The 72089-nt window shown below is 42.8% G+C and overlaps 1 protein-coding gene across 1 annotated transcript; it reads right to left on the bottom strand.

The window, feature by feature from the left end:
• Positions 1-22868: 22868 nt before the first annotated feature.
• On the bottom strand, positions 22869-53493 carry LOC123156333 (BEACH domain-containing protein B-like). Its single transcript, XM_044574467.1, has 40 exons — positions 53098-53493; positions 52108-52171; positions 50800-51004; positions 47271-47444; positions 46727-47047; positions 45898-46117; positions 45063-45116; positions 44312-44716; positions 43530-43848; positions 42957-43418; positions 42710-42868; positions 42444-42593; positions 42213-42368; positions 42060-42101; positions 41617-41961; positions 40980-41153; positions 39743-39903; positions 39004-39292; positions 38242-38659; positions 37817-38150; positions 37498-37686; positions 35854-36097; positions 35542-35745; positions 35252-35473; positions 34984-35160; positions 34788-34900; positions 30359-30802; positions 30078-30288; positions 29570-29791; positions 28483-28938; positions 28119-28409; positions 27589-28041; positions 27459-27505; positions 27263-27356; positions 26849-27055; positions 26227-26352; positions 25773-26144; positions 25453-25684; positions 23819-24583; positions 22869-23278 (listed from the first exon to the last, which is right to left on the bottom strand). The coding sequence occupies exons 1-39, from the start codon at positions 53241-53243 to the stop codon at positions 23886-23888; spliced, it is 9600 nt and encodes a 3199-aa protein (XP_044430402.1). The 5' UTR covers positions 53244-53493; the 3' UTR covers positions 22869-23278; positions 23819-23885.
• Between the last annotated feature and the right edge of the window lie 18596 nt (positions 53494-72089).

The raw sequence follows: 72089 nt of genomic DNA, 5'->3' as shown, positions 1-72089 counted from the left end.
TCCATGTCCTTCTTGGACATCATCATGTGCTCTTTCTCTTCCACCATGAGTTCTTTCCATACCTTTGCCTCTTTGAGCTTGATCATCCTCTCCTCCAACTCGGCCTTGCACTTTGCTTCTTCACGTTTTGCTTCAACTTGTGCAAGCTTGACCTCTTTCTTCTTCTCGGTGATAAGAAGCTTCATCTCCAATGTCTTCGTTGTCAATTCCTCTCTTGCCTTCATCATGTGGTCCATCTTCTCCCTTAGGCTTGACGCCTCTTCTTCCATCTTCACCCTTAGCTTGCCCTTCTTGTTTCCCTCGGGCTTGCCCAAGTTCCTCTCCTCCTCATCTTCACTATCGTCCATCCTTAGCATTGCCGACTTCTTGGGTGCGGTCTCTTGATCCCTCAACTTCCACTTGTCAAAGGTTTGAAGAATTGACCAAACATGCTTAAATGGGAATGGCTTGCCCTTAGAAGCGGCCATCTCCTTGTACCTCAAGCCGGCAATTGTCTCCTATCAACCACACATAAATCACATAAGAACCCACCAATAGCATAGTGCACACACATAATCAAAATAGTGAAGAAATATGTACTCACATAGTCACTCTCCACGGTTTCACTAGGTGGTGCATCCCTCACTTGGTCCATGGCCGCACTCCAACGAGAACAAGCGGGCTTGATCCACTCCCACCGGCCTTGAAGCGACCGGAAAGAGCGATGGATGAACCCACTATTCTTCGGCTTGATCCTACAATAGACGTCCTCGATTCTTTGCCAATACAGTTTACCGGTTTGATCGGTGCCGGTGGTTGCATCCATTCCCACAACTTCCCAAGCACGAACCAAGAGGACATCTTCCGCCTCGGTGTGGGCGAGAAGCGGTGGTGAATGCCTCCACCCCTATCTCGGCCACCTCCTCCTCGTTATCCCCTTCATCCTCCTCATCTTCCTCCTTTTCCTCCAAGTTGTCACCAACCCTAAAGGGGTCTAGAGGCGGAGCTCCGAGGTCCACCTCCGCGTTTTGGAGGAGGTCCATGAATGAGGATGGGGTTGCCATTTCCTCGAACACCTCGTGCGCGGCGGGAGGAGGTTCGACGACGATGGCGGGCGGGCTTCTTCCGCGGCTTCTTCACGGTCGGGGACGAGCCGGCGACCTTGGAGGAAGCCCCACAAGGCCCACGGCCGGCCGCCTTCGGCTGGCTCTTCTTGGGGGCGGGCGCGGGGGCGGGGGCGGGGGCGGGGGACGGGGGGCGGGCGGGAGCCGGGAAGGCGGGACGAGACGCTGCGAGGCCCGCCGCCGCTTGGCCCCGACGTGGGTCGCCTCCACCACGTCGGCCACGGTCGGGTGGGCGGGGGCGGGGGCCGGGGCCGGGGCGGGCGAGGCGGCCGGGGTGGGCGTGGCGGCCGTTGCGGGGGCGGGGGCCAGGGCGGCGAGGCGGCCGGGGCTTGGCGGCGGCGGAGGGGCCCTCCATGGCCGGCGCGGCTGGAGGCGGCGGGAGAAGGAGGCCGGGAGGAGGAGCAGTTGGCTCCCGCGCGAGCGAGGAGCGAGCGAGCGAGCAAGTGCGGGTTGGGAGGCGATTTTCCTCTCAACCCTATTTCTATGGATTGTAAACTGGTTTGAGGGTTGGACCTCTAAATTTTTTTACGGGTTTGAGGGTTTAGAGGTTCTAGTCTACGGTGTTTTTTTCGCGAAAACTGTAAAAAAGCAGTTATTTTTAGGGGTTTGAGGGTTTGAGGGCTCTACTAGTAATGCTCTAACGAAGAAGCCGTCGACCCGTAGACCTGCAAAATATTGTAGGTTTTCAGTTTCAGTTGTATCTGTCAGGAGAGAATTCCGTAGGTGGTGTATCTGTCAGGAGAGTTTAGTGCAGTCTGATGCAAACCAGAATTAGCTAGACTAGCAGTTGCAAAGATGAATGAAACATCGGAGTTGCATATGAAAGCAATCCTAACCAGTTTGCATCATAATTGCCGAGTAACCCGCTTGCTGCTGCACTGAACTGTTTGCTTCCAGGCAATTTGCTTCTGAGCAAGGAAGGAAGCGGCCATGTTGCTGACATGAGTTGTAATGTAGGACATCCATTCTTAGATTTGACTATGTTGTGATGTAGTACATCATTGTATTTGTAAGGTAAAGCATTCATATCCATCCAACTTCTTTTATTTGTTTTAATTAAAAAAACATTCACCCTGCAGTGTACCTTGGCAAGTCCTCTTCACCACAAAGGATGATGTCTGGTGGCTTGCGTATATCCAAATCACTTGCTTATGTCGCTTTTGTAAGTCTAATCTCACGCCTCTGTCTTCCTAATGGTGGAGTGTTGTGTCCCTTTTAATAAAAGCTCTGAAAACCATGATATTCTTCAGGTGGTTAATATTTGATGTTGTCATGGAGTACACATTTTCGATAAACATGGTGCTAATTTTCAGAGATATTGATTCAGTTCATGGCCATCAAATTTGATATCCAGTTATTTACTTTTCTTTCCAAATGATGTAAACCTGAAATAAAACTAGAATGATGTAGACCATAAATAATGGGAAATGTTAACGCCCACACGTGTGGGCGTTAACCATCTCGACCACACGCAACGATCACCGTTGGGTACTTTGTGCACGAATCTTGGCACAATCTGGTCGTTTTTCTGCGCCACGTAGGACGAGGCGCGTGTGCGGTGTGCGAGACAGGTCGCCCGCACGTTGGTTGCCCTCCCGTGGTCAGCGGTTGCCACTCGGGGGCGTGCGGTGGAACTGCTATGCGCCCGCACGCCACGTGCCGACCGCGGTTGACGTCAAACACATCGCGCACCTCCCCCCCCCTCTCCCTCACGGTTCCATTTATTCGCCGCCGCAGTTACTGGCACAACCCACTTCGCATTTCAAACCATTGGAGGAGAAGACGAGGGGAGAAGGCGACGGCGGAGGCGGAAGAATCGACGGTGTTCACGGCCGTCGGTGGTGCTCACCGAAACGGAGCGGCTTCGCCGGAGCGCCTGCGGATTGAAGGTAATGCTCACTCCAACTCTCACAATCCCTTCCTGCATTTTCCCCCTTCCCTCCCTGTTCGATTCCTCACTCAAGATTCGTAGAGATTCAGGCGATTTGGCGATGCGTCGGTGTTCCCGCCAGGGGCGGAGTCCTGTGCTAGCCGTTTTCGGTGGCACTGGGTAGTTTCGTCGCCGCCGCCGCGGCGGCCTCGTCGGTGTGGTTATGCCTGTCTAGAGGCACGCACTAGTTGTGCCTTGGGATTGGGCAGGTGTCTCCCGGTTTGTTAGTTGCGCATTGGTTCGAATTGGTGTTTGCAATCAGTTCGGGGGAGAACTTTGAGGTTGAATTTGAAGTCACTGTAGTTGCCATTGAACCCTAGATCTAGTTAGTTGTTTTTGAAACTGCAGTATGAGGCAAACGTGGTAGTTTGATTAACTATCATGACTGTATGGCAACTAACTTCCTGAATGAATGTGATAGTTGCCACAAACGTGCTTTCCCATGCGGCAACTAACTTACTGAAATGACTGTGATAGTTGCCACAAACAAGCTTTCCCATGCAGCAACTAATTTATTGATTGACTGTGATAGTTGCCACACACACGCTTTTCCATGTGGCAACTAATTTGCTGAATTACTGTGATATCAGCCACAAACATGCTGTTTCATTGCGGCAACTAATTTTCTTGAATGATTTGTGATAGTTGCCACACTGTATGAATGGTAAAGTGTAGTAAATCGGTAGTCAATGCAGTTTCTGCAACCAACTGCACTGGATGGCAACTAATGTGCACATCAACTGTGCCTGTTGCCACATGGATAGTATATTCTTGTGGCAAATAGAATGTGAACACACTGTGTCTATTGCCATACTGTAGACAGGACAATGTGGCAAACTGCATAACATGGCAACCAATTTTGCATATCAATTATATCAGATGCCATACATATGCTTTCCATGTGGCAATTTTTTGTCTGACCACATCATGTCTGTTGCCATGTTATAGTCAGTACAATGTGGCAAATTCATTGTACTGCAGACGCAATTTTTGTGTTTTTGCCACAATGACTTATGATATCTGGACATACTGTGGCAGTTTTCAGGTTCTTGATTAGATGTTTTTCATCACTTTGCATTTTAACATGGCAATTTCAACCTAGCACATTTTTGCCGCTGAACACATGGCATTTCATTGGTGTGTTTTAGGACAGGGTGTGAGCTGCCACATCTTAGTTTTTGTGATGTGGAGGATTTTGTGACTTTCTATCGTACTATCTTGGGCTAACATGGCAACTTCAACATTTTGTTTTCAAGTGCATTTATGATCTGTACACTTTTTTAAAATGCAACTAATGTGCTTACTTGCCACATTTATGTTTTCAACATTCACAGGAGGGGTGCGTGTGTGTTCATGTTATATTTTGCATTCACTAGTTTACATTTTTTTATTAGGTGGCAACTGATTACCTCTTGCATTTTCATTTCCACCGTGACAATTTGGTCTGTTCCTATCTCAGCAGAATGGCTCGTGGTGATCATCAAAATGATGATGATGATTTCATGGATCCACCACAACATAATCGGGCAACTAGACAGAGAAAAGAGGGTGATGAGGTAACTGTCCACACAACCCCCCCCCCCTCCTGCTTATGTTACTGGTTGCCACCTCGAGCTTTGCAGTCGTCTGTCATGAACTAAAATTTCATGACAGTGCAAAACATGGCAACAACCGATCCCTTTTTGTCTGTTTTTTGCAGAAGAAGAAACGTATTTGCAACAGAGCCTCCCAAGAACGACTGACTACGTTGACTGACAGATTTACCGACGATCAGAAGGGAGCTGCTGCTGAGATGGGTATGCAGGCTCTGATGAATGTCCGGTGCACGAATCTTATCAACCTTGTATGCGACTGGCTTGGTGAGATTTACGACCCCGCCTCCAGGGAATTTGTGATTCCGGGACGTGGAAGACTACCGTTGAACGAGGAATCCGTGTTCTGCACTTTGGGTGTGCCTCGTGGACAGATGAAAGTCCCGTACGAGGTCAATAACGATATCGAGGAAGCGATGTTCCCCCGTTTGTTTCCTGGGTTGGAATCCATGTCGAACACGTCTGTACTGGCAGATTCGCTGCAGTCAATGACGACCCACGGAGATGTTTTTAAGATGAAGCTACTCATGTATCTCATCTCGGCTGTTTTCACGCCGACCACTTCTCTTCGTCCAAGCAACAAATGCTTCCCCATCCTGGTGACTGGTCCATCCTTACTACTTTATTTTCCTTCAATCTTTTTTGATCCGATGTCATGTGTAAAGCTAGTCACTGCCAGTGCTTTTTGATGTTTTTTTTTCATTCGATTTCTGATGAGGCAACTCGTTGTCCTGAAAATCTTGTGCGGTGCAGGCAAAACTGAAAGATGTGAAGAACATGAATTGGTGTAAGTTCATAGCCGACTTCCTGCATGATGCATTCTCAAGCAAGATGTACCAAAAGGGTTGTCGACTGCATTTAATGGTATTTTTTTTACCAGTCTTATATGTGAACACTCTTTTTTAACACCCTTTCATTCATGCATGGCAACCTGATCATAACAAGATGGCAACTGCCATAATGACAATATGGCAACTAGCATAATGACAATATGGCAACTGCCATCATATTATGATGGGAACTGCCATCATGACAATATGGCAACTGCCATCATGACAATATGGCAACTTCCATTACACTATGATGGCAATTAGCACATACAGATGGCAACTTCTTCTTTTTCTATTTTTCATGCACTTCAACTTGATTATCATGGGAACATAGATTATCCTGTTTTTTTCTGAAAAGTACCATGATGGCAACTGATATTTCTTTCTTTTTAAAATTGTTGTACATCAGCTCATGTACGTCGACTGTCTTGATCTGTCCACCGTGAATTTCACTAGGACAGGAGGCCCGCCGCCTACGCACAAGTTTGCTGTTTCTGCGTGGACTATCAACGCTGTCAAGGTTGTGCTTGCCGCAGACAGGGTAACTGATACCAAATATGGAAAATTGCAGGTTAGTTCTGGTTTCTTTCTCCACACGACATGCTTACAAATTTGACATGAGGCAACCGTCTGTGGTTCATAAGAGATGACTACCTTTGTTATCCATGGTTGTCTGCGTATTGTATCCATGTCTCACTCCACATGGCAACTCTTTCATTTGTGCTGAAACTTACATTCTCTCTCTTACATCCTAGCTATTTTTTTTGTTTTTTCCAGCTGATGGCCAAGCATGCTATAGACTACAGTGTGTTTGGGGGGCCTCAAAACTTTGGAAAGTGGATGGACGTGCACTCAGCTCCGTCTTGCCCTACTGAGGTAATCAAAAGATCTACATCTATTTGTTGCCTTAGATTATTTTTGATGTCGCGCAAGTGACTCTATTATGGGGTGGTTATTTCTCCTTCTTTGTTTCGTGCACAGGCGAGGGCACCTATTGAGCATCTAATTGGGCAGTTTGCATCCGGAATGACCGGCTTGCTCAGGAAGTTGGTTGAGGGGTGGACGTCTCTTAGTGGCTCTGACAGTGATGCGGTTGCGAGGCAGTTCACTTCGTTTATCCTAGAACGGACACATCGGCCAACTGGTTGCCGTGGCCGGTATGACTACAACAGTTCCCAAGAGCTTGGTGACACACAAGATGAACTAGATGGAAACGCTGGTCTCAGCATGGATGACGACGATGACATGGAGAACGCGGAAGAGGACACCGATGATGAGGAACATGCTGAAGTTCGTGCAGGTGCTAACAAGGGGAAGGATGCACCATATGTCCGCCCACCGGAGAAAGTCAAAGAACATACAGCTGCGAGAGGCGAGGGGGTGTTGCCATCAAAGAGGGGAAGGGATCCAGAGGATGTTGGGCAGGGTTCTCCTGGCAAGAGGTCTAGGACTGATCCCGTAGCTGCCAGGAGGAGGTTCGACTTTAAATTTAGTTTTTTGCTTTGTCTATATTTTTTGGAACAGAATGATCCCTTTTGGCAATTGATTTTACTAAGCGCGGCAACGAGTTTGCTGTCTGATAATTGCCACCCTTTTTTCCTCCATATTACATGTGCAGTGAGCCGACAGCTGGTGGACGAGCAGTTAGGAAGAAACAAGCACCAACGCCAACCCGTGCTTCTGCTCGGTTGAACAAAGGTGCCCCCATTGCTGGTGACATCCCTTCCACTAGGTCTTCTCCTCGTACGACGACGTCCAACACCGGGGATCCTGTCGTGTTGCCAGACCTGAGAAAGCCAGTCAAGAAGTAGGTTTTCCACACGCTTTCATTGACATAGTGTTATATTTTTTGATTTTTCAATGCATCTGTTTAGCTTGTCACATGGGCTTCTGTCATCATCCCCATATGGCAACTGCTGTTTTTTCAAAATGATTTTCCTTCCCTTTTATGAGTGCATGGCAACTCCTACCTGTTTTTACATGGCAACTGCATCTAGGCCAAATGGCAACTCTTACTATACCCTACATGGCAACTGCTATCTTTTTCCATTGGCTTGCGTGCTCATCCCATACCTAGTTTTGAAATTGCATTACTAGCAGATCAGACATTTTTAGCATTCTTCAAGTTGGCCAACATGGCAACTATTGATGGATTTGCATGGAAACCGCTAACTATGCCACATGGCAACTCATATTCCCCTCACGTGGCAACTACAAGCTTTTCCACTCATTTTTCATATTTTTTTTAGATTTGAAACATGGCAAATATTCTTTGTTCATTTTTAATACCTTTTTTCATGTGCTTTTATTTTTGCAGGGTGAAGAAGACTTCTACACGCGGGGCCAAGCATATCAGTAGGGACCCACTCGAACGCCTTCATTCAAAGTTGTCAACAGGGGGCAACTCAGATGTTCATGAGGCACCAGGCGACAAAACTGTTGCTGCACCGTCAACTGTTCCAACTAACACTGACGCAAGTGGCCGACCATCTCCGCCTGCTGCAGATGTGCAGGCTAGAACAACGGGCATCTGTACATCGGGGAGTGATGAGTCGGTATCTGCCAGGACCGCTGAAATATTGCCCACTCTGCTGGCAATGAAGGATGTTGCTGTGAGCCACGCCACCCCATCAGGAAGTGTTGAAGTGGATGCCCCCGAGACCAACCTAAGCAAGGAAGATTCCCGCTCATCTAACACTGATTCCAAGCGCGTGCATGGTGGCACTCCTGTGCCCACGATAGAAGTTGCTGAGGCGGCAGTTCATAATGATATGCCATCTGTAGGTGAGAGTCTTGGCACAACAGCTCCAGCCCCTGGCGGTGCAGATATTGCTCAGGCCACTGTTCCGCATGCTAGTCTTCCACCTAGGCGTTGTAGCCCCCGCAAGCAATCAACAGTCGTATCCAACGCACCAGCTGCAACTAGGAGCAGCAGAGATGAGCCTGGTTATGTCCCTGTGTCCACACTGTTCCCGCCAACTGCCAAAAGCAATGTTATGGAGAAACCAGAAGACCAGAGTACAACTGATGCAGGTGCCAAGCCGGGCACGAGTGATGAAGGTGAACGTCCGGAGCAGACTACGCCTTTACCCGCAGTGGAAATCCCCAGCTTAAATCTGCGCACTTCCAAACTCCTAATCAACATCGATGTCCCCTACAGCCCCAACAAGAGGATTGTCAACAAATCTACGCCCGTCACCACTGACAGCACGCCCCGCCCTATTGGCAAGCCTGATGATTCTGCAGTGGCTGATCCAGAAGATATGTTTGTTGATCTTTCACCGTTGGATTCTGCCCTGCAAGTTGTTCGTGGTCCGGCCAGTAGGCATGAGAGGCACCCAATGGCCTTCATCCCACCGAGCTTCAGCCTTGGCGTCAGTCAAGATCAACCAATGGCTCAAGATCATATGCCAGTTGCCTTTGCTTCTCCTGGAGGCATGCCCGCAATGATGGCGCAGCCAATGGTTGAGGGCAGGAAGGCTGTCAAGTTCGTAGAGCCGATCGTCCAAGGTACATTTATCATGTGCTTGTCATTTTCTTGTATACATCTTTGTAGTTTGACTTTTGTCCCAATCATATTTTTTGGGGGTTCTCACTTGTGATGGCAACTGATATGTGATGACATGGCAACTGGATTTGATGCACCGTGTCACCTACATTTTTTTGCTGCCATGCTACATTTTTACATTGGGCAACCACATGGCAACTGTAGTTGTTGTCACATGGCAAATACAGTGCAATACACGTGGCTACTGGATTTGCTGCACCATGTCACCTGCATTTTTTGTTTCCATGTTGCATTTTTCCATACGGCAAGCACACGCAAGTGGAGTTGACACAACATGGCAACTGTATTTGCTGTGACATGGCAACTACAGTGCAACTACATGGCAACTATAGTTGCTGTGACATGGCAACTATAGTCGCACCACACATGGCAACTCCCCCACTTTTTGTACCTACATTTCACATCATGCACCCTATCTTCTCACAATCCATCTATTTTTGATTTCTAGGTATCCTAATCCACTTTTTTGATCCTTGCAGGCACCCCTGAGGAGATTTCACCGTCACTTGATGAAGCTTACCGCAGGATCGACGAGGCAGCATTGCAGAGGAGGTCCTCACGAGGGCAGGGGCAATCAAGTTCCAACATGCCTGCAAATACGGTATCTGAGGATACCATTAGAAGTGCCTCCCCTGGTTCTGTGAGGCAGCAGAGGGTAGTTCACCCACCTCCCGCGGAAGACTACGAGCCCGAATTCAGGGCCACAAAGGAATAGACCCAGTTGTACGATATTGTCAAGCGGTTTAGAAATGCAAGGGCCATCGGCAAGCACATGAAGGAGCTGAAAGCGTAAATGACCACACCACATAATCTCTCGTTTTGCTTTGCTCTCTTTTTACCATTCATCTTCTTCGTAATTTCTATACATGATCCACTTACGTTTTAGTTCTTTTATTTTTTTTACTTAGTAAGCATGATTCTTTCATGTTATATCATTTTCATACAGCTCATGTTTGGACAGAACCAAGGTCATTCAATGCGAAGCGACGTACGTCGACTTGGGTGATCTTGCCGAGGCCGTGAGGCCAAACGGTAAAATGTCGAAGAATGTAGTTGCATGCGGGATTGACTATATCAACAATCATATGGATGTGTGTGCCGACAAAACAATCATGCATTACAGTGTGACCTGCAAAATATGGGATGGTGACTTCCACCACAAAATCCTAAGGAAGAATTTTGCTCAACACGGTGAATTCAAGCTCACACTGAAGAAATATGTGAGTACTCCTTCCCTGTTTGCACTTTTTTTCCACATGGTATGGTTTTTTGCCATCATCTGCAATCTGTTTATGTGGCAGATGTTTCATGTGGCATCAACTGTCGTGCAAACTGACTTTTTGATTTCTTGCATCCCGTGCAAACTGTGTGGCAACTTCAAAGTAAAATACACGGCAAATTTTGTTCATACATGGACGGTAACTTTCTTTCAACTACCCCAACATAACTAAAACATTCTACATGATTCTACATTTTTTGTCCCTCTGATGTTCTCCATGTGAACTCTGCTTCTCATTTCCTTCACTTTTACATGCAGGTCATGTTCCCCATATTCCAGGAGCTTGCACCACACGACTTACACGACAAGTGTGTTCACCACTATGCGATCTGTCTTGACCTGAAGAACCAACGCTTTGAGGTGCTTGATTCAATGCGTTCGACAGCTGATGCAGACCTTACTTCGCATGATGAATTCTTCATCAACAACGTCAAAGAGACATGGAACCGTCACTACGAAAACTCAAAGGTCCAGATCAGACATTTCCCGATTGAATACGTGGCGACCATGAATCAAGGGAACATGTAATTTCCTACCCCCCCTCCTTCATGTGCCATTTACATCAATCCCACCCCTCTTTTGTTTGTTACATATGAATTGAAGTTTATCACTGCTATGTCTGTCCTTTTTTGCGAGTTCACCTGACTCTTTTTCTTGTACAGGACAAACTATGGCTTTCACACGTTGGAATACTTTGCAAAGTGGGAAGGTAGACTTGTCCCCGCTGTCACAGCTGCAACGGTCGTTGAGCTCCGGAAAATCTACACATGGAACTGGTTGACGAATGAAGATTTCAACAAGCGGTCCGGAGCACGCGAGTTCGTGGAGGAAGCTGTCAAGAAAGTCATTAAGAAGTACAAGCGATCACGTGGAGTTACACACCGGACACATACCTTACATTCTGTTGCCGGGGAATGTAAGGTACTATCTCTTTGTTCTTGTCAAAAACTATGTTTGTGTGCTATGTTATGACTGCAACCCCACATAGCCTACTATGTAGTGGTGGTGTGTGAGCGACATTTGAATAGGTTCTGTAATATATGTGTGGATGTGAACCTATTTAGGCGTGACAGCAGATATGTTTTATGTTTATCATTATTACTATGGTTTCATCGTTTGTAGCACAAGTTTGCTGTTTTGAATGCGTCTACGATGTTTTAAAACATCGCAAATGTAGTTCATCAGACATAGTTAGTGAAATTCATCGTCGTTTTTCATTTGGCTATTTTGCTTCTTCTTTTTCATCGCTAACTGCACCGGCTAGCATGGTAGGTTGATCATGTAGCCACAACCTTTCCTTCGGTTGATGCACGTTACACTTTTTTCAACTTGTTTCCCATACATTGCACACAACACACTATGTGTCACTAAACCGCGTCGAATTATCATGGAAATATATGCGATGCAGAGTCATTACAAATACCATGGCATATTTCAGTACAGCTAACATGGCAGATTCAGTACAAACAACACGGCAGATCCAGCATAATTAACATGGCAGATCCAGTACAATTAACATGGCAGATCCAGTACAACTAACATGGCAGATCCAGTACAACTAACATGGCATATTTAGTATAAAATAGCATGGCATATTTAGTATAAAATAGCATGGCAGATTAACTACACATAACATGGCAGATTAAGTACCCATAACATGGCAACTACATTTATCCATTCAATGTATTTTCCTTCAACTTCTGATGCCCCTCAAGAGTCATTCTCCAAATTTAAAAAAAATTCACAACATCTAGGGGTACAAAACAAAATGTCCACAAGGACCATGTCACAGTGCCCCAATTTTTGCTTATGGATTGCCCGTCCCTTTCTTCGTTTTCTTGTGTTTTGCTTGAATCTCCAATCCCGATTTGTACATTATCTCTCTTGGACGACCCTTTGTGATGGAATGGGGTGGGTTCCTGACCTGGGTTTGTGTGCTTGTTGTTCCAGATCCTATCTCTGAGTTTTCAGATGATGGCCCCGTGGACGAAGGCACACTTGATGTGCGGGGGAACCTGTGTAAGGCTTCCTCGGCTTTCCTCTTCTTGATCTCATCAAGCTCTCTTTTCAGGGCCTTCCTGTGTTTTTCTGCGACTCTCACTGTCTCATCACTCTTGCACGCTTCATCAACTAGCTCAGCACAATTCTTTGTCAACACAACGTGCCTCACGGCTTCCATGGTTAACTCCGTTCTTTCGTCATGCACAGCCAGAACTGCGTTTGTTGTCTGCGGCGCCAACGCATCGTCAGCGTCCCAAGTCCATCACCGCCTTATGAAATGGCGGGGCATCCGTGTCACAGCGTTCATGTCCATTACTTTTAGTATGTGACAGCACTGGCATGCCGTCCCGTTCAAACTTGTAGCATTGGTAGTAGTATTCGCCTTGGCCTATCGAGGCTTTCACGAAGTAGTTCCTTCCTTTGTCCAGGTCTTCAGGTTCTGAATCTGACATGCCCAAAATAGAGCACACCTTGAACGTATGTTCGTCCACCTGGAAAGCCGTGAACATGCTGGCACGCTTTATTTCTTCCTGGAATCTGCAAGTTTTGTGTGTTTTCTGTTAAACTATCGTGCGCTCTTTTTTGTAGCACCTTATGTTGTCATGGAAATAGAAATACATTTTGTTTGAACATGGCAAACATAGTACATTGAACATGACAAATATAGCACCTTGAACGTGGCAACTGCAGTACACCAGACATGGCAACTGCAGTTCACTAGACATGGCAACTGCAGTAAACTAGACAAGGCAACTATAGTACATTTTCAACTGGTCATCGTCATTTCCACACCAACATTCCCTAATGGAGGCACATTGCATAAGACATGGCAACTGCATTTTTATTAAACATGGCATCTACAGTTGAGTAAACATGGCAATTGCATTTTCAACAAACATGGCAGTTGCATTTTAGTAAACATGGCAATTGCATTTCAGCATATGTGTCGACAATATAACATTTATTAGTTGACGTTGGCATTTGCATACCAACATGCCCCAATGGATGTACAGTGCATTAAACATGGCAACTGCACTTCATTGAACATGGAAAATGCATCCGAGCAAGCATGGCAAACAGAATTTTCATTAAACATGGCAACTGCAGCTGAGTAAGCATGGCAAATAGTATTTCAATTAACATGGCAACTGCATATCATGGCAACTGCGTTGCACTACATATGGCACCTACTACCTTAGTGCTTTTGCGCAAATAAGACTGTAACGCAACTGACTTACTTGTTAAAGATCTTGTTGGTGTATATCTTGCTCATTTGCCTCTCCATCGGTAAATACGTTAGCAATTTTGGCTGCTTTAGCGCGGTGGTCGCTTCTTGCTGTAGCTCAGATCCCAGAATTTTTTGTTGCAAAGTTGTGTATTGTTTGGCAAACTGTAGCAATGAGTTGCCAGGGCTCACGTACCGCTTCAAAACAGCATTGAACCCCTCGCTGCGCTGCGTAGTCTGTAGAAAGGGGAGGAAGCACTGCATGAAGTAGGCCGGCACCCAGTACATTTGCTTCTCCCACAGGCTAGCAAGCGTCTCATTGTCTTGGACTTGATATGTTTCAATCATGGCCATCCAGCTCCTTTCAAACTCCTCCACCGTCAAGATGCGGTCCACGCACAGCTCGAATGCCTTGTGGAGCTCTGGACGGTCAGCAAAGAACGGTCCTAGCGTCTCCTCAGCCTTCTTTATAATGTGCCACCTGCAGTGCTTGTGCACTGCCAACGGAAAGACCTCCTCTATGCCTGCACGCACGCTGAAATCCTGGTTTGTTATTATGTTCATCGGAGCAAGTCCATCCATGCACTCCAAGAAGGTCTTGAACAGCCAAACGTACCCATCCGTGTCTTCGTTCCGAACGAGCCCGCAACCGAACTGCAATGACTGATTGTGGTTATTTATTCCTATGAACGGAGCGCATGGCATCTTGTACATATTAGTGAGATACGTCGCGTCGAATGAAATGCAATCTTGGAAATGTTTGTAGGCTCTCCTTGCAGCACCATCCACCCAATACATGTTCCTGACACGGTCCTCATCGTCCAACCTTATCCTGTAGAAAAAATCTGGATCTTCCTTCGCTTTCTCATCGAAGTAGGCCATTGTGGCCTCTATGTCAGTCAACTTGCTCTCTCTACGGTACTTTTCCTGTAGGTTTATGACATCAGATGGTATGTAGGGCATGCTACTCAGAGTCCCCTTTTTGCTGTGGATGAGTGATAGTATCTGGACCATTCTTGATGGACCGACGTTACAATCATGTAGCAGCTTTATGAATTGCCTTTCGACGGGGGTGAATCCTCTGTGGGCTGTCAGAAATTTTACCAGATCGAACTTCTTTATGAGTTTGTGGTTGTGCTCGTCGAAATATTCAGTGACCACATACTGTGTTCCATCTACGTTTAGCTTACACCGGACAGGGCATCCCATCTTGAGAATGATCCCTCTCTTTCGTTCCGGAACGACAGGCGCAACACCTTTCCCCTTCTTGTTCCTTCGTGCCTTGTGGCACCTCATCTCACCTCTGCTGTACTCGTTTGTTTTCTTAATCTTCCTATGGTATTCGGTGTTGACTGCAAACCCATGGAACTTTGCATATGTCTGGTAGAATTCCTTTGCTTCTTCGAACGATTCAAATCTCTGCCCAACGTACGGTGGCTGAGGTACCATGATCTCTGGTTGCCCATCATCTTCATCCCCTTGTGCCTCGTCGTCAGTTTCATCATTCACTTCAGTATCAGCGGCAGTTTGATCTACTTGAGTGTTGCCAGTGCTTGTGTTCAAAGGGGTGCTTGTCGGCATTGCAGGAATGATTGCCATTTCTGACTCTGACTCGGTATTGTCTGCGGCATGACTTGTGGCTGGCTGGAGGACCGCGTCTTCCGTGCGCTAAGAGCTTCCCGCAGTAGATGCCCCTGCGCCGCTATTCACTATAGTTGTAGGCCCTATAATAGAAAAAACAGGGACAAGCGTAAGATCTTTTGCTTGAATGACATGTTTATCGTAACGGAGTACATTTTCAAGTGATTTGGCATGACATCATTCAAACAAGCAAGATGTTAGTCTGCATGTCGACATGCATGGCAACTGTAGTTGTCTAGTCATGGCAGCTATTGTCCAACAAACATGGCAACTACTGGTTTTTCAGTAGTTGCAGCAGTCATGCATGGCAACCAACTCATTTTTTCAGTATGAAAACTTGGATTTTATATGCATGGCAGCTGTAGTCCTGCATACATGGAAAATACTGCTGCCAACACATGGCAAACTAGTGTGTTCTGGCATCAATTTTTTTATATTCTAGTCTCGAGCTCACTATGCAAATTTTTCATTTTACCTTGATGTGCTGTATGTGCCCATCTTGTGTGGTCTGTAACACCAAATTGATGTGCTCTATCTGCATTGTGTGAAGCTTGCCATGAGACGTTTGTCGGGGTAGAAGCATCATAATAACCTGTAAGCATGGTATTAGATGGGTAATGCATGACAACTGCAAGTTGTCCATGGATGGCAAATGCAAGTTGTCCAGGATGGCAAATGCAGTTGTCCAGGGTGGCAACTGCAAGTTGTCCATGGATGGCAACTGCATTTGTCCATGGATGGCAACTACAGTTGTTATGAGATGGCAACTGCAGTTGTTATGGGATGGCAACTGCAGTTGTCAACTATGCTCCTTCTGCTAATTCATCATCCGCAACTTCACTTTTTATGGACTAACCTGTGTACGACGTCGATGGCAGGTACATGGGTGCCGACTGCTGCCACGTGCTGCACGAAGGCTCTGCATTTTTTCCCGACATAACTCATGAGTCTTTTGCCATCCTTTGCAAGTTTATTTTTCATGTTCAGACCAGTATGTTTCATTTTCGTATGCATTACCTTGACTTGCCACATTATCTACTTGAAGTTGGCTGCCCGCACATTTGTCAGTGTTAGCGCCTTGTGACTGAACTTGCCATGGTGCCCCCCTGAGTGTGTTTTGGTCATAAGAACCTGCAAAAAATGACAATGTAGGACATAAGTAGAATGTCATCTTCATCGTCGCGAACATGGCAAATGTTCTTTTTCTTTTGTTTTCATGCATCATACCAATGCCTGCGTATTGTTCTAGTAGTGGCAGCAACGGCCCTGCAGAAATGAGTTGACTGTATTCTGATGCATCCCAAGGGGGTGTTTCTGGCCTTTGAGAACCGAAAAGATCGGTGCCATCTCCGTGACTCATTCTTTCCCGCGTCTCGTTTCTGCCACCGTGCTATCAATCACTGCATGAACAAGAACGCATCAACAATCCACAAAAAATGTATCCTTGTGCTGCTTGCATGTAGAAGTTAACACGTCAGTGTTATCACATTTCCATGCGTAGGTAACCAGCATATCATGGCTAGTAGGACATGTACATCCACTATCTTTTTCTAAAATATGGGTGCTAGCTAACCGTTCGATTCGATGGCATCAACCACTTCAATAGGATGGCAAGCTATAAGTTGACATGGTGGCAGTTGACGACAATGATAGGTGGCAACTGACGTTAGACACCAGTGGCAATTAATTTTGACACCCTCCATTATTCCAAATTTCTCAATTTTCTCTACCTTTTTATGGATTCCTACACATCCATTCATTTACCAACTACGTGCATCAATCTACAGAGAACTTACGGTTATCTCTAACACAGTACATGGCAGATCTAGTGTACTCTGCTTGGCAACTGCGAAGACACATACCCACGTAGGATGGATCTAGTTGCCAACCTCGTCGGTAATTTTGCAATTTTCTGCGCCACGTAGAAGGATGAGAAGCAGTAGTGAGATCGGGAGATTACCTGCTTTTAGCTGGTCTTCTTTGGAGGGCGTTATTGGATTGGGGGTGGGGGGGAGGGGGTGGGGGTGGGGGTTGGTGGGGAGGGTGGGGGTGTGGTTTCAGGTGGGAATGCCCTACGGATCTGCTCTGGTTGCCATGGCAACCAGAGAAGGCCAGCGATGGAGGTAGGGGTTCGGGAGGTGGGAGAATATGGGTGGCAGTCGGGATTCGGGAGGTGGGAGAAGAGGCCGGGACGGCTGGATCGTGCGGGCTGCTGGGTCCTCTGGCCCGCACGTCCGGGCGGGGTTGCCACACACCGGACGTGCGGGTCGTGCCGTTGTGCGCGTGAATGTGGTCGTGCGGGCTGGTTGCTGTCCATGCCACACGAGGCGTGCGGCACAACCCCCCACACACCGGACGTGTGGCAGTTATCCGGACCCATAATCGGAAATGTGTAGATGGGTATTTTCTGTCATCTAAGATGCACCACACATTGTGACAACAAATGTGTCCTTTTCAGTTTGCTTCTATGCATTACTTTCCTTTTATGTGAATACAACCTTATCCATATAGTTCTTTTAATTTAGTTTGAAATTCACCGCGTACAAGTATGATGTTTTTACCCCTAAAAAAGCAGTATGATGTTTTTCCTTTTGTTTGTTCGGCAACATGAATAGATAATACACATAAGCACCACGTCTTTAGCGGGGCCTCTCTCTCAGGCTTACATAGATTTTCACTTCTAGCTGCTCATCCAAATATACTTATGTTGTTCTATTGATTTGGTTTTGTGTTCTGCAGTGCGCAAGTACAAATATCTAGAGTTACTATGCCATGATATTACACTGACTTGTGTAATTTCACATGTAGTTCCCCATTGATGATGATTAACTTCATAATTTTGGACTACGAACTCGATTTAGCTATAACACAAAGAGGAAATTTCTTGAGGAATAGAAAATCCTCAACACATATGGTGTTTGTTAAAGAAATGGGTATAGAATGTAGTTTTTTAACACGGATTTTTTTTCCAAATCTGGATCTGATCTCTAATTTGGTGTAAACAAGATCTTTTGACTAAGTATTAAATTATCATAAAATAAGATTGTATTACTTGGTTACAACCGATTATTCCTTACGTTCACATAGGCCATCAAAAAAGAGGAAGGTGGACATGAGAAAAATCAATCCATCCATCGTTCGACACGCAAGCAATCTTTGGCAAACACATATGCAAACCAATTTTCTAAAGCAAAGAAGACAACGGGTGAAGCACATGACAACTTCTCTGATGTGATACTACTCTGCATTTACCCTTAGCTAGGGGCGATTCCATGTGTAACCTGTGGGGTCAGCTGACCCCAACCCCACAGGGTTTTTGATTGCAAGCTTAATTCTACTCATATTTGTGCAGAAAATTTGAAGATTTTAGGGAGATTAGTACATTTGAACCCATAATTTTTTGGTGCTGGCACCACCGCTTCTTAGCGCCCACATAGTAAAGATCATATCATCACCAAGCCACCTGTGTGCTGGAGGCAAAAAAACACAAAACCTCTTTATCACTTTATCGTGGGCATTAATCCGCAAGAGGCTACACCAGGATGATCTACTCTAGCAATAATTATCAATGTTTCTTTCGTCTTACTACATTAGAGTCGTGCCACGTTCGACAAGAATAGATGATCCCTATCGGCGATGTATGAACATGTGTTTTCCTCTTTAGCAACATCCAATATGCATTATGCCGATAAATTTGCTTTTTTCTTAATTATTTTCTTACTTATTTTTCTACGTTCACAATTTTACATACAATGATTTGCTATCTTAAATTGGTAATTTTAATTTAAATAGTAAACACAATCCTTATGAACACACCGTATCAATGGGCGCGGCGTGACGCCGCGCGGGCTATGCTAGTAGAGCACTATCATCTATATGCACTCCTCTGTCTATATGTGAGAAGTGAGGAGAATATCAATAATACACGTGCGGAGAAAAATATAGAACCAGCTCCTACAGGGCAGGTGTTTTTCAATGAAGGGTGCTTTTATTAACTTCAAATGTAGCATCAAGCAGATATAAAACATGAAGAGCAACATCCGTCCTCTGCATAACTAAGATGCAAACCGACAACAGCAATAGAGCCATATAAGACCGACACTATGCCTACGTCAAAGGAAATGATGGAGCGATCCGGAGATTATGCTTTCACCCTGTTGGGTAAAAACTTGCCTGGTCACCCGCTCCACCCACATACACATCACCTTAAATAGAGGTTGGTACTCCGTTTAATGTAGCGTAGACCAAGTAGCCAAAGCCCACAATAAGGCATATGCTCCCAGCCTCATTAGCGTTTTGAACCTATTTCGCAATACTGACAGTGACCAAAAATTGGCAACACTTGTGGGCAGATACAAAATGAATGCTATTTGGATGATTGACCACATAGAATGTGCAAACTTGCATTGGAAGAAGAGGTGTTTGATTGCCTCGTCATGAGTATGAAAACTATATTTCTTGCTTCCTTGCCAATTGCGACGGGCGAGATTGTCTTTGGTTAGCACAACTCCCCTTCGAAGATACCACATGAAGATTTTTAACTTTCAGTGGAACCTTTGACCACCAATTTTTTCTTGTTATTGTCCACTGACACCTCTAAATGCGTGAGCACACGGTACATAGAGTCGACTGTGAAGGACCCAAATATAGCGAGGTTCAGCGAAACACATCCCATTCTTGTGTCAGGTTTATCGATTCCAAACGGGATAATAGATTTTGCCATGATATAAGACGAGGGCCAATCAAATCCCACTTGAAAGAAATGTCCGGTGGAATGAATTGAGCACCTATGCAAGAGTATTGTTCTTATCACGACCAATGCGGTACATAGTTGGATATTGTTCAGGGGTTGGCATTGCCTAACCAGTTGTCTTCCATAAATGAATCTCCGACTCATCCTTTATCGTGAAGGATCCAAAACGAAAAAGATGTTTCTTCGCCGCCATTAGACCAGCTCAAAAAGTGCGAGTCACCAGGTTTCCAATAGGCCTGGGACACCGCTTTTTTGGCCTAGATACTTATTGCGCAGCATGGTTTCCCAAACGTTGTCCTTAGTAAGTAGTTTGAACAACCATTTACTAAGTGAGGCATCATTCTTGACCTGGACGTCATGAATGTCAAGTCTATCTTGGTCTTTAGGCTTATAAATCACACTCTATTTGTCCAACCCATACTTTTTCTTTTTGTTGTCTCCTTGCTAAAAGAATCTGGATTTGAAATAATCTAGCCTTTGCAAGACCCTTTTGGAGTTGAAAAAAAGAAAGCATATAGAGAACCATATTTGTGAGTATAGAGTTAATCAAGACAAGTCGTCCTCCTATAGAGAGCAACTTGCTTTTCCAACTGCTCAACTATTACTCTAAGCACTCTAGGAGAAATCCCCATCTTGAAGGCGTCGTCACGGCTCTCATTGCCCTCGTGTTGCTCTAGAAGAAATCCTGATCCTCGGATCGGCAGTGGCGGCGCTCCGGTGCCGTGACCTTCCTAAAGGTGCTTCCTTGGAGCTCACGGTTCGTCGTATGCGGCTATGCCTTTTTAGAACATAGGAGCTTGATCTTTAAGCACTAAGAGAAGAAAACCTCAGCTAATTAGCAACCTCATTCCCTTTTTGATAGTATATAGTACCCGAGATCGGTCAGATAGTTCGAAACCTTGTGCTCATAGACAACAATAGCAACGCCATCGGCAAGTTTGGTAGCATGTGAAGCATCCGAAGCAACATTCATATTTGAAAGATAGCGCCACCAATATGTTTAGAGTGCATATACATAATTTTGAATGGAGGCCCTAAAATGCATGTAATGACAAATTCTTACATACACGCAAGTTTATGGAATTAAACTACTTAACTCAAACTAAGAACCCAAGGTGGTGTTAACAGAGCAATAGCAAATATGTTTAGTTTTTTTTTTCACCCTTATTCATGATAAGAAGGAAAGATACTTCCCTACTATCATTGAAGCAAAATATAAAGTGGAGATGTCGAGAAACGTCCGATGTACTTGGAAATATAAAATAAAATCAACTGCTATTAGCGGACGTGCTCAAGTTTATGTGTTGATTTACATTAGTATAGGTCGATGAAGCAGAAGGAAACTTGTTTGAATAATTTGTTGCCAAATGATTCTGTTTTAGAGACAGATATCAAGAAGAAGAGAAAAGACAATTGCAAGCTGTAATACCTAACTTTTTTTATGTCATCATCATTTGTACTTGTATACACGCTGGTTGTATTTTTCCAATTAGAGGAACCTAGGCAGCGTAGGCCCAAATAAATTCGTTTTCTTAGCATCGGCCCAAATAAATACATAAAAACCACCTCGGGGGCTTGTCAAAAGGTTTGAATAATACTGTGGCTGGGCCTATAGGGCCTATTTCGCGGCAGATCAGCCCGAGGAGCATATAGGGACTAGCTCAGTTTACGGAGCAGCGGCCCTTAGCGAATGGATCGTGACGAGGTGAAAACGTCCCACCGAGCGATCTGTCCGTTAATATGCTTGATCATATGGCTGACGGTGGTAAAACACTGTGGTGGTTCGTAGGTAGTTCCGTTTTACTGTTTTGTAATTTGAGAGAACAAAAAAAAACCTGGATTCCTAAATCTTAGTCAACTACTCCCTCCGTTCCTAAATATAAGTCTTTGTAGAGATTTTACTATGAACCACATACGGATGTATATATAGATACATTTTAAATGTAGATTCATTCATTTCGCTCCGTATGTAGTCCACCTAGTGGAATCCCTAAAAGACTTATATTTAGGAATGGAGTCTCAGTCGATGCTTTATTCATGAGATCTTATGCGGAGATCCGTGCAAAAAATTCTTTTGAACTTTTTCTTTCTTCTTTTTTATATGTAGCCACACCCAAGAAAAAACCCTAAACCTAGCCTTGACAACATGTTAGAGAAATGAAAACTTGTATTCGCATGAGGCTATAGTTAGTACTTTTTTTTGAACGGTATAGGTTAGTACATGACTACATGTACAAGTACATGCACGTTACAATATGTAGATAACACCTATGGGGATATTGCACAACTAATATATTAATCACTGACAATAATGTTTTTATAGTATTATAGTTTACACACAATTTTCTTACACATCCACATGGAAAACAACTCAAAAGGGAAACTCTTCCAAAAGTGTTACACCATCGTAGTAGTACCTACTGTCCATACATGTAGTACACATTAGTGTAGAAATAGAATACACATTTGTATAAAAACAAAATACACAGCAGTCCAAAATTTGCAGTACATACATTAGCGCAAAATGCAGTAGAAGAAGAATGTGGCTGAGACGAATACAATTGGGGCCAGGTTTTGAAGATCTCATAAGGAGTAATGCAGTAGTGAGAAAGGATTCCAATCTAGACACTTGTTTTTTTAATATTTTTGATTTTGAGGAATCTAATTTTTTTTTCTGTGGAATCTATCTAGACACTGTTCAATAGCATCTTTCAAGTTTCAGTATCGATTTTTTAAAAGGCTGACATCAATAATACGTATGTTCTACTCCCTCCGTTCCTAAATATTTGTCTTTTTTAGAGATTTCAAATGGACTACCACACACGGATGTATATAGACATATTTTAGAGTGTAGATTCACTCATTTTGCTCAGTGTGTAGTCACTTATTGAAATCTCTAGAAAGACAAATATTTAGAAACGGAGGGAGTAGAAGTTTCAAGAACCATGATAACTGCTGGTCTTAGATGATTTGTACACTTTCCAGATTGCTAGGAACGTAGAATACCCTCTCTACCACGGTGAGGAGTTTGGTGATTACAGAGCACTGACGTCTAATACATACAGGCAAATCATGCTGGGGCTAGGCTAACCCTGGTACCACCCCTCCACTACACAACAACAGGAGTGGCAGTGTGCCGTACCGCTGTGAGACGGATGTCAATTGCTATTGTCTACCCTGAAAATCAATTTGTTACTCCGCTAGTCGGTGTTCCTCATGCATGTTAGTTTTCACTACTGTCAGCTTGGTTGCTCATGGATCGTCGTCAGCACAGCATCTTGAGAATCCTTGTCCTCTGAATCTCGCTCCTACATTAACCATGAGCGTGAGAACCGGTGTATTTTTCTGCTAATAACCTGCAGAGAGTACAAACAGAATTCAGCAGTCAATACTTTCATGACGAATTCTGCGCGTAGTTGAGCTAAAGCTAACATTTCCAAATCTCAACTTCTGAACTTGGCAGTTCAAATAGCAGTCAGAAGTACTGAACTACTGAAAATTGACAGAAACACTTAGAACTAAACCTGAGATTAACGCAATCTAACAGTCATGGCTGGAGATAATGAGACATTATTCCTAGCTGCGGTACACTTTTCGTATGCATTATACTCCCTCCGTTCCAAAATAGATGACTCAACTTTATACTAACTTTATAGTACAAAGTTGAGTCATCTATTCTGGAACGGAGGGAGTAACTTATAAGCAGTACTAAGCGGGGTAACTCAAGGTTCAGTTCGTTTTGCTAGTTTAAGGAAAATAGAAGTACTAAAATACAAAGAGATGGTGTAAAATACACATCACACTTAAAATCATGAGAAAAATAAAGACAAAAATGATAAAGGGCAATTAAATGAGACAAGCGTGAGAAAAGACTAATCAATTCAAACTTGGTGTACCTTGTGCTTCAAACTTCCGAGCAAGGGTTCTTGTGAGTGGATTTCTCTCGCTACAAGTTACCACAACTCAACCAGCTCCCGAAGGCTTTACACTTGTTTGTGGCACGTTCCCTCGTCGAACTAGAGGAGTTTCTACTGAAAATACAAGCAAGCTACCGTCCTTGGTTCCTGCTATGAAGCACTCCTCAGGGGTCATAGCTAGAGAAGTAATTGCCTTCCCAGCTCCAGTATACTTCCAAACAATATCAAGAGAATGCATAGAACGCAGAACTATTTGCCCTTGCTCACCAGCGCAAGCCATGAACTCTCCACAACAACTAAGTTCCATGCAATTGAGACGTCCAATGGATGTCGCCGAAGCAATATGTTTTCCATTGATAGAATGCATGTGCAAGGATAGGTCAAATTCAGAATACAGTACCACCCTTCCATGCCGTGTTGCCACCAACTTTGATAAACCAAGGCCAGAAGGATGCCGGATGGATCTGACATATCTCCCTTCACGCAGTGTATGGAAAATACAAGTTCCATCTTTCGATCCACTGACAACAATGTCCAGTTCTGTGCTAACAAATAAACATGTTATGATGTCATCATGACCGCACAAGATATGAACAGGCCTTTCCATTATAATGTGATCATTTTCTGAAATTTCAAAATTTGCAGTCCTCATTTTTTTCTCACTTGGTCTGCCTCGAAACGCATGCCAGATCATAACAGTTGTGTCATAACTTCCAGTCGCAACCACATTTCCATCGGATGAAACTGCATCACAAAAGTTTCTAACAATGAAAAGGGGAAACAAGAACAATGACAACTAGGACGAGATATTTCATAAGAAGCAATATGGAACAATAGGAACCATTTGCATTTTAAAAATCCAGTCAACGTACAAAAGACAGAAAGCAAACAATCGAATGGTCACACAAGGACCCAGAAAATGTCTAATAAAATGAGATAACCAGATCATTAATTTAAAATTTGCTGCTCTGTTTTACTATCCAAATTACCATGCATGAAACAAGGATATGAAGTGGTCAACAGACTTTATTCCTCACCACAAACTACTTCACATCCATTGTGGAAATGCAATCGAGAGATATGGAGAACATGGCTTATTTCGAGGGGCTCAGGAGCAAGATTTATTAGCACACGAGGCATATTTTTTAGGATTGCAAGTTCTTGCATGCAGAGCCTCCAGACCTGCAGCGGTTGCAGTAGGGTTCTGGTCTTCTTTCTTACTCCTTGGTTGTAATAACATCTTATATTATGGAACGGAGGGAGTAACTTTTAGGGTTCTTCTTTGGCTGTTTACTATAGTTATTTTGGTTCTTTCTGGTTTTGCCGGTTAACCCTTGTAACCTTTTGCGACATGTTTGTGTTCTTCTAATATAAAACGGCTCACGTTTGGGTGTGCATGAGAACATGATTGCAAATTCTGTTACAATTCCAGCTAGGGAACTACAGAAGTAGGCTAGTGCCCTGGGGGTAAGGAAGTCGAGTTGTTTAACCTCCACACTCCTAGGACCGGCTTGGGTACCCATATCTTGGTCAAAGCGAGAGCTATGGACTCCAAAATAATCTGGAAACTTGAAAATAAAATGGATAACATAAACCTGCTAAAATGTCTCTACCTGCAACACAGCCAACAACATCCTTATGCTGCCTGATGCTCTGCACAATTCTTCCATCACTGAGAGAAATTATCTGAAAACTATTTTCCCAATTTCCACATAGAATCAAATACTTCTCGCTGTTAATTTGCATAGTTGCTAAGAACTGTCTTCCAAATTTGACGTTCTCAGCCAGGAAAGTGCCAATTTTACGAGGGGAGATAACATCTGAACCAACCCCAAAGAAATTTTCCTACAAAAATAAATAAATGTTACCAACAAAAGTATACTCTAACATGTCAATATTTATATCATTTTATGGTGCTGTAGTCAGGAAAAACCTGTGGTCCAGAAAAGGTGAAATTTCCACCTAACTGCGTCCGTGTTGTCAACCACAGCTTCACTGATAATATGAGCCCCTCATTCATCAGTATAATTGTGTTATCCAACAAGCCAATAAATAGTACAGCAGACATGTGGCTGATTGTGCTAGAAACACTTGAGGTTAATGTTATTGACTGTGGTGCAAAATACAGTGGATGGGCAATTGGGACAGGAGGCCCTCTTCTTGGATGTTTCACACGAAAAATCTGGATAGGTGTCTGTCCAAAATTCGCAATCTGATCCTCAATAGCGTATTTCTGTAACATGTCATCCATGTTTTCCAGATCAACTGCGCCTTCATATGTCACATAGTAAAATATGTTTGCTGCCTATAAAAGGTAAAATATATAGATCAAATAATATTCCATTGCTAGAGTTTCAAAGACGATGGGAAAAATAACCTAATTGCACCTCAACGGCAGGCTGTCCCCGCTGCTTGTACCCAAATATGAGATCAATCCAGTGATGGAGATTAGAGCTCACATATTCACTTTCAAGTGCTTCTCTGTTGATGTGAATGAATTCTTCTGGAGAACCCTAAATGTTTGTATGAAGTAAATTATATCAGGAAAAGTACCAAATTACTAAAATAGGATGTGGTTGAACACCGAAGAAATTGAAGATGCGCGTGCAAACCAGTAGACTCTCACTTATAACAAGCATGCTAAATAGAGAACTACATGAACATCAGAACATGAACTGACATAATTATTCAACAAATTGCTCTTTGCAATATTACAAGTTTATGGAGTTGATCTTGTTAGTAGTGATGGTCAAATCAAAAAGATATTTTCCAGGGAAAACTAGTCTAGCAGCTTCCACATAAGAAAATCCATCTTTTATTTAGAAAGCTAGCTCAACTCTCAAATCTCATAACTGAGATGGTACTGTACACAGCATGTGAAGATTACAAAAGACCAAACTAATTGTCATTAGAATAAAAATAAAGCTATCCTAGTGGACAAGTAATTCATCCTCAAGACCACAAATATGAAAATCATATAGTTAACTGACAAAAAGAAGTATCCATTACCTTCGCCCATGGAGGGAGAGCAACATCACCTAAAGGTTCACCATCCTGCTTAATACCAAGATGATATGAATTTGAATTTTGAAGAAACTCTGGCATATAGAAGAATTCAGGAATAAGCTCTTTGACATCACTTGAATTTGACAAGCTGTTTCTGTAAGCGCTGTCAATGCTCTGGAAAAGACGGTCTGCATGGTCAAACTTACCACCCTGTACAAGGAAGTGTCAGACAGGCACAAATGCTGAACAATTATCACATATTAAAGCTACTGCTTTATGAATTATGGTGAAGATGTGGCATGACAAGTACTGTATTAAGTAGCAACAGAAGATGAATGACATTGTGATAAGAGAACACAATGCTCAGTTTTGAAAAATATACGGTGAAAAATATTCTATGACAAGCACATTAACAACCTGAAGGCTACGATGCAGGGTTGTAAAAGGTTCGAGCCTGAGAAGGTAATGAAGAACGATTCCCATGCTAGAGTAGTGAGATCCATAATAAAAACTGCAGCAAAAAGATTCACGGTTCTTAGTACAATTGATGCGAACTCAAACAACAACAAAAGGGAAACCAAAGAAACTGTTTTTTTAAGAGTCAAGATCTAACCTCGGTATATCAGGATCACAGAAATTAAGATATCTATCTTCAAAATCCTGACAATAGCACATTGTTTATGAGGTTCTCATAAGGGATGCTAACCTAGTACATGAAAATAAGTACTCAACAGTTACCAGACCTTAAATCGTTTCTCGTCCAAAGCACCAACCGGCTTTGAGAGATCCCTAAAAGTAGATGACTTGTTGAAATCTAGATTTTCTGAGGCATAATCAGCCAGAACCCATGGAAATATAGGGTACTGAGTTAAATCATTGTAAGATCGTCCAGCAAGGGTATTAAGAATCATTAGATACTCAAAATTACTGATTTCCCTCCTTTTCCATCTTTCCTTGGCATTCTCAGCTATTTCAAGTGCAACTCGCCTGTCAACAAATGAAATGACACTATTTTTGTCTTTAATACTTCCTTTAGGAAACAAGGCGTCATTCCTGAGGGAAACTAAGAGAGACCCGGCCCTTTTAACATCCTTTTGGGAGGAGAAGTTTAAAAATATAGGTGCATTTGAATCATCAAAGAATATCTCTAGTGCAGTATACTGTAGTAGGTAGCGTATCCAGTGAACTCCTTTTATCTGAAACAAACACGGAAGAAAGAAGCTGAAAAGAGTGAGCAAGAAAAATAGAGTGACAGAGAGAGGGGTGGACATACCTTGGCTATATTCCACCTCCTGTGATGTTTGATTTTATTAGATTGGTTTTGCATCAAGCCGCCATTGATTCTAATCAAACTGTCTCGGCAACCATAAAGTCTCTCCGCACCGCCCAGCTCGTTCTTCCTATCAGAATCTTTCTTATCTTTGAATTTGCTGAAAACAGATGATCCTCCAGTCCCTTCAACCAAAAAATCAAAAGAAAAATGTAGAACAGTTCGTGTGATATTTAACTGCCCTGCCAGTTTTCTCTTTGGGGTTACAAGAACACAATGAACTGAACATAGCACCTGGAAAATAGAAAGCAAACAGCAATCAACATCTGTCTGGTACCTTCAGGTAAATTTATGCTATTTTTTTTACCTTGGTATAATCACTATCTCCATTAGTAGATGATGTGTCTTTCTTATTCTGAACAGTAGTGCGATGATCTGAGGAATCTGCAGCATTATTCTGGTTTTGGTTCTCTGAAGGACTGTGGGAAGATTCACTTGTACCATTAGTGTCCTCAAATAGTCCATAACCACTATCATCTGTGATTCCTCGTACACCTTTCAGAAGGAATCGCTTCATTTTCTCAGGAACTTTGGTGCTAAAAGAAGGTTGGTCAAAAAATGGCTCTGTAATTTCATTCTTAGAGGATGAAGGTTGGCAAAGACGTTCATCAAACATGTAATTCCGCTTGAGCTTGAACCTCCGCCGCCATTTATCTTCTGTTTTGTCAAGTTTCCAGTGAGTCAGAGCATCATTCGGAAAAGGGTTTGCAGACCATGGTCCCCTCTCATCAATCAGAGCACGAAAAATATGTATCCACTTATCCTGATGCAAGAGGCAAATAATTACTATATGACTATATGTCCTCCAGAACACAAAAATAATTACTACTCCTCCAGTCCCAAAATAAGTGTCGCTGACTTGTACTAAGTTAGCGACACTTATTTTGGGACCGAGGGAGTATATGACTATATGTCCTCCAAATAATTACATATTACCATAATTACTATATGACTATTTCTGAAGTATATATGAATTGCCCAACCTTCTCCATCAGGTCGTACTTTTAGTTCTACTGGTTGGTGCATGGAACTTAAGATGGTATCAAAGTCAAGAGGCCTTGGGTTCAAGTCTCGGCTTCACAATTTAAACAAAAAATTGCTTGCCCTCTTTCTGTTCACGTTTAGACCTGATTGAGCCATACGTGAGAGAGAGTTTGGATTGACCAACCTTCTCTATCAGTTTGGATTTTTTTTTTTGAAACATATCAGTTTGGACAGTTGGCTCTACTGGTTTGTGCATGAAACTTAATAACTACTCCCTCCGCTCGGAAATAAGTGACGTGGTGTTTTAGTTCAAATTTGAACTAAAACCACGTCACTTATTTCCGAACAGAGGTAGTATATGTCTTCCAAAACTCAAAAAGACATTGGAAATTTGGCAGTATTTCACTTACTGCAACAATTTGCTGATCCTCATCAAAAGCAAGTTGAAAAGCTGCTTTTCTACTGTCATCTGAGGAAAGTGCAGAAGTGATGGAGAGATGTATCTGATCATCAACTATCTGCACTAGTTGTGTCTCTTTAGTAAAACGCTCATTAAGTTTAGAGTTTAGTTTTTGTAGATTCCTTAAGCGATCAGCCTGAACAGCATGCATATGCTTAACCTCATAAGCAGCCTGAAAAAAAAATGACTTTGTCACCACTTAGAAACAAATATGTGTTCTAACATCGTTCGTACATAAAAAAAAAGAATAAACATATAAAGAACGGTTCATCCCCTTCCCGACCCACCACACTAACAAAATGAAAAGGAAAAGACAAACAGCCATACAGCACGCAGTCAACACCATTAGTTGAAGTTGTGCCGCTTGAAACATGTCCTACTCAATGAACTGCTACAAGTTTCTAAGACAGCAACAAAAGGTTCTGAACAAATATAAACATAAGGACCAATGAACAAACCGTGGCAAGAACACGATCCTTCTGTATAAAACTAAGAATGAACCCAGCCTCTTTATTGCTGTTGACTTCCATAGAATCATCTCTGCCCAAGATATTAGTAACAAGCATGGCCTTGCCATATATGATAGTTTCGAGAATCAAGTGTGATAAAACATGGAAGCGTGCACCATCATCAAGTTGCCCATACTGAGATCGCACAACGAGTAAAGACCTGTAACAAGAAAGGAGTTAGAAGAATATCTTACACGAGCTTATAATAAAGCTCGATGTTTTCAGCATACCATATTAGAAAATGCAGCTTGTTTTTGCTTTGCTCATCATCTGCAACGAGCAAGGGAAGCAATGACATGAACTGCAGAACACACTTGGATGCATTTTCCAATCCAGCTTTGCAGAGGTACAGAATAACAAGGTGAAAGAAAATTCTCGGGAATATCTCTCCCTTCAATATCGTTGCTCTGTCAGCAAATATATTCATTTTTGCAATACCACTGGATACAACAACAGCCGCCATTTCTGCGCCAGGGACATTCAGAGACTCAACCAATCCACGTGCCCTTTGCCCCAGGGACGGGGCTCCAACATTTTGGGGACTCTTTGGGATCAATTTGCTTGGTCCTTTCCCGTTCAAATTACATATAATACTCCATACCTTGTCAAAGAAGCTCCACCAATCATCACTTACTTCATCCCCAACAGCAAATTGGCACGAGCTCCAAGGAAAACTGATAATTGATATCTTCATTAGAATATCGATGTGCAGCTACTCAAGTTTAGAAATTTAAGAAATCCGAAACAAATCAAAATCTATGAAAAGGCATTGTTAGCTTGGGAATAATAGCAGTTTAACATATCAGCTTCAGGTTGTGTATAACTCGAATATAAATATTAAATTGTTTAACTACCAGTCTGAGCTCATTGATGTAAATGCATCTTTATTTGTCCTGTGCGCTATCCCGGTGCATCAGCTGCTCGCGTTCGCGCCCCACAGGAAGACTATCAAGCAGCTCGAGAAGATTCAGCGCGGATTCCTCTGGGCTGGGCGCGCCTCTGCCAACGGATGGCACTGCCACGTGAACTGGAACCGCGTCTGCCGCCCCATCGAGCTTGGGGGTCTAGGCGTGCGCGACCACGAACAAGCCGGCCTCGCTTTGCGGCTGCGTTGGTTGTGGTTTTCCAGAACGGATCCCGAGCGAGCATGGCAAGGGCACGACCTCCAGTTCTCATCCATGGAGCGTGCGCTGTTCTGGTCATCCACGTCCATGGTCATCAGGAATGGACTGACCGCCCTACTCTGGGAGATCAGTGGATCAACGGCCAGTCCGTTCGCGAACTCCTGCCCAACCTCTACGACTGCATCCCCAAGCGACGGCGCACGGCGAGAACCGTGGCGGACGGGCTGAATGGTAACTCTTGAGCACGCAACATTCACGGCAACCTAGGCCTGCACGAGATTGGTCAGTACCTGCAGCTATGGCAGGTCATGCAGCACACAGTGCTCTCCGCCGCCCCGGACCAGCTGATCTGGAAATGAGCAGCGAGCGGCACCTACTCCGCTGGACCGGTGCTGGACCGCCGAGAGGCTGGCTCGACATGGCCTGCAACATCACCCCCGCTGTCTCCTATGCGATCAAGAGCCGGAAACGCTCCGGCACTTGCTGCTGGAATGCCCCTTCGCTCGCCAGGCATGGCATGAGGTCCTGGCCTGGCTGCACATTCCAGCCCCGATCCCCAATCGCGAGCCCTCGCTCATGGACTGGTGGACGCATGCCAGGGAGAACACGCCGCCGAGCCTTCACAAAGCCCTGAAATCTGTTGCGCTGCTCGTGCCTTGGATGGTTTGGAAACACAGGAACAGCTGCATCTTCGACAACGCGACACCATCCATGAACACGCTACACGATAGGATCAAGGACGAGGCCTGCTCTTGGGCGGCTGCTGGGGCACCTGGCCTCCGGCTTGTACTGCCCCAAACCTGGGACAAACACTAATCACGCTATAACCTGCACGTCCTCGGACGCTTGTAACTGAACTTCTCGCTTTTCAATGCAAAGAAACGCAAAGCTTTTGCGTTTTCTCGAAAAAATGCATCTTTATTTTTCCTTTGAGATAACACCAAAGCTTGGCCTCTCGATGCATAGATAGAAAAAAACAGTGGGTGCTGTTTTTGATGATCTTGATGATCTGACAAGCCTAAGACCAGGAAACCCTAGACACACCCAAAAGAATAGATGCTGTTCGCAAGCAGCATAAGCTGTCGCCTCTGATTTGTCGTGTCCAAACAAGCTGATGAAAGAAGGGGAGCCTTGGCACAGCGGTAAAGCTGTTGCCTTGTGCGGGTTCGAGTCCTGGAAACAGCCTCTTGCAGAAATGTAGGGAAAGGCTGCGTACTATAGACCCAAAGTGGTCGGACCCTTCCCTGGACCCTGCGCAAGCGGGAGCTACTTGCACCGGGCTGCCCTTTAGACAAGCTGATGAAACCTAGATGCTTGCTGTTGAAGAGGCACTCGTTACAGGATAAGATAATATCTTACAAGGTCACCAAAGAAAACATTGATATAAAAGGTAATCCAGTGTTAATTCTGAAGGTGGGAGGAAACCCTAACATGACACAGAAAGCCCTGTGTATTGATCCTGAAACAATGCCATGGTGATCTTGATGATCCGACTGCCTGACATAAGATGCATGGCTTGCTTAGGTCAGGCAATGGTACCTCAGCAAATGGGTTTGATGCTCGGTCCTTTGCTCCCTCGCCTTTGCTGCCTTAGCACCTATCTCAGCACCTGGGTTCGATCACCTAGTGTATGCCACCAGAGTGACGGCCATTCTTGTGATCGCTCTTCGGTGTGCCTTGCTTTACCGCAAGTAGTGTGGAGGCCTGGTCAGCTAATGGCCATGGTCTGAGTTTTTCCCCCTCCCCTCCCCTCCCGCAACGCGCCGGGGGGGAAATCCTAGCCGCCGCTCCCCTCCAACCCCTCTTCCCTCCCCTCCTCCCCGCCGCAGCGGCGAGCTCTGTCGGGCAAAGCATCTTCTCGTGGTGCACCGGTGCGGGAAGCATCTTCGAGTGGTGGCGCTGGGCGGCCGCGAGGCACAGCGGCGCGGCGGCGGGCTCGCGGGACGGCGGGGTGGCTGGCTGTTGGCGGCGCGCCGCGGGTGTCTGGGGCGCTCCCTTCTCGGGAGGTGGCGCGCGGACGGCCTCCTGCTGGATCCGGCCGGATCTGGCAGTGGGGGTCGGCCGGCGGCGCTGGGCTCCGGCGCTTGGAGCTCGCAGGACGAGCGGGCAGGGCTGCGGTCTGGCGTGGCCGTTGCGCCGGCCGGGGGCGACGGCGTGGGGAGGCCCGGCACATGGTGGCGGCCTCCCGATGTCATGGTGGCTTCCCGGTGGCTCGGCGGATCTACCCGCGGCGACGGCCGACTTCTCCGGCGTCGGCTCGTCTGCAATCGGTCCATTTAGGCCTTCTCCCCATCTCCTCGGCGTCGGGGCGCTTCTTCCATCGAAGGGCTGGCCCTCTCCCAGCTGCGGTCCGGGCGTCTCGCCCCCGATGGAGCAGGACCGAGCTCGTCTCGCGCGGTGCAACAAGACCGAGCTCGTCTCGCGCGGTGCAACAGGACCGAGCTCGTCTCGCGCACGGTGCAACAGGACTGACCTCGTCCCCCTCTCGGTGCTGCAGGACCGAGCTCGTCTCGCGCTCGGGGTTGCAGGACGGGTCGATGGATGCCTGTGTTGGCCGGCCTATCGGGTCTCGTCGCTGGGGGTCGCCCAGGGGTGCGAAAGGTGGGACCTTTCCGCCCGTCTCTCTAGTTGGGGTAGCGGCGGGTCTCGGGTGAGGTGGTGTCAAGGTCTTGGATGCCGAGGCGGCGGCCCTGGAGGCGGTAGCGCTGTGCTCTGGGCAGAGACCGTGGCTTTGGTGCTGCCTGGTGGCCATGGCCGTGTGGGCGGCGTGGTAGCCGAAGTGTGGTGTTCGGTGGCGGTGAGTGTTGGCCGGGGTGAAAACCTGTTCTGTCTTCGGACGGACCGGCGGCCGCGAAGCTCGTTCCCTTCTTGAAGGCGTCGTCGCGGCTCTCACGGCCCGTCGTGCAGCTCCGGGGGAAACTCTGATCCTTAGATCGGGCGGTGGCGGCGTTCCGGTGTCGTATCCTTCCTGAAGGTGCCGCCTTGGAGTTCACGGTTCGTCGTATGCGGCTTCATCTCTTCGTGGTAGTAGTGCTACGGGTGGTGTTGCTGCGCTCAGCGCCTTTGTTTCTTGCCTTGGGTGTGTGTGTGGTGGTGGCGTGCGTTTGTACCAGGTAATGTTGATCTTTGCTTTATATATAAAGCGGGGCGGAAGCCTTTTTCGGTGTGGAGGCCTGAAGCAGTGCCAGCCACAACAGGGGACGGCTGAGGCATCTGTGCAAGGAGTGGATGCACTGGGAAAGGAGTGGAGATACGTCGCCTAGGGCGGGGACGGTAGAAACACAGCGGGGCTGGCAACCAGTGGTCAAATGGTGGTAACCCCTGACCATAACCCGGGCTCCTGGCACGATACTGCAATATGCACCTCTGAATGAAAAGGGGTAAAATGGCCATGTAAAGCAAATGCATGTACAACAGTACAAGGAGTGAGAATGCAGGTATAAGCAGTACTCCACATCGAGCTACAGAAGACTCGCATACTTACCAATAGTAACTAAGCATTTTATGCAGGAAAACATAGGGAAAGAACTAGTACCTTCTACACTGGCCATTGGTCTCAGCATCTAAAATTTCATTTACGGTAAGCTTAATGTCTTCTTTCCATTTGTCATCGGATGAAGATTCGTCTGTAGTGCTAGGAGATAGAAACTGTAAATGAAAAAGAACAGTATTGAAATGTGTGTATAGAATAAATTATTTTCTGTTTCATAAAAGTATGCTTCAAAGTTTACCAAGAGCTTAATTCCTATTTGATTGACAAGCAACTCCTGGATAAGCTTCAAAAGATGTAAGACATTATCACAGCCAGGCTGTGAAAGGAAAATATTTTCTTCCGAAGATGTCTGAAGCAGGCTCCCAACAATATCATCGAGTATGTCCCGCAGCAAATAAGAACTTGATAGTTGTCCCTGCAGATTCATTAATCCCAGTAATGTCATCAGAATCGAACAGAAGATATATGGTACCAAGCTGTTCATATAAAAGGAGATAACACCAAACCTGGTCAAATTTCAGAAGTAAAAAATGAGCTGTATCTTCAAGTTGGTGCCAGCCACCTTTTACAGAGCTCAGGTAGTATGAAAGGACCAACGAGTACAACTTCCTCACAAGAATTAGTTCATTGATCTCCACATTGTCCAGCTCAGCTTTAGGAGCTGGTTTGTACTCCTTAATTACATCAAGATTTGTCGATGTCTCAAGCCAAGAGTTCCAACCATGCTCCTGATAAAATCATCCCAGGATTAACACGTAGTGAGTAATTTATATAGAGCTAAGAAAATAATCAGTACCATTAATGCCTCGATATTCGTAGGGTTTGAACAGAGTAAACCAAGAAGCTTAGTTAAGATTCTCGTGCGAGCTGAAGAATCTTGACAAGACTGCATATATTTGAAGATGCAAACCAAAATCCGAGGAAGGAAAAAGTGATCCAAGCTTGAAGCGTTGGAATTTGTATCTTTTGATGGATCAGACTGAGAGTGTTCTTGTAGGACCTATACAGGGAAAACAGCAGACCACATTTGTAGTTTCAGTTAATTACTAAAAGTTATGGTAAAATAATAAAATGAAACAGTAACATCACACAAAATTGTCATTATGACCTGTTTTGGACTGGTTCTACCCATAAGAACATCGAAAAAAGTTGCACTTGAATTATCTGAGGGTGGAAATCTCAAGAGCCGTTCAGATATTACATGGAAAAACAATTGAGGTGCTGATGTCATTTCTTTTCTAGATTTTCCTGTGGGTAAGGTAAATAATATTGCTCCTTTCTTCTCTGATGGAATCCCGACCAAAAGCTTTCCAAGGAGCTGAAGCCCCAACAATCTGATTGGCTCAGATTCCCTGAAAAATGAACCAAATGAGATATACCAAAAGAAACATACTACCTACGTTAAACAAGTATGACATACCTAGATATTATGGGTTCTCACAATCATGTTTTTTGTAGTAACATACAAAATCCAGTGATGCAATGCACAGAAGATGGAAGGTAAACAGATTACCGCAGAAACAAAAAGGTTCTTGCAAACAAAACTCTAATTTTCAGCCCAGAACTTTGACAGAAGTCCAATTAACAACAACGAACTACGGAAGCATCTATATTACGACCATGAACTATGAAAACAGTTTACTTTACCCTCTCAACCTAATTTGGAGTGGTTTAAATCTGATGTGGACCCAGTAGACAAGTCTATGCCGGTCCAATAAGAGATTGACATCCTCTTTGCCTCTCTCTTTCTTCTTCCCCAAAATGAATCAGTCTATATGTAGGGAACATCACACCCTGTTCCATTTAATGAGTTCTGTCACTGAACCTTGGACTCCCTATTAAGAATTTTTAAGAATGACAAAGAGCTCAAGGGAGAAAAATTGTTCACATAGATGCCACATCATTCAAAACACACGTGTGGCACAAATCTCAACCAAAACCACCTGCCAGACCAAGCGAGAGGTAAATTGAACTGTTCTCCTAGTTCAGGGTTGTAACTAAACAATTTCCTAGTTCAGGATTCAAAGTCAGTCTTTTCTAGAGTTCGCAGTTGAAGACTACAAGTCTACAACATGGAGATGGATGTCTATGTTACAAAAACTTGTACATGGAAAATGTGGGTGTCGCTGAATATATTACACATCAGTGAACTGAAATTGTGGTAAAGCGAACTCCCTTTTTTTCTGCCCAAATGGACAGACATTTCTGAAACATGAGTCATTCAATACTGCAGGAAGCAGGTCAAAATACAGTAGTGACAGCACTCATGCAGAGCATCGACAACAAAGAATTCAGGGGCATCAGTGACAGTCATGACACCCCGTGTTCAGCTAGGCCCTTCTATATAATTCAAGATGCTGAGATAGGCAGAAAATGAGCTCTAGACCTTATAATGGTGCATGAATGTTACACGACCACTATCCTCACCATTCAATCTGCTCCAATATTCATGTGATCCATTTCGTTGTTCATTTTTCGTAATTTGCAAAATTCCTTGAGGGAAATCATCACAACCAAATAACTGAGTCAAAGAAAATCACAATCTCTGGAATTTTCTGTGTTGTTTTGCGGTTTATCAAGCATCCAATTACTTTACACAAGCAAGCAACTAAATTTTTAACCATTGTGAAGTACCATCGGGTCTGATTTGCGTGATAAGCAATATCTCGATTTATATGTTGTGTATTTGTTAGCACAAACTAATGTACATTAAAAAATTAGCTCTGGATAGTGGTCAATGAAAATATATTACCTCTTATGAAGATTTAAGAAAATGCAACAGCCACCGAGGACATTTACGTGTTCCAAGAAAGATGACAAAAGTGAGTCATGTGAAAGAGCGCGAAGGATCATGTTAAGTATGTCCTCGATGCATGCTATGTCTTGGCTCCTCTCAACAAATGATATAAGAGCACCTATATCAGCTGGAGAAATTTTGAGCCTGTGAAATAAGTACAACTATAAGATATCTACATAAGAAATCAAAGGAAAGGGGGGGGGGGGGGGGGGGGTAGAGAGGAGAAAACATCTAAACATCTTCAAATGATTCTTTTAAAGTTAGACGTACTTACTTTATGCTCATTTCTGCTAAACTCAGAAGCAGAAGCCGAAGCTTACGGATTTCTTCTATCTTAGGCCTCTCTCCAATAACTTGTTTAGTAATTGGATGCAGCAGCTTTGAACCAATAACACACTTAGAATCTACCTTTTCCCAATAATATTGGCGCACAATGTCAATAATCCTAGGAAGTCCACATAGTAGTGGTAAAAATCTTCCATCCGTTTCAAAATATTGTATCAGTAACATATAAAGATCTCTCTGCACTTCATAGTTTGAATATACCCATATTTCTGGATTCAAATAAACTCGTGAAATAGCATCTTTCAGAAGAACTTTAGACATACCTGAATATGCAGAAAAAATATTAACAATGTGTAGCTTCGTCAGACACACAGGAAAAATATTAACAAAAAGAGAAGAAGAGAGAGAGAGTACCGCAGTTCCTTAACACATCGAACATATACTTCACTGCAGGAAGTGTTTTCATATTTAACAGCTGAGGTGGAGCAGCTTGAAGCAAGAAACCCAGAATGGATAACCCAGAAAGAAGATACATCTGTTGCTGATTCGATACATTTCCATCCAGAACAGACGCGACAAGCTCAATAACCTCAGCTGCCAATGTATCATTGATGACAGATGTATAACAATATTGCCCACCATTAGTTACAGCGTCACAAAATTGAGTGAAGAGAGGAAAAAATACAGAGACTCCTCCAACACAATAAATAATATCCTGTGGCAAGCGTCGTGAACATAACTTTGTCCCGCCGATGATTGTTGCTTCAACTGTGCTTTTGTCAGCACTATCAAGTGTGGATGACACACTGAACAAAGTCTTGCTGTCACTAGCCTGAGAATATGTGGGAAAGAAAAATATTCTGTTAGTCAGTCTGAATTCTTTGTAACTCCAAAGAGCCCAAAATCTGCTCAAGGTTGCCCAACATGGAGCGATTTGGACACATATAGCAAATTACATGTTTTTTTTTCCGAAACTACAGTTTGTGCAGAGTTTGCTATGTTTGATTCCCTTAAGTTTATAGCTTCATGCGGTCCAAACTTTCTGAAACTTTTGCTGGGCCAATCCCATTTCCAGTTACACTATCTACTACACACATGGGCAAACACTACCTGGACTGGAGTGTTACACTTGATGAAATAAGGACAACGTCATGCTTATCAGAAAGAGATTGGAACCTGTGCATTAAGACCAAAAATAATCTTTGATGAGATGCCGTCTCGTGCATCCAAAATTCCCCTGTACAATGAATCGTCGCCATGGAAGGAGTACATATAACTTGGTCCCAGATTATATATGCCTTTTATTTGCTCTGAGGAGAGAGCATCAGAAAACACATAAACTGGGCCCATTTGACCAGTAAAGGCGAAAGTCCTTTCAAAACCAATAGAATTTGGTTCATCGCCAAGAGGTACCAATTCTGTACCGATGGTGCAGCGGGTCATTACCTCGTTGACTTTTGCATACCTGAAAATAGCAACAATAACTTCTGATTTTACAAGCTTAAAATCAGGGGAAACAAAACTAACAGTATCTCTTTTTTCCAGAAAATAATAATATCATGGCAACATGGCATTGTCTAAACTAGGAAGATATCCAGATAAATTCACTCTTGCAAAGTCTTGGGAGTTCCCTATGTTACATGGGTGCTTTGAGCCAGACTACACTATGGATCTACAAATTAGAACTATACATGAGTGAATACTTTAACATATGAAAGTACATGTTGAGAACCCCAACCTATCTTTCATCAATTTAACAAGATGAATAAATAATTACTTGTAAACAATATTATGTAAGAAGTTTTAATTGGAAAATATGATTAGAATACATTAATGTAGCCACATATTAGGCCCCAATGCAAAATAGATGATGACAACATCATTGTAAATTACGGATGAAGAATGATTTGCTCACCTACACTTCTCACATGATACTAGCTCCCCATCAACATAGCATCTCAGCTGGCTTCCTCCGGAAAAAGCCCTTCCTATTGTATGAGTAACAGAAAGGAACTTCCACTCCTTTGGTGGGAGCTTGAGTTGTAACAAAACACACTGATGTTTTTTATTGATAGACTGCCAAAGCAGGGAAGAACCAGACTTTAGCATAGGATACAAAAATACATGGCCTACAAACCAAACATACGGCTACCATGGTGGAAGCAAACATGAAGACCGTCATCATCTGAAATGCCTGTGGCCCAAGATTTAGACCAAAACTAGATGTTGTTTTTTCATGGTTAAAGGCAATGTGATCTATTATTACCACATGGGCTGGCATGCCATGAGTAACATAAATAAAAAGTTCTTCCTCTGCCAGACTGCCACCCACGTTGAGCATGGGTACATGACAGTAACCCGTCAATATATCAAATTCTCACTGCCTTATTCTACACTAGTGGGGAGGGATAAGAGTTAGAGGGGAAGGGAGTGTCCACAATGGCAAAACTGCTCTGGAGCCAATGCTACAGGAATAATTTATTTTGTGTTTTTAGTTTAGGGGGATGGCATATCTGGTTTTCTAGTTTGGAGAGGTCTGGAAATCTATGCAGGTTTAGAGTAAATATGACCAATTCCTTTGTAAACTCAATGGTATTTTGCATCCACACATTGTAGAATGTAGCTAAAGAATTTTTTTGGATGCAACAGATCTACCTCTATAAATAACTAGTCACAACTCATAAACATCGTATGGAGTTATAAGCAAGAGAGAATCAGTGTAATCACATCAAAATTGCTCAATTTAGCCAACATTAGCAACGCATATTTAAAATTATGGCATAGAGGAACTGGGGTTTTCTCTGAACTTTTATGAAATTAGTAAATATGTTCAGTGAAGTTGTTGTTTTTCGAGAAAACGCAAAAGACTTTTTCGTTTCATTGCATTGAAATTATCGTGTCAATTTCTATGAATCCCCATTGAGGCTGTTATTGTGTCAGTTTCCACGTATTTGTGTTAAAATCAGATAGACTTATCAAGTGTTGTAGTCAAAATGGTGATTTTTGATTATTTGATAGGGCAAAGAAAGATATGGTTCTATCTATATGCTAGCTAGCTAACAGAAGCCATTAATCTGATGAACTGTTTCACAACAATAACTGCAATTCAAGTAGCTGATTTGACTAAAAATGAGGTAGAAAAACACCATTACCTCATATACTAGAGCACTTTTGCTAAGCATGGCTGAGCACCCCCTTCCATCTTCTGTGGAAAAGGAGAAAAGGCCCATCATACCATTTTCTGGGAAGTTTTCTACCCTCAACCAGCAAGAAAAAGATAGTCCTCTATTATAAGGCCATTGAAATGGAGATTTTATTTCTATACCCTATCAAAAAAAAGGAAGATGTCAGACCATCGCCACATTATGTATTGTATGCGTGTAGTATCTGTGACATATAAAATGTTCAAAAGACACATGAAACTGAAATAGATAAATTGATGTTAGTGGCAGAACATCATCGTCAAATGTTATATGTGCAACCATAATTAACTCCACACAAGGTAACATATGTCTAGAAACATACAGCAGAAGACATGTACAAGTACTAAAATGGCAGAATTTCATCCCCAAAAGGCTAGGAGATCATTAGGAACACTCACACAACTTGCTACCGTGGTTGCATAGCCACACCTTGGTGGGGTCAAACTCCCCACAAACCCATTTTCAGTGCAAAAAAAAAACTAATTTTCACCCAGGAAACACTGAGTTTAAAACTTCGCAGCCTGTCACTATTAACACGGATAACAAAACAAACAAATTATAAGTGATAAAATATGACAGAACGCACAGAATCATGGCCACTGAACTCAAAAAAGGCTTCTGGGCCCTTTTCTTTGAGCATGTGGCTGAGACTTCTCAAAAGCAAAGAAGTGTGCTTCTGCTTGGCACTAATCTTCTCACTGCGTAAGAGGGCAAAGATTTTCCGAATATCTTTCCCGCATATGCTGTGTGCGCCAATTATCTGAATCAACTCTGCAATTACGTTAACTGTATCATCCTCCTCTTCTATTGAAAACCAATCAAGAAGAACACTAAGCAACCCTGCTCTGAAACTATAAGTTCTATTTGTAATGGATTGCTTCAGCAACTGCTGCAGTACAACAAGCCCATAATGCTGAAGTGATGTGCTGCTCTGCCAATCAGAAATTGCTGATGTTACAAAAAATGTAAACCATAAATTAAATTTTATCAAAGGATGGTAATCACATCTCTGTGTGCGAGAGAACAGACCTTCTGTAAAATGTTCAAAAGTAATACAACAACGTCTTCGTTCTGAGAAATAAATTAAGAAAACATTTATGAGAATGATACAAGAATGAAGCACAATAATTAACTGCGCCCAGCAATGATAACATCATGTTAAATTGGTTCAAAGATACTAGCCTTTATTGTTGTTTTCTCATTTATCTCAAATTTCCCATCAACTAGCATATTAAGCAATGCATCCAAGAGCCTCTCACTTGGCAACCATTTGTAATAATCCAATAGCAAGCTCTGTAATGTTTGATAACCCACACCAACTAGCACTCTGAAAGCGGCCTGACAAGACAAACCAAGACTAATTAGCACAACAGACAAAAAAAAGCTTAAAACAACATACAACGATATGATTACCTTTGAAGCATTATTTCCTTCAAGCAGTAAGGTTAACGTCTCAAGGACATTAAGTACCAAGCGCTCACCAATTGCCTCATTGAATGTTCCGTTTAACAAAGAGATAATATGCAGAAAGCACCCTTCGTTGCGAAATAGATTTTGATAGTACTAGGCAAAAATGGAGTATAAAAGTGTATTTGTCAACATATTATGTCACTTATAGTAGAAAACAAACACTACTGCTATTTCAATTGCTATATGCCAAGAAAAATACGAGAACCTACCACGCGGTCCATCATAATGATCTCTCTCATGCTGACCAGTAGATCAATTAACAATTCTGAATTGACCTTTTCATTTTCATTTGCTTGTGTGAAGTTCTCTAAATATTTGGAGCATAGATGCAACTTTGCAGCATGATCTTGTGCTGAGGATGGAGGCAACTGATTACAATAAATTATAAGAATAATTTAGCTCCAAAAGTTATAACAATATTAACAGAGGGAAATTTGAGATAAAACACAGTTTTACCCTAAATAAGGCAAGAACTTGCTCCAGTACTTGTTTCCGTAGGCTCTCTTCTTCAAATAAGTTGAATAAACACTCAATACATTCAGCATTGTGCAAAACTAGAATTCTTCCATCGCTAGATATAGTTACATAATCCTTAAGGAGGTTTACACCTAATTTTAGGCATGTAAGAGTGTGATCAGTTCTGTCCTCAGATGAAGTCATCTCAATATTTTTTGTCTGAGAACCATCTCTATCGATGGTAATTTCAGGACGAGGCAAATTCCTGGAGTTTCGTAGTCCCTGTGCTTGAAGGCATGTGACCTTAAGGACTCTAGTGATTGCATCCAAGGATATGAATGAATCTAAAGTTTGTTCTGTGGCAAGTTGTAGGATAACACGAAAGCATTTAAGAAGAATGCTGGCCACCACCGCATCTGAAACGCAATGCTCAAGTGCATCCACTAGTGCTGAGCATTCTGGCTACAAACAACGAAAATAATATAATAAGAAAAAGAACTCAAAATAATAGAAATGTCATTATTACAGATAAGAATAATATAAAATATAAGGTAACAGAAGTGAAAAGACTACCAGATTATATGTGTTTTCATTAAGTGTCGCAGCAAATTCCAGAAAGGAAATAGCTTCCAGTTGAAGAATGTTAACATCAGTCCGACATGAGCTTTGAGAATCAGTTGCTGTCCTATTATTTCTGACATTGTCATTTTGGTTCTCTGTACCAATATGAAATTGGATGTCTTCCACAGATGACCCAACATAGAAACAGTCTTCAGAGAATATCAAGTCCCATACACCTTCCTCTCGAAAAGCTGTGAGTAGAGCTGGCGCTGAAACAAGAACCCTTCTGAATGTACGGATCGTGTAAATTTGAATGGTTTTGGCTAATATCCTGTAGTGTGAGTCACATAATACAGGGAGCATTTTGTCATTAAATGAGATGGGAAAGGGTAATCTTCAAAGCTTCAAACATACAGATCTTCAATGACTTCAACTTAAAAAAAACAATCTTGTTATGTACAGCAGTTTCTGTAGCGTCAAACTAATCCACTGCATAGGTAACAGTTGCAGTGTACACTAGAACAGTTTTTTATGGGGTGTACTACAGAATATTCTTAGTCACTCCCAATAACTAATAGATTCAAGTCGGGTTTGACTGACATATTGATCACTGCATGTTAGAATTTAGCTTCAGAAAATATCAGCTAAACTCCATGGTTGCTAAAATACATTAGCTTCAGATATCTTCCATGGAGCAAATGAAGCAGCTAGGTAGCATTGAACAAAGTAACAGAACACTGTAGTTAACTATTCTAGCTGAAGAGAATATTCATGCCAGTACATTTAAAACTTACTTTATATGGCTTGGTAATTCCGATTCACAAGCACAAGCTTTGATGCAAAGAAAAACTGTTAGGAGAACCCTTATCATCCATCTAACGGATTGCTCCTGATAAGCTGATGGTATGGATGCCGAAATTTGGTTGATAGCAGTTTCATCAGAACAGCATTTTACGACATTTGAGGGGAGAATGAAAGAGCAAAGGGCAATGCTCAACTTTAGAGAATAGTCATTCCATTCTGTTATCTTAAGAAACTGAACTGGACCAGAGATAGAATTTAATGCAAGAAGAGTTTTTGTAGTATCCTTTTGCCGGTGAGACTCCTGAATCATAAATGCAGGCCAACTTATGCTATTTGCAAATTTATGTACCAATCCATTTTCGCATAAAAATTCCAAGTTGTTGACATTGCCAAATCTGAACAGCAGTCAAGGACCAAATATGGGGAAAATACTAAAACAGTATAATATCGAAGTTTAGATGCACTATCAAATTCTTCAATATTATTGTAAGTCTTTTCTTTCAAAGAAAACACGAAAGGCCTTGCCTCTCGATGCATTGATAGAAAGAATAGAATTTGTCAAGAAAATGCATAAACAACACTCTTTTTTTTCTTGGTAGAGCATAGTCAAAACGTACATTAATCTGTTCCAATGATAAAGATTAGCACAGCATATTGATGTTCTTTATGTTTAGAGAAGCGTATTAATAGTCTGAAACATATTGTGATCACCAATTAAAAGTAGTTTAGAGCACAGGATACACTGCCTCACTCAGAATTTCCAGATATAGTAGCTGCAGAAGAAGAATTTCACCCCTATAAAAGCATGGTAATGTCAGAACATAAAAGTGGGGATAAAATATATAAGGTGAGCTAGCACAGTAGAGCTCAACTCTTAACCTAGCAGGTTCTCATCCTAATATTTCACAGCAGATTTTTCAGAAACAAATTGTTCATTGCAAAACTTTCCTATTATCACCCGTAATAGAGCTTGCAAATTTTCCAGAAGTTGTACAAGCAATTGGCAGAAAAAATAATGAAAAAGTTGTAAACAAATGTAAGACATTTTAGGTCACTACTTACATTTGTTTACATAGGATGTAAATAACAGTCTAAACACTAAGTCTGATGTATGAGTGTATATGATTTAAAGAACTGCAACTGTATGTTCCACATTGTCAACCATTCTGCCCCATAAATTTGTCAGAAAAAATAGATATCAAATTTGAAAACTAATATCGTAGATAACATTAATATTTTGAAACTGACACAAAAACGAAAATGCCAAACTTAACGATTTCAAGTAAATTTTAGTTTGCAATTTGAATATGGAATAGATATAGAAATTCCGCATTCACATTATATATGTGCTAAAAATAAATAAAATGGCGTCTTTAACTTAATAGTGAATTTTGATACGATTTTTTGCAAAGCAATGTTGCATTTTGACTTTTGCGATATAATTTTAACTTGGAACTAGAGAACTCTTAGGTATATATAGTTTGCATCTTAACCAGAATGTTTGCCGTTATGGGTATAATACGAGAGCATAAGGTAAGGAAATATGGAATGAAAAACAGAAGTATTGTAGGTGCACCTTTCATCTCTTGATATAGATGAATGCTTTGAAACTGAAAATTTATTTGAAGGAAGTCCTAATCCATCCAGTAGAATTTCCAGCCCACCAATGCTTCTGAAATGATTCTGTGCATGGGTACCAGATATAGTTGATCGAAGGGTGCACAAAGTGGTAAAATGAAGTGAGAGATCAGTCCACTGCTCTTTCAAATTCAGCCTCTGAATGACCCGTAACAGTTCTGCAGTAACATTTCTATGTTTTATCAAATAATAAAAATGATAGAAATTCAATAAGAGATATATGATGACATTGTAAATTACAGATGGGTCCACCGGCAAACATCTATAGGCATGCACTGCTTGTGGTCCATGGTGCTTACAACTTTGTACTAGTTATACTAGAGCAGCGTCAATTAATTTGGATCGGAGGGAGTAGTGCTATTTTGTTCTTCACTACTTTTGTTCTTAAACACAAAAGACTGAAGTAGAAGTATGATTTTCCATCTACCAATAAAAAGCTTAACTTTAATCAGTGAACTGTGCAGACAATGGCTATGCCCTTTTCTCTAATTGGTATCCCTTTACACATCAGGATTCTCCCTAAGTCCTCTCTTTAGTTTAAAAAATACCAAGTATAAATCATCAATGAGGAGTAATTAACATAAGGCTCCTAAGAGCAAACCTTCAATAATCGACATTTGAAACTCCTAGAATCTATTGTCAAGGAAGAACGAAGGCTTTATATGACAATCCAGTAAAGTAGACAACAGATGCTACTGCACTAATGTATGTTTGAGAAAAAAGTTGCAGAATTTCAATTTTGATAAACAGCTAAAGGGCAACTTTACCTACGAACCGATTGACACAACCAGCTTCCAGCACAAGAATAGTAGCCTTTTGCTGCCAATGTTGAAGTGCATCAGGAATGGTGTTTTCTGGAATACTTGGAGAAACCGTAGCCAAATAACTGCTCGATCGGACATATTTAGTGGTATCGACAAAATAGGGGTCCCTTGTAGCAGTTGGTTCCAACTTCATGAAATTTGAAATTATTGTGATTATGCATATGAGTATCTTTAGCATCATCCTTGTATTTTCTACTGCTTGATCTGAAGATTGGTCATCTACAGCATGCAAACTGTTCAAGGCTTTCAGCTGATCAACAGCGGCTGAATATAACAAAGACGAAAGAGTTATTTAAAATTTTGGATAGTGACCCATCAAAATCAGATGCAGGAAAGTATAGGTAAGCTAACAAGAAATAATGGTACAACTGGAACATTTAGTACGAAAATAAGAAATTATACTTGAACATAGAACAGTAATCAGAACACATATCCAGCACCCAGAGATAATTCTCGGAATGTACCAACATCTGAAGAGAAATGCTACCTTTTAATAGAGAAGTAACCTTCTGCACGCCACCATAATAGCTAAATACTCTACAATTATGCACGGAGCGAGTCAGAATAGTCAAGCACTCCAGGACATGCAATCTTTCAGCGCTTAATTCCAGGGGTTCTAGTTGGTCCGAATGCTTTGGAGAAGATTCTGGACTGGTGCCACCTAATAATGCAATACAGGAGCAGATGTGAGTCCATTTATCACAGTAAGAGCCAAAATCACAAACAATATCATAAAAAATCAGCAATACATTCCCATGTAATAGTACATGCTCCCATAGCATTGATGTATTTTGCTTAAGGCATTTGCTCGTATAACCCCACTAGAACTCGAATTTATCATGTACAGCACTGCCAGCAGACAAATGCCTGAATACTGCAGTGATAATTTAGCATGAGTGGTGGTCCGGTATGACATGGATGTTGGGGTAACATTGGTTAATGCTAAATCTGGTATGTTAGCGGCATTTAGAAAGAGAACTTTTCTCTTTTCAATATACTAGCTACATAAGACCATCCTGCACACAAACATAACAATGAAATCCTATAAAAATTGGTCAGGATTTCTGCACCAAAATAGATTCCACATCGGAGGACAACACACCACAGCCCAACTGCACAACAATAGAAAAGTAGTCCTTAAGCACACTGACTCAACAAAAGAAGCAAAAGGTGTTGGACTTACGGAAGCACTAGTTGCTAGCTGACACCTAACTTAAGTAGGTTACTTAAAGCAATAGGATTAAAACTAGGAACTGTTGTTATTGTCTCTAAGTGAAGCTCTATGATTGATTTTTGTTGTCGGACAATGCACACTCTCTTCTCTTTGGTCACTATATTATGTCCGCTAACAGCATCAAACGACCATGCTACCTCTCTTACATTTGCTCTGAAAGTATAAAGATCAAAAATGGAGAAGTTAGCCCTGCCTACTAGCATTACTGCTGGCAAGACCATTCTACTGATTTGCTTTTACTTAAATGAGTCAAACTACATGTGACCTAAGGGCATCTCCAAAGCGGATCCTCAAACCGCCCGCATACGTCCGGACTACACGGTTCGGATGTGTTTTGCCATCCAACAATGTCCTGTATCTATCCGCCGACCGGTTCGGACGCACTTTTTCCCACAAACCCGAGACAAACCCGGGGGGGGTGAGGGGGTGAGGGGCTTTGCGAGAGTCCGGACAGCAGCCACGTAGGCCCGAAACCCCACCAAAACACCTCTTGGATCCCGCGCCTCCATCCTCCCTTCTTTGTCTGCATCCGTTTTCTCTCTTGCCATCGCCGCCACTCCACCACCCCGGCTGCCACGCCACACCCCTACTGGAAGTCGACAGGTCCATCACCTCCGATGGTACATCCCGGGCTCAACGCCGCTTCTCCTCTACCGCGTTCCACACTTCTCCTCCGACCGCCGCACAGGTACCCATACAATACTCACCATGCCTGCCATCTGTTCAGTGAAATGCCCGGCCTAAAATTTGTCCCTTCTTTGAAGCAATGGATTTGGATATGGAGTACATATACGAGCACTATGTTGAGTCATCTGACGGCTCGTCCGACGAGGACTACAAGGATGAAACGGCAATGATGCAGGCGGTCCTTGCAGACACAGAGCGTGTGGAAGAGCATGTTCTCAATTTCCAGTGATCGATCAAGGGGTCATCGAGTGCTCAAACGTAACAGGGCGCGCGGCCATTTGATGCTGATGGACGACTACTTTGCCTCCGATGCCCTCTTTGCTGACAATTTTCACAGGCGCTTCCGAATGCGCAAAAATGTCTTTGATCGTCTCTACCATGGCGTCTGGTCCTTTGATGACTGCACCATCTTCAAGGACGCCGTGGGAAGGATTGGGTTCTCTGGTTACCAGAAGTGCCCGGCCGCACTACGGATGCTTGCATATGGCATGACTGGTGATTCGCGGGACGAGTACCTACGAAAGTCTGAGAGCACATGCAGAGATGTCATGGTCAGGTTTGCAACTGCCGTGGTCGAGGTGTTTGGACCCCAATACCTTAGATAACCAACTGTGACAGACACCGAGAGGCTCTTGGCAATTTCTAAAGCAGGAGGGTGGTCAGGTTTCCGCAGATCTCTTGACTGCATGCATTGGAAATGGAAGAATTGCCCAAAAGTTTTACAAGGGAAATATCAGGGTCATGTTAAGAAGTCCACCATCATTCTTGAAGCAGTTGCATTAAATGATCTTTGGATTTGGCACGCTTTCTTTGACATGCCCGGGACTCACAATGACATCAATGTGCTGTAGCGATCACCACTGTGTTGTTTGCTAGGCTGACTGAAGGAGAAGCTCCTCTTGCCACTATACTGTCAATGGGCATGAGTACAACATGGGCTACTATCTGGTTACGACATCTATCCTCTGCGGGCTACCTTTTGAACACCATCTCTAACCCAATTGGTCAGAAGAAGTCTCACTTTGCTCAAAGACAAGAAGCGGCTAGAAAGGATGTTGAGAGGGCATTTGGAGTTCAGCAAGCACGTTTTGCAGTTGTTCGTGGACCTACTAAACAATGGGATCCAGAGACCTTGTGGGAGGTGATAACATGTTCTGTGATCATTCATAAACATGATCCTGCAGGATGAGGGTGGCCATGCTGCTGCAGGTCTTGAATTTGAGAACATGGGTGATCCTATGGAACTTCCAGGCAAGAATCCGGCCACATTTGAAGAGTTTGTTCAAATGCATCAACAAATTTGGCATCGAGCAACTCACGAGCAACTGAAGGAAGATCCGATTGAGCATCTATGGGTTGTCAAAGGGGAGAACGATGTTGGAGTGTAATATTTGAAGTTTTTAATATTTGAACAACTGCTACATTTGAAGCTAAACTGAAATTATATATGCGGCTATTTGAGCGTGAGGACTTTTTAAAAAAATGGGGCCGGATGTACGCGGATAGCATTGGATGGCCGGCTCCCGCATGTATTTCTGCGGACAGATGCAAGGGGAAATTTGCAGGTCGGTGTTGGAAATGGCCTAGCCCTAATAATGAAAAAACAATAAAACCACAAGAGTGTTTAGTGGCTAGAAAAATAGCAAAGCTGCGCTCTGTAGCAAAAGCGTCAAAGAAGTTACTGTAATACCCCATCTCATTAGTGGAGGCCCATGTGGCCAAGTATAGTTGTATGGTAGAATTAGTCTCACATGGAGAGTTTAGATACAATTGAACCAACATATATGTCATTGTGTTCCAAACTTACGACCTCTGGGTTAACCCTTTTCCATTAAGCCAGGATGAGAGTGTAAGATGAGTGCTATGCATACATGGTCCAGCCCTACAGGTGGACTAAGCATTAAGAAATTTGGGCCAGCATGTTACCATTACGATCTTTTCTCAACACCTAATTCCAAACTTCTCAAGTCCCATGTTGAATAGAACATTTATATATACTATGAACATAAATAGTAGGTGGGCCCTTGTATAGCGCGACTTGAGAAGTGGAGCGGTATCCCACTATAGAGACTCATCATATAGTAGAGGCACTTACTTTCAGTGATAGTTGAAGTTATTAGAGAAATTTCCTGGATCAGAATAAGAATGGCCTCAGAAGGATGCCCATAAGAGCATCCAACGACAATTTCATCAGATCCCAATTCTTGCGTAACCAATTCTTCAATATGGTATGGGCCCCAGTCTCTGAATGTTTGTACGAATTGTAAGACAAAAATTTGCAGTGATTTCTCCTTTTCCTCCTGTAAAAATTATTGCAAAGAGATACAAGATATAGTACTGACTGAATTGCTAATAAATACACTAATTAGTTTATCATAAAGCACAAGTACATACAGCTATGTCTAATACTTAACAGAAATCGAATCATATTTATCAACCATTGTTGTTACTGTTAAGCTTCATGCACTAGCCAACGCTGGTTGAAGAGGGGAACGACAATTTTTGGATAAATTGTGAAGCCAGGACTTGAACTCAAGACCTTGGACCCTGCTACCATGTTAAGCTTCATGCACTAGCCAATGCAACCAAAAGTCCGAACCGATGGAAAGAGCTAGGCAATCCACATATACACTTCAACACCCCTCTCACGTGACACGGAAGTCAACACGTGAATAGACTCAGAGGTATGGCTCAAGAGGCTTATATAGGGACACAGTTGGGGGGCAGCAGCAATTTTTGAATAAATTGCGAAAGCCAGGACTTGAACTCAAAACCATGTTAAGCTTCATGCACTAGCCAATGCAACCAAAAGTCCAAACTGATGGAAAGGGCTAGGCAATCCACATATACACTTCAACAGTTACAACACTTAAGGCTTTGAATGTTATATTTCTTGAAAAACAAAGTTGTACAGTGTAGCTTCAAACAACATGTGTGAATACAATTATCATCATACTGGGAGTAGTTCTAATTCGAAGTGCACCTCAAATAGAAAGTTAAGCATTCAACCTTGTTACAACACAAACCAACTCTAAGCCCAGTGGACAAACAAGTAGACAGCCAAATGAAAGTATTAAACTTCACGTTTGGCTTTGAAATATAAGTTTGTCTACAGATATTCTGTGTATTTGATACTTCTCACGTGTTGCACTATGACAGGAAATTACTCAGTAATGAAATGGATAAGAACCGAAACACAAACATTAAGTAAACATGACTAGTCCTTTATCCTCTTACATTACATCAAAGTATAGAGACAATACATCTAACAAAAATATGAGACTGGACATCTTTGTCAGGTGTACGCTCCTAATTATGGAAAGGGTTGTTCAAGACTCCCTCCTCATACGTTACATCAAAGTATAGAGACAATACAACAAACTAGCAAGCTTCAGGGAAATACCTTATCATGGGCATTCTCATACTTCTGCCAAAGTGTCCTTAAGACTCCCTCCTCAGTGCTATCACTAGAAAGAGATGAAAAATAATGAGAACCAATCATGCTGATGTGCAACATAACAATCAAGCCATTTGATGATATGTTTTCTGTATGAACCATTACAGACTATATGATACAGTGTCAAATGTACCAGAATATTAAACAAGTTCCTAACTGGCAAGCATATGGTGTGCTGTTCCACGTAATGTCATTGAAGGCATGTATATATTATGTTGCAGCAACATATCCTAATCATTAAATAAGAAAGGAGTTCATGGAGTTAAAATCAATCAATGCATTACTGTCTTTAATGCTTTTGTAACATGAACACCTGCTCCACGGTCCATGGTAGCCATGGTTGCACGCTCAATGTAAACCATATGTATAACCATTTTAAAAACAACTCGGAAGCAGTGGATGTGTTATACAGGGAATGCAGGCAAGTTAAAAAGGCCCTAATACTAGTAACCAGACAGCAGCAAGTGGATAAATGTGGTTTTCCTTAGGTGGAATGGAATGCTTTCGCCTGGCTTATAAAGCCCAAAACTGGAACAGCAAATGCAAGTAGTGCAGCTCAGGATATGAGCTTACAGTACAAGTTCAGGCTCAACTCAGTGAATAAATTTCATAGCTCTTCTCTAAAAACAATTCATAACTGGACACTAAAATAAAAGCCCCAGCACTACTCAGAATCCACACTGAGTTGCCCCCATCGTGTCGGCATCGTTCACCTATAACATGCATTTCCCACAGTTCATGAACCCGTGGACATTACTGTGACAACAGAGACAGATGAAAATCGCACCCACATTTTTGCGAACAGGACACGCGCCGGCTCTCGTCACTAGAGACTAGGTCAGGCACGGGCAAGCGGGGACACGCGCGCGCGCGAATCGAGCCATCGCGCTGCACGAGCAAGTCGCGTGTCCCAATGCGGGACGATGTGATGTATACCTGAAGACGACGCGGGGCGCGGGGGCGTCGTCGATGTCGGCGCCGCGGATGGAGCCGCCGCGGACGGAGGGGGAGGGGGGCGCGGGCGGCCCCGGGGGCTGCGGCGACTTGCGGAGCAGATCGGCGACGCCCCGCACGAGGTTCATCGTTCGCGTCCGGCCGACCGACCCGAGCCTGCGGCTACCAGCACCGGCGCATCACCACCACCACCACCACCACCGGCCGGCGAACTCGATTCGAATCCGGGCGAGACGCGATCTCGATGCGGGGGGCGGGGGAGATCGCGAGCGAGGGGCGGAAATTTTCTCCGACGGGAGTGTGCGTGCGAGCGTGCGACGCGTGCGCCGAGCTCGCGCCTATGTTTAGACCCCGCGAAATGACGGAGGGAGAGTGGAGAAGGGGGACTGGGATTTGGGAAGGGGGAGGAGGGGGCGGGGGATTTCGGGGAGGGAGGGGAAAGCTTAGGGGCCGTTTTGGAAAAGTGGCCTCTGATCCGTTGGCTATTTCAAGCAGATTGCTCTCCACCCTGTGTTCGCGTCTTGCGCGCTTGCGCGGAACGGTGATGAAGGCGTAATTTAGCTGGTACGTTTTCTGTTCTTTCGGTGCATCTTTTCCTTTTCTTCTTGGACGGTAATAATCGACGAATGATCCATCGAAGACAAATACGACTGAATTGTGTGAGATCCGTCGGAGATAAACCTTTGCACGCCCATTGACGATGCTAGAAATACCACTGGGACAGGGCTAGGCGGGGAGGACATTATGTGAAACAGTACACCACATTCCATCTTTAGAGAGACGCCGTCGCCTCACCTCTTTGAGCAGGACACAAAAAATGTCGCATTTTTAGTGACGTTATCGAACGGTTGCTTCAACACGGCCGAGCAAGCCTGCATGTGATGCCTCCAGGTGATTTTAAGTGTGCATGGATGTATATTAGATGAAAATGTTGATGTTAAAGTTTCATCAAAATTTAAAATTCGAAATATTTTGTAACTCAAACCGTCAGTCCGATTTAAAATCCGCTTTCACCATTAAATTCATTGCGGCGAGACCTTCGAAAGTGGATCTCATGTTGATATGTTTTCATACTTTTTTGGAGGTTAAAAATTACCATGTTGCAATTTGTAAGTTACAAAGTTGTTCATGCTAAAGTTGTGGGGTACGGAATTGAAACTTTTTTGCAACATTTCAATTGTTTTTTCTAGGTCGGGAATTATCACCTGGTATTGAAAGGGTTACCAATATTGTTCATATGCTACCATTACCATATAGTATGTGTGGGTTGTCGGTCTACTCATCTGTATCGGTTTCAAAACTAAATCTCATCACAACTATCCATATAACTACTCCCTCCGTTTCTAAATATAAGTCTTTTTAGAGATTTCAAATGGACTACCATATACGGATGTATATAGACATATTTTAAAGTGTAGATTCACTCATTTTGCTTCGTATATAGTCACATGTTGAAATCTCTACAAAGACCTATATTTAGGAACGGAGGGAGTACATCTTTGTCAAGGAGTATGACCTAGCATGCGCACTGGACACTGTAGCATGTGATCGAAAGTATATCTATGTTGAGAGAGATGATGAACTGAACCGGAGATTATGTTCGTCATCAAGCATTGTGAGTTTATAACTTTGTGAGAATCAGTGATGCAGATATATTTTTCCTATAAATAGCAATTTTATTTACTAGTAATATAGCATCAAACAAATACGAAGCATGACGATCGGCGCCTAACGTCTGCAAAACTAAGCTTAGGATGTACACATTCAAGACAAATAGTCTAACAAATGAAAAACTATATGTTATCAACAATAAAGTCACATGGGATCAAAACTATATCTTGTTGAGGGAAGTGGTGGACTGCTACTTCTTGAGCTTGCGTTGATTTTTCCCTTGAAGAGGAAAGAGTGATGCAGTAAAGTAGAGATAAATATTTCCCTCAGTTAAGAACCAAGGTATCAATCTAGTATGAGGCACAAGCAAGTCTTCAGTATATGTACTTGCACAAACTAACAAACACTTGACTCAACGCGAAAAAGGGATTGTTAATCCCTTCACGGTCATGAACAAGAGTAAGATCTAATAGAGATAGGTATAAAAGATAAATAAAATAGCAAACTAAAGTAAAAGTAAAAAAATGCAACAAGATATTTTTAGGTTTTTGGTTTCATAGATCTGAAAATATGTGATGGAAAATAGACCCGGGGGTCATAGGTTTCACTAGACCGAGTACGGAATTGTAGCAAACTAAAGTAAAAAAGATTGCAGCAAACTAAAGTTGTTCATGCTAAAGTTGTCGCTTACGAAATTGAAACTTTTTTGCAACATTTTAATTGTTTTTTCTAGGTCGGGAATTATCACCCGGTATTGAAAGGGTTACTGGTATTGTTCATATGCTACCATTAACATATAGTATGTGGGTTGTCGGTCTACTCATCTGTATCAGTTTCAAACTAAATCTCATCCAACTCTCAGGGAGTATGACCTAGCATGTGCACTGAACAACTGTAGCATGTGATCGAAAGTATATATATGTTGAGAGAGATGGTGGAGTGAAGCGGAGATTATGTTTGTCATCGAGTGTGTGAGTGTGACATTGTGAGTTTATAATTTTGTGAGAATCAGTGATGCATATATATTTTTTCTATAAATAGCAATTTTATTTACTCGTAATATAACATCAAACGGATACGAAGCATGATAACCTAACCTCTGTAAAGCTAAGCTTAAGACATACACATTTAAGACAAAACTAGTTCAGTCTTTTAATCGAAAAAGGTTACATCTGTGCATTCGTCAGGTGTCAGGCTTGACCTGATGTTGACGTCCACAATGGTAAGTAAAAGTGTAGCTTGACCGGATGTTGATTTCGACAATGGTAAAAGTGTTGCTTGATCTGATGTTTATTTCCAAGCAACGACTTCCATGCCCGGCAGCTCAGCAGTGGCACTGCAGAGCCCGGATTCGTAGGACCGCCTTGTACAGTTAATTTTATCATTATTGGCCGTCCTTCTTGGCAGAAGTGCGCTCCTTTACTGGAAAGACAAGCCAAGCTGAGTTCTTCCTTTTCCTGTATGTCATCTGGTATAGAAAGACAAGCCAGGCTGATTTTATCATCTTATATCATTATTAGTGCAATCACTAAACTACTTACCTGGGGTGTGCGTGTCTGTTCATGCTCGACCATAGAAGTCCATTCTCATGGTGATCTTCAATTGTTTTTTTAGAACATGAGGAAGACCCTCTGCCTCTGCATCTGAACGATGCATACAGTCATTTTATTAATTATTAATACAAGACCTTACAAAGTCATACAACAGTAAGACTAAAGCCACCGTCTAAGCAACATATGTCGCTACTCCTATTCAGTTGATGAAGGGGCGCTGATAGTCTGGGCCTAATACCAAACAAACCTCGCAGCCAAACCTAACATCTAAGACCTGAGGTCCCAACCAGAACGCCTGCCGGGTATGGGCACCCACCAGTCCGGCGTGCTCCTCAACCAGGACGCCTACTGGGTATGAGGCCGCCGCAACCACCTGCCACCAATCCATCTTCAGAGTTGTACTGTTGCATCTACCTTGCCCGGTCTAGCTGCCGCCGACGCCACCACGACGCCAGACAGCGTCGGCCTCCTGCGCATGTCCATCGCTGCACATCTGACGCCAAGCCTCCACAGCTCCATGCCGCTAAGAACCGCCGCCATGAATATGTAGAAAGAAACACCGCTCCACCGAAGAAGCCATCCACTGGTCCCTCGAACCCGAGTGCATCTCCAAGACTGTCGCCCCCAAGGGGGTAACAACACATGAATGCCGTTGTCATCCAATCAACTGATCTAGGGTTTCCCCCAGAGGTATTGGGTGGGGTTGGGAGTTTCATCTGGATGATGCCTTCATGAAGGAAATGATGATAAGGACATCGTCATCACCGGCTCCGGCCAACGACCGAAGACCAAGTTTTTACCCGGATTCGTCCCAAGAAATCCACCCGACAACCTGTGCACTATCTCGACCGCCTTCAAAGCCCCAGATCTAGCCACCACTAGAGCCTGGGAGTAGCGGCCCAGCACCGTTAGCGCTTGTTCCTACTCCCTCCGTTCGAAATTACTTGTCGTAGAAATGGATGTATCTAGATGTATTTTAGTTCTAGATACATCCATTTCCGAGACAAGTAATTCCAAACGGAGGGAGTAGTGATTAGTGCGAACAGACGTGGAATTGATCACTAATCTGACAGCGAAAACACATGAAAATGATGATCCCACGGATATGGGAGCTGATGGTCTAGGAGGGCTGGAAAGTTGCACAGTTTTAATGTATCAAAATAGTCTAACAAATGAAAAACTATATATTATCAACAGTAAAGTCACATGGGATCAAAACTATATCTTGTTGAGGGAGATGGTGGACCAAACCAGATAGTATATTGTCACCCATGTTTGATAAAAATCTCCCGACCACTCGAACCAACAACATACACACCGTTTTAAACAGCGGTGGTACTTTGTTCGATTCAGCATACACCACATACGAAGCCAATGCGTACATTGAAAAATAACATGCTTAGGAGAAAGAGTTTTTGTCATTAAATAATATCTAAGGTAGAGGCTCCTATCCTTATTAGCTACTAAACTTATTTGGTATCCTGTCAAGCCAGCGTTCATTTTGGATTTGACCACGTAGAACGTGGAAACTTGCATTAAAAATTGAGGTGTTTGATCGTCTAATCATGAGTACAAAAAACTTTTGCCCTACATATATATTGTGCAACATGGTTGCCAAACACATCCTTAATGAGTAGGTTGAACAAAGGATAATTGTATTTATACCCTTAGTTGTGTCCCCCTCAACCGAATTGCCCCTAGTTTTTGAAAACACGTGGTCTTGCCCGACCCACTTTCTCATCTTGTGCTTTTGCCCTTTGACCGTTTGACCATAACTTTGAAAACTTCATAACTAATTCATACTAAATTAGATAAATGCAAATAAGACACCAAAATGTTTGAAAAAACATCACCTGTATGTCAATGTCACTTGCATTCATGACAAAAGTGTTGGTAAGTGCCCATCCGAGTTTTAGCTCTTATCATACCACCATGAATAGGAAAGTCTAAAAAAACTTCAAAAGATCAAGAAAAATTTGGTGCCAAAGAATTGTAAATGTTTTAAGTGCTTGCCAACTTTCATGAGGGAATGACATTCGTGGAAGTCGTGGCAATGTTGCCAACTTTCATGAGGGAATGACATTCGTGGAAGTCGTGGCACTGTTTTTTTGCCACGACTTCCACGAATGTCATTCCCTCATGAAAGTTGGCAAGCACTTAAAACATTTACAATTCTTTGGCACCAAATTTTTCTTGAACTTTTTGAAGTTTGTTTAGACTTTCCTGTTCATGGTGGTATGATAAGAGCTAAAACTCGGATGGGCACTTACCAACACTTTTGTCATGAATGCAAGTGACATTGACATACAGGTGATGTTTTCCAAACATTTTGGTATCTTATTTGCATTTTTCTGATTTAGTATGAATTAGTTATGAAGTTTTCAAAGTTACGGTCAAACGGTCAAAGGGCAAAACCACAAGATGACAAAATGGGTCGGGCAAGACCACGTGTTTTCAAAAACTAGGGGCAATTTGGTCGAGGGGGACACAACTAAGGGTATAAATACAATTATCCCATTGAACAATCATTTACTAAGTAAGACATTGATATGGAGTTTCTGAATACCAAAACCTCCCTGGTCGTTTCTATTGACAAACACACTCCATTTGATTAACTTATAGTTTTTGTTTTCATTGCCCTCTTGACAAAAAAACCTAGATATAAAATAAGCCAGTCTTTACATGACTCCTTTGGGAGTTGGAAAAATGAAGCATGTAGAGGACCATGTTTGTGAGAACATAATTGAATAAAATCAGTTCTCCAACAGAGAGCAATGAGGCATATATGAGATGTGGTATTACTTTCAGGGTGGTTGTCGTAAATTCATTTCATCAACGCATTAAACTCAGGATATTTGAAATAATAATAAACTCTAATGTCATTACTTCAAAATAATCAAACGTTTTACTATGGGGGAATGCCATGGCTCATTTTTGTAATTTTTTTTGCTGATTTACTCTGTTATATTATGCATTTGAATGACCATGTGCGTGCATGTAAACACATTTTAAAGGAGTCCTCTTTCGCAGGAAACCAGCTTCATCTCTTATAATCCTCTTTTTCCCGACCCCTCTCGCGTCCCTGCCCCCTCCCAAGACAAGGGACCGGGTGGGCTCCCCCTCCTCCTCACCATCCTCCCTTGCTGCCGCCAGAGGGCGCGTCTAGGCAAAGCCCTATCAGCGTTGGTGCCGGCGGGGTCCTCTCTTCTTGTCATGTGTCAGCCCCAATACGGATCGGACGGTCGAGCCAGGATGTCGCCCTAGATGCCAGGCGCGGCAACACGGCGGCCCACCGGAGCAGTGTTGCAACAGCGGTGTGGCGTCGTGTGTCCAGCGGCATGGTGGTGCGGGCTGGGGGTCAGGGATGGGGGCCGCGATTTTGTGTGGCGGCTTGGTCAGATCTGGCCCCGCGGTGGCGCGGGCCGCGGGCAGCTTGTGTAGCGGGCGACTGCCTCTGCAGCGGCCATCTTGGACGATGGAGGTGGCGGTGCAATGGCGGTGGTCGTCTCCTCCTCCTCCTCTTCTAATGTGGCTCTCAAATTTGTGGTTGGTGGTGAGCCCTGTGTGTGAGAAATGGTTGCTCGATGCATCACACGTCTGTGGCTGGCCGAGGTGGCAAGGGCGCTCTGGGGAGGGACACAGGGTTGTCTCCCGGTTACTGTCACTATGAGATGATGGTGATCATGGCCCTAGTCCCTAGTTTGTGTGGTGGGATGGCTGCAGTGTGGTTTGCAACCGTCGGCGTCCCTTACCCTGCCTAGTTCTGGTCGGCTGGGCCTCGTTCTTGCCAAAGGGATCATTTCTGGGTGGAAGGAAGGGCCTTCTATCCGTTTACCGGCCGGCGGCATTTGTTGCCCATGCCATGGTTGGTGGGCAGTCAAGGATGTCAGGATGACAACCCTGGTGGTGGTGAGACGCCTTGCCCGTGGGCGGGGTGCGTGGTTCGGGTGCTGGCTAACTACCATGGCCGGAGGGCGGCATGGTGGCTAGTGTTTGACGGGTGGTGGTGTTGGTGAGGCAATCTGTCCATACCATGTTTCAGGCTTCGTCTCCTTGAAGGCACTGTTACGGCTGCTCCTTGCCCCCCCCCCCCGAGACGCTTTGGGTGAAAACCATGATCCAATGGATTGGGCGATGGCGGCGCTCTGATGAACCACAAGTATAGGGGATCGCAACAGTCTTTGAGGGTAGTATGTCACCCAAATTTATTGTTTCGACACAAGGGAAGCCAATGAATACTTATAAGTCCTAGCAGTAGAGTTTTCAATTCAACCACACCTGGAAAACTAATTTTATGCAACAAAGTATTTAGTAGCACAGTAGTTTGATAGTAACATAAATAGTAATAGTAACCATAACAGTTTTGTAGTGATCGTAACAGTACTAGCAACAGTAGTAACTTAGTAAAGACAATATGATCAAAACGTAGGCATTGGATCCGCAATGGATATTGAGTGTGGCTGACATTCATCATATAATAGTCACAACCTAGAGCGATACATAATAGCTCCAATTCATCAACTCAATGTAGGCATATATTCCGTATGTAGTCATATGTGCTTATAATAAGAACTTGCATGGCATCTTTTGTCCTACCTTCCCGTGGTAGTGGGGTCCATAAGAAAATCTAAGGGATATTAAGGTCTCCTTTTAATAAAGAACCAGAACAAAGCATTAACACTAAATGAATACATGAACTCCTCATACTCATCACCGGAGTGAATCCAAATTATTGTCACATTGGGTTCTGTGGATCATAACACATAGTAGGTGCATACAACTTGCAAGATAGGATCCAAAACTCACGTATATTCATAAAAACATAATAGGTTCAGATCTGAAATCATGGCACTCGATACCTAATGACAAGCGTTAAGCATAGCAAAGTCATAGCAACATCAATCTCAGAACATACTGGATACTAGGGATCAAGCCCTAACAAATTGACTCAATTACGTGATAAATCTCATCCAACTCCATCACTGTCCAGCAAGCCTATGAAGAAATTACTCACTCCCGGTGGTGAGCATCATGAAATTGTTGATGGAGAAGGGTTGATGATGACGATGGCAACGAATCCCCCTCTCCGAGCCCTGAACGGACTCCAGATCAGCCCTCCCGGCGAAGAACAGGAGGTGACAACAACTTCATATCGTAAAACGCGATGAAAATTTCTCCCTAATTTTTTTCTGCGTAAGACGGAACTTATAGGACTAGAGGCAGGGCAAATGGAGGCTCGAGGGGCCCACATGCTCATGTGATGCCCCTAGGCTCTGTGGTGGCCACCCCTCCATTAGATCTTTTTGCTAGTATTTTTTATTAATTCTAGCAAAATTCTCCATAAATTTTCAGCTAATTTTGAGAATTTTTATTTCTACACAAAAACAACACCATGGTAAGTCTGCTAAAAACAACGTCAGTCCGGGTTAGTTTCATCCAAATCATGCAAATTAGAGTTAAAAACAAGAGTAAAGTGTTTAGAAAAGTAGATATGATGGAGACAAATCATGCTCCGTGTCATGTCATTCTTGAAGGCACCGCTTGGGAGGCCCTGTCTCGTCGACGTCCGGCTTCGTCCTCTCATGCATGGTGGATGGCTTCTTCGACCTCTAACGGTGCTTCAATTTCTATGTTGTTTGCTCAGAGTCGTTTGAAGTGATGTAGCTATACTTTAGCACCTTTTTATCCAGCCTTGGGTGTATGTGATGTTTCAACATGGCACCCGCCGGGTTCAGGTTCGGGTAATGCGCACCCAAACCCTTACCCATCTCAACATTTTTGTCCCATACCCATACCCTTACCCACACCTCGGGTATGAAATTGTTCCCATACTCGTACCCGGCTGGGTACGGGTAATACACGCGGGTAAAAATACCCAACACAACCACCTCACTAAATTCATCACATATGCACAACATTTTATTAATTCGGCACATATATTTCATCATTTCAACAACATATATACCACTTCATCGCATATATACAACGTTTCATCATTTCAGCCACATATATACCATTTTCAACTCATCTAGATAGCGGTCCAGCACATATAGACAACATTCCAGCACACTTGGCCTTCCATTCTCCATTTATCCTAATCTTCTTCAGGTTCAACCAAACATTAGATGTGAGCTTGCGCTTAGACGATTGATGCAGATGCACCTCTTCCAACTCAATCTCTTCTTTCATCTGAGATGCTAACATGATATCCATCTTCATCCATTGGTGTTGTTCTGTCCATGGACTCATCTAATTGGCTTTGTGCATTGCTTGTATCACTGCACAAGAAAGTTCACACCAAAATTCGCTATATAAAGTTATCACAGAAAGTGCTAACAGAAATAGTACTCTTTTGGACTACAAAATGATTCACTATATATAGCACTCTTCTGTATAACAAAATGATTTATCTATTTACCTACTTTTATTACACAAGATTCAATCAAACTACGCAAAATGATTGACTGTATATACAAGTTTTTTCCTAAACTAGAACAAGTCGATGATCTGAAAATAAATAACTTCTATCCTAAACTAGAGCAAGTCAAAGAAACTGAACAAGATCCGATTTTGAATATCAACAAGACAACAACATTTAAACATAAACAACAGATCGATTCATGCTTGTATCATGTAAATTTAGTACATATTTATCAACACATTCATGCTTATACCATACTTCATACACAACAAATCAACACAATAATAAACAGATCAATTCATGCATCATAGGCCTTCAGAAAAAGAGTGAAAATTTCACCGATTTGGTTGCTTTGATGTCCTTTTCACTGTTGGAGTAGATGTGTTCCTCGCAGGACTAGGAGCAGCCGCACGCTGTCGGGTGCTGCTTGCGTTGGTTTTTCCCTTGAAGAGGAAAGGGTGATGCAGCAAAGTAGAGATTAGTATTTCCCTCAGTTTGAGAACCAAGGTATCAATCCAGTAGGAGACAACGCACAAATCACTGAATACCTGCACAAACAATCAAGCAAACTTGCACCCAACGCGATTAAGGGGTTGTGAATCCCTTCAGGTTACTTGCAAAAGTGAGATCTGATAGAGATAGATAAACGATAAAGTAAATATTTTTGGTATTTTTGGTTTATAGATCGGAAAGTAAAAGATTGCAAGAATAGTAGATCAGAAACTAGAATTGTAGATCTAAAACTTGTATGATGGAAAAGAGAGACCCGGGGGCCATAGGTTTCACTAGAGGCTTCTCTCAAGATATAAAATAATACAATGAGCGAACAAATTACTGCCAAGCAATTGATAGAAAAGCACAAAGTTATGATGATATCTAAGGCAATGATCATGAATATAGGCATCACGTGTGTGTCAAGTAGACCGAAATGATTCTGCATCTACTACTATTACTCCACACATCAACCGTTATCCATCATGCATCTAGAGTATTAAGTTCATAAAGAACGGAGTAACACATTAAGTAAGATGACATGATGTAGAGGAATTAACTCAGGAAATATGATGAAAACCCCATCTTTTTATCCTCGATGGCAACAATACAATAAGTGCCTTGCTACCCCTACTGTCACTGGGAAAGGACACCGCAAGATTGAACCCAAAGCTAAGCACTTCTCCCATTGCAAGAAAAACCAATCTAGTTGGCCAAACCAAACCGATAGTCGAAGAGAATTACAAACATATCAAATCATGCATAAAAGAATTCAGAGAAGATTCAAATAATATTCATAGATAGGCTGATCATGAATCCACAGTTCAACGGATCTCGGCAAACACACCGCAAAAAGTACTACATCGAATAGATCTCCAAGAACATCGAGGAGAACATGGTATTGAGAATCAAAGAGAGAGAAGAAGTCATCTAGCTACTAGCTATGGACCCGTAGGTGATGTCTACTATGCAACTTTATTCTTTTAGACACGTATTGGGCCTCCAAGCGTAGAGTTTTGTAGGACAGTAGCAATTTTCCCTCAAGTGGATGACCTAAGGTTTATCAATCCGTGAGAGGTGTAGCATGAAGATGATCTCTCTCAATCGACCCTCCAACCAAATACAAGAAATCTCTTGTGTCCCCAACACACCTAATACAATGGTAAATTGTATAGGTGCACTAGTTCGGCGAAGAGATGGTAATAAAAGTGTAATATGGATGGTAGAAATATATTTTTATAATCTGAATAAATAAAAACAGCAAGGTATCAAATAGTAAATGGGCACAAAAACGGTATTGCAATGATGGAAAATGAGGCCTAGGGTGCATACTTTCACTAGTGCAATCTCTCAACAATGCTAAAATAGTTGGATCATATGATTATCCCTCATAGTGCGATGAAGAATCACTCCACAGTTCCTATCTAGCGGAGAACATAAGAATAAATTGTTTGTAGGGTACGAGACCACCTCAAAGCTATTATTTCCGTTCGATCTATTCAAGAGTTCGTCCTAAAATAACACAAAGCTATTTGTAACATCCCAAATTTTCAATTTCGATGTTTATAAATAGATCATTCATATGCATCCATGATTTATGCATTTTTGCCCCATTTGTATTATTTGATTTTGATCCAAGGAACTTTGAGCAACTCAAGGACCAAAAGAGAGAGTTGGAAGTTTCCCTAAAACCCACTTTTGAAATTTCAAAATTTGGAAATTGGATCAAACTTGGTTCCACCAAAAAAAATATCCATTATTCCGAAAAGAAAATAAAGAGAGAAGATAAAATAACTTCTTCAAAAACACAAGGAAAATATTGGAATTTGAATTTGGAATCAAAATATATTTGTTGGGTTTTATTTGCAATTTATTTTATTAGTTTAGCAAAAAAAATATTTTTAAAAATTTGCATTTTAGACCGGATAAATGTTCACAAGGTCATATATAAGACCATATATTTATGTGAATATTTCTGGCATTTCAAGACTTTACTTTATTTGTATTTTCGGTGCCACAGTGTTTTTGTTATTAAAAAAAGTACCCTCGCAGCCATAGACCAACTAAGGCCCATATCTTTCAGCCCATGCGCTATCTTCTCCCTCCTCTCGTCGTTACAGAAACATGTACAGAGAGCACGCATGCATCACTTCCACCCAGCGCCCCACCCTCTCCCTTCATCTCCCTCGCTCAACTGACTTCCTGAATCGGTTCCCCTAGCCTCCCTCTACCCCTTCCCCTTCCTAGTGCGCCTTGGAGTCGCCTGTAATGGCCATTACGAGGCAGAGAAACAGCCACCATGAAACACCACAATCTTCTCGGATTATGACCTCCCCAAGCCCTATATAAAGCACCCCTGGAGCCCCTCTCAACCCTCGTCCGAAGCCCTCTCCTTCTGGATTTTTTCCCTGTCCCTAACCTCGCCAATTGCTCACCGGAGTTCGCGAATTTCGGCGACCTCTCACCGTGTGTACAGGTAGCAATCTACAACCACAACTTGTTCAAGTGGTTCACATCATCGTCCTCTACACCGTCCCGCACGCATCCTCCGCCGAAGCACACCGGAGCCTTCTTCTTCCTCATCTCCGGCGACAAGTCCGGTGAGCACCCAGACAGCCAATCACAGAGTGCCACTTGTCTCTGGCCAATTTTTTTCCTTTTTCAGGAGCTTTTCCAAATTCAGATTCTATATCAATTTTTCTTTCTAGTATATCTTTTAATCTATAGATCCGATTTAGTTGATTTTTTTCCTACTAGTTCATAGAAATCCCATCTATACAGAGAACCAAACGAAAAATATTTTTGAAAATTTTAAAATTTGAATTTAAACAGATCTGTATTTAAACTTCGTTAGGCCGTAACTCGAGTTTGGTAACTCCGTTTTAGGTGATTCTTTTTGCAAATCGAAGCTAGCGACATGTACTTTCTGTTAAAACCAAAACCATTTATTTTTGTTGCTGTAAAAATTAAGTTCTGTACAGAAACTTTATTTGGATGTTTTGGAGTTTTTTGAAGTCTTTTATTCGCTTTCTTTTTGATTCTTTTTGCTTGATTGCTTATGAGTGTCATTACATGCTTCGTTAGATCATCCGGAGTGCGAGGCTTGCTACTACGAATCTTTAGGGTTCAACGATCGTCAGCAAGGCAAGTTCACACTTTAATCATAATTTTCAATACCCAGTTTTACTATGCATTAGTTTCACCCTCAAAGATTGCATAAGGTATTCATGGAGTAATGCCCCTGCCTATTTTATGAGTATGATGAATAAGGTATTCATGGAGTTCTTGGATAAGTTTGTTGTGGTATTCATTGATGACATATTGATTTACTCAAAGAATGAAGAAGAACACAAGGAACATTTGCGCTTGGTTCTAGAGAAGCTCAGGGAACATCAATTATACGCAATATTCAGCAAGTGCGAATTCTGGTTGAAGGAAGTTGGATTTCTCGGACATGTTATATCAGGAGAAGGAATAGCAGTAGACCCCTCCAAGGTTGAAGCCGTCACCGAATGGAAGGCACCCACCTCAGTCGGAGAGATTTCCAGTTTTCTTGGACTCGCGGGATATTATTGGAGGTTTATTGAGAATTTCTCCAAGATAGCGAAGCCCATGATGGAGTTATTGAAGAAAGACACTAAGTTTGTTTGGACCGACGAATGTGAGGCCAGTTTCCAGGAGCTGAAGAAACGTTTGGTCACAACCCCAATGCTAATTCTTCCGAATATACACAAGGATTTCCAAGTATATTGCGACACTTCTCGTCAGGGACTTGGAGGTGTTCTTATGCAAGAAGGAAGAGTTGTTTCATATGCCTCACGTCAGCTTCGACCTCATGAGCGGAATTATGCCACACATGATTTGGAGTTAGCAGCCGTAGTGCACGCACTCAAGACCTGGAGACATTTTCTTATTAGAAATAGGTGTGATGTTTACACGGATCACAAGAGTTTGAAATACATCTTCACGCAGAAGGAGTTGAATCTCAGGCAGAGAAGTTGGTTGGAGTTCATAAAGGATTATAAGGCCAATATTGTGGCAGATGCATTGAGCCGCAAGAGTTATGTCAATACCCTCACAGCAGGATGATTACCCGAGGAGTTAATTGATGATCTCAGAGATCTTCGATTGGAGATAGTACCATGAGGTTTTGCTGCCGCAATGGAAATTCAATCCACTTTGTTGGGAAAGATCCGAGAAGCCTAGAAGTTAGACAAAGGTATTGCGGAGATAAAGGGAAGGATGAACCAAGGAAAGGCAGAAGGATTTCGTGAGGATGAACATGGAACCTTATGGTTTGAGAAGCGTATTTATGTACCGAGTGACCCAGAGATCAGGAAGTTGATTCTTCAGGAGGCTCATGATTCGCCTTACTCGATACACCCAGGCAACACCAAGATGTATTTGGACTTGAAGGAAAGTTTTTGGTGGACATGTATGAAGAAGGATATTGCCGAGTATGTTGCAGTATGTAACATATGCCAGAGGGTTAAGGCAGAGCACCAGAAACCAGCAGGATTACTTCAGCCTTTGCCGATACCAGATTGGAAGCAGGACAAGCTAGGCATGGACTTCATTACAGGATTACCCAGGACCCGATCAGGCTATGATTCTATTTGAGTAGTGGTTGATCGCTTGACTAAGGTAGCTCACTTCATCCCCGTGAAAACCACATATACAAGTGCTAAGTTAGCCAAGATATACATGACCAGGATTGTATGTCTACATGGAGTTCCGAGGACCATCGTATCAGATAGAGGAACACAATTTACATCAAGGTTTTGGCATCAGTTACACGAAACTTTGGGTACCAGGCTAGAGTTCAGTACAGCTTTTCATTCGCAGACAGATGGGCAGACCGAGAGAGTCAAACATATTCTGGAGGACATGTTGAGAGCTTGTGCGCTAGATTATGGATCTAGTTGGGATGATAATTTGCATTATGCAGAGTTCTCATATAACAACATCTATCAAGCTAGTTTGAAAATGGCCCCTTTCGAAGCTTTGTACGGAAGGAGGTGCAGGACACCATTGATGTGGGATGAAGTTGGAGACCGTAAATTATTCGGACTAGATTTAATTAGAGATTCAGAGGAGAAAGTCAAGATGATTCGCGACAGACTCAAGATAGCCCAATCTAGACAAAAGAGTTATGCCGATACTAAACACAAGGAGGTAACCTATGAAGTCGGAGATAGAGCATATCTTCGTGTGTCTCCACTTCAAGGAGTTAAACGATTTGGAGTCAAAGGAAAGTTAGCACCATGATTTGTGGGGCCGTACAGAGTTTTAGAACGCACGGGTGAAGTTGCCTACAAGTTGGAATTACCCGAAGCCTTGTCAGGAGTTCATGATGTGTTTCACATTTCCCAGTTGAAGAAGTGCCATGCAGAGATGGCCGATATTACTCTAAGAGATACAGTGCCACTAGAGGCCATACAGTTGGATAGTGATCTGACCTATGAGGAGAAGCCCGTCAAGATTCTCGAGACTGCAAGCAGGGTTACCCGCAGCAAGGTCATCAAGTTTTGCAAGGTTCAGTGGAGTCATCATACCGAGGAAGAAGCCACTTGGGAACAAGAAGATGATCTCCGACAGGACCACCCACACCTTTTTGCTAGCCAACCCGAATCTCGAGGGCGAGATTCATCTTAAGGGGGTAGGTTTGTAACATCCGAAATTTTCAATTTGGATGTTTATAAATAGATCATTCATATGCATCCATGATTTATGCATTTTTGCCCCATTTGTATTATTTGATTTTGATCCAAGGAACTTTGAGCAACTCAAGGACCAAAAGAGAGAGTTGGAAGTTTCCCTAAAACCCACTTTTGAAATTTCAAAATTTGGAAATTGGATCAAACTTGGTTCCACCAAAAAAATATATCCATTATTCCGAAAAGAAAATAAAGAGAGAAGATAAAATGACTTCTTCAAAAACACAAGGAAAATATTGGAATTTGAATTTGGAATCAAAATAAATTTGTTGGGTTTTATTTGCAATTTATTTTATTAGTTTAGCAAAAAAAGTATTTTTAAAATTGTGCATTTTAGACCGGATAAATGTTCACAAGGTCATATATAAGACCATATATTTATGTGAATTTTTCTGGCATTTCTAGACTTTATTTTATTTGTATTTTCGGTGCCACAGTGTTTCTGTTATTAAAAAAAGAACCCTCGCAGCCATAGACCAACTACGGCCCATATCTTTCAGCCCATGCGCTATCTTCTCCCTCCACTCGTCGTTACAGAAACATGTACAGAGAGCACGCATGCATCACTTCCACCCAGCGCCCCACCCTCTCCCTTCATCTCCCTCGCTCAACTGACTTCCTGAATCGGTTCCCCTCGCCTCACTCTACCCCTTCCCCTTCCTAGTGCGCCTTGGAGTCGCCTGTAATGGCCATTACGAGGCAGAGAAACAGCCACCATGAAACACCACAATCTTCTCGGATTATGACCTCCCCAAGCCCTATATAAAGCACCCCTGGAGCCCCTCTCAACCCTCGTCCGAAGCCCTCTCCTTCTGGAGTTTTTCCCCGTCCCTAACCTCACCAATTGCTCGCCGGAGTTCGCGAATGCCGGGGACATCTCACCGTGTGTACAGGTAGCAATCTACAACCACAACTTGTTCAAGTGGTTCATATCATCGTCCTCTACACCGTCCCGCACGCATCCTTCGCCGAAGCACACCAGAGCCACCTTCTTCCTCATCTCCGGCGACAAGTCCGGTGAGCACCCAGACAGTCAATCACAGAGCGCCACTTGTCTCTGGCCGAATTTTTTCCTTTTTCAGGAGCTTTTCCAAACTCAGATTCTATATCAATTCTTCTTTCTAGTATATCTTTTAATCTATAGATCCGATTTAGTTGATTTTTTTCCTACTGGTTCATAGAAATCCCATCTATCCAGAGAACCAAACGAAAAATATTTTTGAAAATTTTAAAATTTGAATTTAAACAGATCTGTATTTAAACTAAGTTAGGCCATAACTCGAGTTTGGTAACTCCGTTTTAGGTGATTCCTTTTGCAAATCGAAGCTAGCGACATGTACTTTCTGTTAAAACCAAAACCATCTATTTTTGTTGCTGTAAAAATTAAGTTCTGTACATACACTTTATTTGGATGTTTTGGAGTTTTTCGAAGTCTTTTATTCGCTTTCTTTTTGATTCTTTTTGCTTGATTGCTTATGAGTGTCATTACATGCTTCGTTAGATCATCCGGAGTGCGAGGCTTGCTACTACGAATCTTTAGGGTTCAACGATCGTCAGCAAGGCAAGTTCACACTTTGATCATAATTTTCAATACCCAGTTTTACTATGCATTAGTTTCACCCTCAAAGATTGCATGAGTAGGATTGGAAACATGTGGTTATGCTTTGTAGTTCATGTGGTAGAAACCTATGACCTTTGATCACCCCGGGAATTTTCGTTGTCATATATTGCTTAGCCATGCTCGTAGACGGGGATTGGTATGTGTGATCCATGCAATTTGCGAGAGTTAATAATTTTGGGATAACCTAAGGTGGCAACTTTAATACACATCTGGGTGGATTGTCTGGGGCAGCTGGAGTAACCAGTGCTTGCCCAAGGGGAATCCCGGAGTACCTGTGTGATTACCCTAGGTCCGCCACCTAGGATCAAAGGGATCATAAGATATTTCATGCCTAGAATCTTCCGTGTGCAGCCACAAGCCATTATGGGCTCTGGCATAGTTGAGTAAGTTGTGTGACCTCTTTCCATGGTAGACTAGCTGATGTAGGGGAAAGTAGGTGTACCGGTCTACCCAGGGTTAAGGGGAAACACTTCTGAAAGGCTTTGTCTCGATCTTCTGATCATGGAGGTGGTCGAGTCTTGTGGGGAAAAGTGCGCAAACCTCTGTAGAGTGTAAAAACTAATCATGATTAGCCGTGTTCCCGGTTATGGACAACTTGAGTATCTAGAAGTGAATTATTGGTTGATCTCATCACTCTTTTAATGAAATTATTGGGTTACTAATAACTTGGAAATTTTGGTATTGAGTTGGAGGAACCTTCTCAATAATGGCATTCTAATTTAGTAGTAAATACAAATTTATTCCTTTGTTGTAGGGTAAAATTGGCTTTATGCAAAAATTAAACTTAGAGCCTCCACCAGCTAAATTTGCATATAGAGATAGTATTTTTTATCATTATTATTCTAAGGTGTGAAATTGCCAGCATATTCCATGTGCTGACCTACACGGCTGCAACGTCTCATGTTGCAGACTTTTTCGACGAGGATTAAAGGTGCGATAGGTCGTTGTTCTGCACTCAGTTTGTCGTGGAGTTGGATGGACTCATTTACCTTCGATGCTTCCGCAATTATTTTATTTTAGATGGCATTTGGCCATATTATTGTAATAAATACTCTTTTGAGGATCTTGATGTAATAAAGTGTGTGATTGAACTCTGTTATAATTCCTCGAGTACTGTGTGTGTCAGCATACCGATCCAGGGATGACACGTAAGCACAGAGACTTCGATCCATTTGGGTCGGGTCGCTACACTATTCTTTCCGTTTGATCTATCCTAGAGTTCCTACTAAAATAACACCAAAGAAAATTCATATTCATAATACTCAATCCAACACAAAGAACTTCAAAGAGTGCCCCAAGATTTCTACTGGAGAAACAAAAGACGAGAACATGCATCAACCCCTATGCATAGATTACCCCAATGTCACCGCGGGAATCCGCGAGTTGAGTGCCAAAACATATACAAGTGAATCAATATGATACCCCATTGTCACCACAACTATACAATTGCAAGACATATATCAAGTGTTCTCAAATCCATAAAAGTATTCAATCCGATAACAACGAAATCTCAAAGGGAAAAACTCAATTCATCACAACAAGATAGAGAGGGGAAAACA

The sequence above is a fragment of the Triticum aestivum genome, chromosome 7B, assembly GCF_018294505.1.
Source record: "Triticum aestivum cultivar Chinese Spring chromosome 7B, IWGSC CS RefSeq v2.1, whole genome shotgun sequence".
NCBI classification, from domain to species: domain Eukaryota; kingdom Viridiplantae; phylum Streptophyta; class Magnoliopsida; order Poales; family Poaceae; genus Triticum; species Triticum aestivum.
The sequence above is the reverse complement of the archived record's forward strand: the minus strand, read 5'-3'. Positions and strand labels throughout refer to the sequence as shown.

What these genes read in the sequence shown, in the direction of transcription:
- LOC123156333 (XM_044574467.1), bottom strand. Translation starts at nt 53,243, where the DNA reads ATGAACCTCGTGCGGGGCGTCGCCGATCTGCTCCGCAAGTCGCCGCAG. An exon ending in CGATGTGTTAAGGAACTGCG is followed by an intron (nt 38,151 to 38,241) that starts GTACTCTCTCTC and finishes CTGCATATTCAG; the next exon opens with GTATGTCTAAAGTTCTTCTG. An exon ending in CCCTGCATCGTAGCCTTCAG is followed by an intron (nt 27,056 to 27,262) that starts GTTGTTAATGTG and finishes TTCCTTGTACAG; the next exon opens with GGTGGTAAGTTTGACCATGC.